This window comes from Dioscorea cayenensis, unplaced genomic scaffold (genome assembly GCF_009730915.1).
Source record: "Dioscorea cayenensis subsp. rotundata cultivar TDr96_F1 unplaced genomic scaffold, TDr96_F1_v2_PseudoChromosome.rev07_lg8_w22 25.fasta BLBR01000614.1, whole genome shotgun sequence".
In the NCBI taxonomy this organism is placed as follows: Eukaryota; Viridiplantae; Streptophyta; class Magnoliopsida; order Dioscoreales; family Dioscoreaceae; genus Dioscorea; species Dioscorea cayenensis.
Genome location: NW_024087005.1, coordinates 1 through 69,345, shown reverse-complemented (window position 1 = coordinate 69,345; position 69,345 = coordinate 1). Strand labels below are relative to the sequence as shown.

The 69,345-nt window shown below is 34.9% G+C and overlaps 11 protein-coding genes across 23 annotated transcripts; 5 read left to right on the top strand and 6 right to left on the bottom strand.

Annotated features, from left to right (window-relative positions):
• Positions 1-5,780: 5,780 nt before the first annotated feature.
• On the bottom strand, positions 5,781-6,525 carry LOC120254760 (dehydration-responsive element-binding protein 3-like). The gene has a single exon (XM_039262805.1). It carries the CDS (start codon positions 6,425-6,427, stop codon positions 5,852-5,854), a length of 576 nt encoding a protein of 191 aa, XP_039118739.1. The 5' UTR covers positions 6,428-6,525; the 3' UTR covers positions 5,781-5,851.
• A 4,591-nt stretch (positions 6,526-11,116) lies between these two features.
• On the top strand, positions 11,117-15,988 carry LOC120254759. Of its 4 annotated transcripts, XR_005534726.1 has the most exons (4): positions 11,117-11,514; positions 12,714-13,039; positions 14,956-15,281; positions 15,636-15,988. XR_005534726.1 is itself a non-coding variant. In XM_039262803.1 (2 exons), exons 1-2 carry the CDS (start codon positions 11,225-11,227, stop codon positions 12,805-12,807), a joined length of 384 nt encoding a protein of 127 aa, XP_039118737.1. In that variant the 5' UTR covers positions 11,117-11,224; the 3' UTR covers positions 12,808-13,149. The 4 variants fall into 4 exon arrangements, 2 of the variants coding, with proteins under 2 accessions (XP_039118737.1, XP_039118738.1); XR_005534727.1 differs by lacking the exon at positions 12,714-13,039; XM_039262803.1 differs by lacking the exons at positions 14,956-15,281; positions 15,636-15,988 and having other exon boundaries at positions 12,714-13,149.
• A 1,589-nt stretch (positions 15,989-17,577) lies between these two features.
• Positions 17,578-18,962, top strand: LOC120254758 (beta-glucuronosyltransferase GlcAT14B-like). The gene has a single exon (XM_039262802.1). It carries the CDS (start codon positions 18,161-18,163, stop codon positions 18,692-18,694), a length of 534 nt encoding a protein of 177 aa, XP_039118736.1. The 5' UTR covers positions 17,578-18,160; the 3' UTR covers positions 18,695-18,962.
• Positions 18,544-24,711, bottom strand: LOC120254757 (serine/threonine/tyrosine-protein kinase HT1-like). 7 transcript variants are annotated; one of them, XM_039262796.1, is made up of 9 exons: positions 24,580-24,711; positions 23,942-24,194; positions 23,731-23,795; positions 23,289-23,440; positions 21,484-22,519; positions 20,728-21,183; positions 19,918-20,190; positions 18,972-19,086; positions 18,544-18,670 (listed from the first exon to the last, which is right to left on the bottom strand). In XM_039262796.1, the coding sequence occupies exons 5-8, from the start codon at positions 22,393-22,395 to the stop codon at positions 19,072-19,074; spliced, it is 1,656 nt and encodes a 551-aa protein (XP_039118730.1). In that variant the 5' UTR covers positions 22,396-22,519; positions 23,289-23,440; positions 23,731-23,795; positions 23,942-24,194; positions 24,580-24,711; the 3' UTR covers positions 18,544-18,670; positions 18,972-19,071. The 7 variants fall into 7 exon arrangements, with proteins under 7 accessions (XP_039118730.1, XP_039118735.1, XP_039118731.1 ...); XM_039262801.1 differs by lacking the exon at positions 23,731-23,795 and having other exon boundaries at positions 21,484-22,131; positions 22,201-22,519; XM_039262797.1 differs by lacking the exon at positions 23,731-23,795 and having other exon boundaries at positions 23,942-24,107.
• Positions 24,712-24,994: 283 nt separating this feature from the next.
• On the bottom strand, positions 24,995-29,146 carry LOC120254753 (dynamin-related protein 5A). Its single transcript, XM_039262789.1, has 8 exons — positions 28,739-29,146; positions 28,358-28,549; positions 28,073-28,279; positions 27,539-27,967; positions 27,224-27,451; positions 26,939-27,134; positions 25,887-26,568; positions 24,995-25,598 (listed from the first exon to the last, which is right to left on the bottom strand). The coding sequence occupies exons 1-8, from the start codon at positions 29,093-29,095 to the stop codon at positions 25,412-25,414; spliced, it is 2,478 nt and encodes an 825-aa protein (XP_039118723.1). The 5' UTR covers positions 29,096-29,146; the 3' UTR covers positions 24,995-25,411.
• Positions 29,147-34,853: 5,707 nt separating this feature from the next.
• LOC120254762 (rapid alkalinization factor-like) lies at positions 34,854-35,572 on the bottom strand. Its single transcript, XM_039262807.1, has one exon. The coding sequence runs from the start codon at positions 35,496-35,498 to the stop codon at positions 35,112-35,114; it is 387 nt and encodes a 128-aa protein (XP_039118741.1). The 5' UTR covers positions 35,499-35,572; the 3' UTR covers positions 34,854-35,111.
• An 820-nt stretch (positions 35,573-36,392) lies between these two features.
• LOC120254763 (early nodulin-like protein 2) lies at positions 36,393-37,176 on the bottom strand. 2 transcript variants are annotated; one of them, XM_039262809.1, is made up of 3 exons: positions 37,142-37,176; positions 36,982-37,057; positions 36,393-36,875 (listed from the first exon to the last, which is right to left on the bottom strand). In XM_039262809.1, the coding sequence occupies exons 1-3, from the start codon at positions 37,166-37,168 to the stop codon at positions 36,487-36,489; spliced, it is 492 nt and encodes a 163-aa protein (XP_039118743.1). In that variant the 5' UTR covers positions 37,169-37,176; the 3' UTR covers positions 36,393-36,486. The 2 variants fall into 2 exon arrangements, with proteins under 2 accessions (XP_039118743.1, XP_039118742.1); XM_039262808.1 differs by having other exon boundaries at positions 36,982-37,176.
• A 2,406-nt stretch (positions 37,177-39,582) lies between these two features.
• Positions 39,583-41,009, top strand: LOC120254756 (protodermal factor 1-like). Its single transcript, XM_039262794.1, has 3 exons — positions 39,583-39,791; positions 39,929-40,304; positions 40,398-41,009. Exons 1-3 carry the CDS (start codon positions 39,635-39,637, stop codon positions 40,723-40,725), a joined length of 861 nt encoding a protein of 286 aa, XP_039118728.1. The 5' UTR covers positions 39,583-39,634; the 3' UTR covers positions 40,726-41,009.
• A 5,121-nt stretch (positions 41,010-46,130) lies between these two features.
• Positions 46,131-49,721, top strand: LOC120254761 (trifunctional UDP-glucose 4,6-dehydratase/UDP-4-keto-6-deoxy-D-glucose 3,5-epimerase/UDP-4-keto-L-rhamnose-reductase RHM1-like). The gene is made up of 3 exons (XM_039262806.1): positions 46,131-46,303; positions 47,198-48,797; positions 48,905-49,721. The coding sequence occupies exons 2-3, from the start codon at positions 47,247-47,249 to the stop codon at positions 49,367-49,369; spliced, it is 2,016 nt and encodes a 671-aa protein (XP_039118740.1). The 5' UTR covers positions 46,131-46,303; positions 47,198-47,246; the 3' UTR covers positions 49,370-49,721.
• Positions 49,722-51,831: 2,110 nt separating this feature from the next.
• LOC120254755 (urease accessory protein F) lies at positions 51,832-55,328 on the top strand. Of its 3 annotated transcripts, none has more exons than XM_039262792.1 (2): positions 51,832-51,925; positions 54,408-55,328. In XM_039262792.1, the coding sequence occupies exon 2, from the start codon at positions 54,430-54,432 to the stop codon at positions 55,159-55,161; it is 732 nt and encodes a 243-aa protein (XP_039118726.1). In that variant the 5' UTR covers positions 51,832-51,925; positions 54,408-54,429; the 3' UTR covers positions 55,162-55,328. The 3 variants fall into 3 exon arrangements, with proteins under 3 accessions (XP_039118726.1, XP_039118725.1, XP_039118727.1); XM_039262791.1 differs by having other exon boundaries at positions 51,832-51,931; XM_039262793.1 differs by lacking the exon at positions 51,832-51,925 and having other exon boundaries at positions 54,406-54,538; positions 54,625-55,328.
• An 825-nt stretch (positions 55,329-56,153) lies between these two features.
• LOC120254754 (aquaporin NIP1-1-like) lies at positions 56,154-58,129 on the bottom strand. The gene is made up of 5 exons (XM_039262790.1): positions 57,786-58,129; positions 57,156-57,377; positions 56,876-57,073; positions 56,742-56,803; positions 56,154-56,602 (listed from the first exon to the last, which is right to left on the bottom strand). Exons 1-5 carry the CDS (start codon positions 57,945-57,947, stop codon positions 56,383-56,385), a joined length of 864 nt encoding a protein of 287 aa, XP_039118724.1. The 5' UTR covers positions 57,948-58,129; the 3' UTR covers positions 56,154-56,382.
• Positions 58,130-69,345: the final 11,216 nt, after the last annotated feature.

The window sequence follows — 69,345 nt, the reverse complement described above, 5'->3', positions numbered from 1 at the left end:
ATTGATATATATATATATATATATATATATAAGATTACAACTGATACAATATTATTAATAAATCCTTGAAAAGCCAAGCTGGAGATGCCTGGGAACATGAATGCATGGTGCTAAGGAAAAGAACCAATTATATGTGGTGTAATATTTAAGCTATCTAGACCCACCAAATGACCTGTTGACATGAAAAGTGTCTCAAAGAACCAGCTTGCAAGAAACAAGAAATGCATGCATGCATGCAAATGAAACCAATACAAAGATACTGTGAAAAGATCCGGATTTGGAGCTATTTAAAGTCTCCTTCTTGGTCTTCTCTTTCCCTGCTGTCCAAATCTCACAGAAAACTAAAACATAGCTGGAAAATTCAACTATATATCTTGGACCGATCACTGCTCATCAAATCAAATAGGAACTCAAGATAGCTGGCTCCTTAACATGAAGTGGACCAAAAGATGAATCTTGAGAATAAGAACAAGGACAAAAGGACCACGGATAGAGAAAGAGAGAGAGAGAGAAAGGAAAGGACTATGGATATAGTCATATAGAAAGAGGTGTCACTTTTTGAGTTATAATTATTGCACGGAACTATAGTTTTGAGCTCCAAAGAATTGCCTGCATGAATAGCTTACATGCAGGCTTTTAGCTACCATGAAAAATATTTGGTACATACCTAAATCACTTGCACGTGTGAACCTTGAGATATGGACTGCTTACCTAAGTTTCCTTCCTAGATATATTTCATACTATTGAACTTTTATTCAATGTCTTTTGAATGTATATCCTATCTTAGTTTTATAAAATTATATATATGTGTGAAAGTGTGTGTGTGTGTGTGTGTGTTTATACTTGCCTTTTTGGTTCATTATGGATATATATGTATCCACTTGTACTGATATTAGAAGTTTAAAACTAATTAAAGCATCTCATGTGACTTCCATATGTGACTTTTATAACAGTAAACCTTATATATATATATATATATATATATATATCCATTTAAAATTATTAAATCCTTGAAATGAAGTGAAGTTATCAATGTTCGGTTATGGTGTCCTTGTATTTTATGCACATCCCTGCAGTGGATGTCTTAAATGAGAGCAATTGGCTACATACAAAGAGGGCCTTCAAGGAACAGGTACAGTACAATACTTACTGCAAGCTGATCTGAGCTTCTCAAACTCCAAGACTCTTGTGCAGAGGCATGGCTCATGACTGAGAGCTCAAAACCCTAGTTAGCAAAACCATTACTAATTAATTTTTAGGTTTTTCATGTTTAATTGCTTCTCTCTTTGTCTTCACTACTGGAGAATGTAGGTAGGTATGTACTGATGAGCAAGATACATGCAGCCACTCTTCACTCTTCCTTGATTGCATGGATGGTCATGCTCCAACTATCTATTATTATATTACTATATATTAATTAACAAAGGTGGTGATTCATTATATCAAGAGTTACATATATATATATATATATTCTATTCTTCAGCTAACTCACTTAGATAATTAATCACAAGAGGTTAATTATAGACAAGGGTACGTGTGATATTATATATATATACCTCGCCTTGCTAGTTGCTTATATTAATCAAATATTATTAGTGATGGATTTAATAACTAGACAGTGTTTTGGAGAATGCACAGCATTAATTTGGCATTTGACGTTTGATGTCATCATCAAGTTTAATTAATCTTTAATTGGAACATATATATATATATATACCAACTTTTAGTTAGTAAATTAAGTGTTTAATCTTTCTCTTAGTGGATTAATTAAGTATAATCATGTGATTAAAAAATAATCACTTTTTCATCACAAGTGGTTTGGTAAGAGTCATGACAAAATCAATATGTCATTATATAACTATTCTTATGGTGAGATCATAGTATCATTTTGATGGATATATATATATCTACTTCTATAACAAACTAAATGTAAATTAAATGAATCATCACCTTATTGAAGAATAATAGTGTTGAAACCATATCTAAGTTACTATTTCAAGTAATAATATATTGATATCTAGAACTAGAACATGATAATAAAAAAAAAAAAATCAAATGTTCAAACTTATAGTAATTTACTTCACCACAATAAATTATACATAAAAAACTTTAGAGTTATCCTAAGCGTAAAACAAACGAAGAATATAATAATAAGGCAAATAAATAACTATAAGAAATAAGATATGAAATATCGTATACACTTTAAAAGTAGCAATGTCTATTAATGTTTGATCTTCTAATATATTATTTTGATGATTTATCAGTATTGGTAAAAAAAAAAATTAAAGAAAAATCATTTTGAGTGACAATAATTAGTGGTTGATTGATCATAAATATTCAATGAAAATAAAAGAAGAGCTAATTGGTGGGTCTAGCTTGATGCAAAGGAACATCTATGAAAAGGGTCCACAAAGAAAACCCTAGTTTCACTTGTCATATTCCATGCATGAACCTAAATGCTGACCATAAGGAAAATTAAGCATGGGTGTGGGTCTCTTGTTTTCTGTTGTCCTTCTCATGCATGCATGAAATGATCAATGGAAAGTATTATTTTGTTTTTTTAATTAATGTCAGTTGTTTCAACTTAATATTTTTTTGTGAATAATTAGTTTTCGTATTCTCAACATCATCATCATCATTAATTTCAAATAATTTGACTGATTTTTTAAAAAATTGTTTGGTAGGAGGTAATCAAATATGATACCTACATAAAGAATTTATATTATTACAAATAAAAAAAAAGTTCACACACGCATAAATATTAATAATTAAATTAAATAATATAACCATATATATGTGATGTTAATTGTATAATTAATATTGTAAAAATATATAATTTTCTCAATTATCTAGATAATGACTAGTTTCATGCATTACAAATCAGAAGAGGTCCACAAGTACTGATGTACCTTGTTTTTTATTGTGAATTTTGAAATTGTGGTACAACCTTGCTTGTGTAATTACAAGCTTGATTGGACTTGGACAACCAATATTTACTCCCATCATAAAGGAATTAAAAGAGACAATTAATGGAAATTAATAAAATGCATTGTTACATCAAAGGTACTGTTTATGATTGCATGATTGGAATGACTTAGAAACTACTTGATATTAATTTTTGTAACCTTATTTCAAAATAATTCCACTTTTACAACAACTACTTGAATTAATCTTTTGGATTAAAAACAAAACAACCAAAATTACATGCATATTTATAACAAGATAAATATAACAAGCAAAAGTAACCCCCAAAAATGAATGTGTCAAGTAAAAGGACATGTGTGTAACTTGTTTTTATTTCAATAGTGAGAGTGTACTTTCTCCTACATCGATGTTTTTTTTTATGAAAAATAAATAAATAAATAGACAAAATGTGTGCATAAAGATAACAAAGTCTAGGTATATAATTGAACCAGAGAACAATGGTAGGAAAAGTTGGCATAATTTAAGGGAAGGGGAAGCCAATATTGAGAGGTCGCCATCCGTATACATCTTTGGTTCCCCACTCTTAACAATGCCTATAAATTGTTTTTATCCACAAAACAAAATTATGGCGAAATTTTACATTTTTTCCCCTATTATATTATTATTTTTCTTTTTAAAAAAATATAATTTAGTATGCAATCTTATTTTATAGACTCGTTTTTTTAACGATAGTACTCTGCATGAACATTGATATAACGTTAGCTTTCGTTTTAACTTATTGTCATTATTCACAATTGTTAATTTATTACCTAAACATTCATAGAAACCTGAATTGTCATTTCACTATAGTGCTTATCAAATTATTGTACAAACTTATGTTTTATCAAGTTTTACGGTACGCCAAAATATGATATTAATGAGCAATTATTTTACTCATATGATTTGAGTAAAGCAATTGTTTATATATGGGAATCGATTAACCAACATTCCTAGATAACTAATCTATGAACGTCTGTCTACTAAGCGTTGCATTTGAATTCAACGATTTCAGATCATCCACTTTAGTAAACAATGATTTGTGAACTGTGCTACCAACAGTGCAAAAGTGAGATTAACAATATTAGAAACAATAAGAAAGAGTTGGATGCACAATATTATTATTCTAACGGTTTGATCATAATCATGGCAATAATATATTAAATCACACAAATTTACCTTTATTTGCAACCGCCCTTGTCTGTGGTAAATGCAATACAATTTTGTTATTAGCAATCGCTGCCTAATGCAGTAGATTGTTTACTTGAATGATGAATAATCAAATTTAGGGTTAAATCTTTAGGTAAATAGTACTATGCAACTGCTGTTAAAATACTATAATAATACTATTCATTTACTATTCATTAAAACCCTGAAAGTAGAATGTTGTTTTTCTTCCCTCTATATATATAGTTGTATTATAGGAGAATTTAGTAGGTTGATTTTGTTCCTAACAATTTTCAGGGTGTACATATGTAACGTCTAGCATAATTAAAGGGCCAATAAGCCATCATAATTGGTGTATTATCATACCTATATGTCACTTGACAATTCTTTTGTACGACCATACTTGTCATGCGTATATAAAAAAATTGTTATTTAATTTTTATGCTATAATATAATTCAAATCGACAATATTGTTCTAACTAACTAAATTCCCCAAAAACTTCACAAAAAATAATTAAAGAGTTGCATTAATTGTGTATTTCATTGAGATCTATAACAATTAATTAATCCATAAATTAGTTATTTAATCAAAACATATTTATCTACTAAAAAAGAAAAAGAAAAGAGTATTCTGAACTCAAGTTTCTCACAAGGAGCAGTAGATTAGCTTTAAAAACAAGTAATATGGTACACATAAATGTGTGGGTATGCTAACATTTTTGTACCATAGGGCACAATGTCAAAATCACAACAATATATTAAACTTATAATTAAGTTATAACCAAAAAGGGCAATATATATTAAATAAGAAATAACAATGATGTTTAATGCATATTTCATGTTGGTTTTATAGCTGCATAGCTACGTACACAACCACCACGTGTTGATGTATTACTATTTGTACTGTAATTACTATGTGCATAAGAGTATATTTTAAGATGTTTAAGACTCCCAAAGCATGTGAATTATATTTATATAGAAATGGGATTATATATATATAATATACTTTTATTTATTTATTTTTGTAGATTCCGCATATTTACACATATTTAGTGTCAAATTTATGCTAGTTATTGTAAAAAGAAAAGGAATACGAAAATAAGATATTTAGTATTTTTTTAATTAAAATAAATAAACCACCAAATCTATTAGAAAAAAAATACTATTATGAATACATATATAGCATAAGAAAGATACAAAGAAAAGTATAGTAAATGCTAAAATATAATTGGAAGTAATCAAGCTCCTTATGATGACAAACTTCTCTATTTTTAGTTGATTTGTGTCCTTTGTTTCCAAGGGGTCTCTTTTTCTTTTTATTTATAATCACAATAATATATATAACTTATTAAAATATCACTAACATGTTGGTTGATAGCAATACAAAATAGCAATCTTAATATTTTATTAAAGAAAAAAAAGGGAGAAAAAACAAAAAAAGGAGATTATTAAGCTTACAAAGACTTGGACAAGTTCAATTCACACATCTCATTCTACATTTTTTCTTCTCCCAAACACTATACATTTGTCCCACCTACCAAACCCATTTCATTCCCATGGGAGAGAAATTAAAACCATAAAAACTCACACATCAAATGTAGATATAAAATAGATAATAATACATAAAGCACAAGCACCCAAAATTTAAATATTAAAAGGATTGCCTTGGCCCTGTGAAAAAAGAGAAGGGCTTAAGAAGAGAGAAAGACTTATCGGAGCTCCATTAATAGTCCCACAAAAGACCCGTTTGCAAGATCGCATCGGGCCAACCCGAATCCGATAAGAACAAACCGGGCTCACCCGCCCACGAGTCATCATAAAACACGAACTCAGCCGAGTCAAGCCACTCATCACCGAGTCGCGGCAGCTCAACGATCTCTCCAAGCTCATCCGGCGCCGGCTCCGTCACCGGCTCCATAGCAGCAGCCTTAGCCGCCGCCGCCTGCACATCGCGGGGAGCCAGCGTCGCCGGGCGGGGAAGCGAAGCGGCTAACTCGGGGAAGTTAAGTATAGCTGAGTCACCCTTAACGCTGAGAGCGGCGACGTCGTGAGCTCGAGCCGCCATCTCCGGCGTGGGGAAGGTGCCGAGCCAAATGCGAGACTTCTTCTTGGGTTCTCGGATCTCGGAAACCCATTTGCCCCAAGTCCGCATCCGAACTCCACGGTAAAGCGGGTGGCGGCTGGAATCGCGGACCCGTTTAGGGCGTTTAGAGGATTCGGGCGGCGGAGATGAAGGGGAGGAGGATGACGTGGTGGTCGATGATTGGACGCTGGTTTCGGAGTCGGATCGGTTGATCATTATGTACCCGAATCCGATGAAGAGACGATGATGAGAGAGTTGGAACTTGGGAATGAGATGGAGTGTGAGAATGGGAATTGTTGGAAAGGGTGGGGGTATTAGTAGCACTAGTAGCGGTAGTAGTAGTAGGCTAGTAGCAGTAGAGAAGAAGAGAAAGACAAGGGTTGGCATTAATGTGACCTTTAAACCGTCTCATTACTGTTTAATTTAACCATTATTTATTTATTATTAAATTATTAAATTAAATAATAATTTTAATTTTATTAATATATATATATATAAATTTATTTGACATAAAAAATTATTATTATTTTTATCTATCAACATCATGTCTTTTTATGTAGAGTGTTTGTATCTTTGTGAAAAAGGCAGATTTGAGTTTCAATTCACACGTACATTGAATTTTAATTCACGTACATTAATGGTACAAGTGAGTTAAATACCTCATCACTTATGTATACACGTCTGCGGCTGACCATAAATTATTTATAATTGGGTGAAAAAATTGTAAAATTGAATGGATTAGATTAATTATATTTTGATGTGCGGATTGGATTGGATTGGATTGGATTGGATTTGAGAGGGGCCAAAGATGAGGGAGTGAAATTGTAGATATTTGGGTGGGGTTAGAAGCTTGGGAGGAAGATGGAAGAAGGGGCCATGTGTGAGCTTGCTTTCATTTATGTTTGAGCTTCTTCTTGTCATCACTGTTAAATGCTATCCATGTCTCCTACTCTATAATGGTTGTACCATGTCATATTTGTCTATATTTTTTTTTAACATGTGTTATTTGCTGAAATAGTAATTTTTACTGGTCAGTCACTCTGAACCAGTGAATTCCAATTTTTTATTTTTTATTTTTTACTTAAATTAGTATGAAATACTAGCTGTTTTATTACATTATTGGTAAAAGTAGTATTATCTTTTTTATTTTTTTTAAATATGAAATACTAACTCTTTTATTATATTATGTATAAAAAATACCATTATCTCTATTATATATTTTTTTAATATGGCATCATTTTTTCACCATAAATTAATAAATGAGTAATTATTTTTTTTGTTAGTTGTAATGCATTAATTGATGGGAAAGTTATTTCTGTTTTTTAATATTTATTTATTTGTGAACCTTAATTAATATGGATTTGATCTGAAAAGAAAAGGTGAATACAATATTTGTGTTGATGTTAATTTAGTTTAATCAGATTGTATGTTACAATTACTTGTAATATTTGCTTTTTGATTGTGTATTAGTTTTAAATTAGGTGAAATAATAATTAAATATTTGTATCAGAACTCACGTTTTGTCTGATTAGATTACGTGAGAATATTCCTTTAATATGTTTTTTAATGTATTGTTTTTTTAATTATATAATGCTACATATCAACTTCTTGTTGCATGAGTTTATAATCATTTAAACGTGAATTTGATGGTTTAAATAGATAATAACATATGTTGATTTTTGTCTTTAACCACCAATTTTTTATTAGTTGTGGACTTTAAAAAGTTTAAATAAAGTACGGAAAGCTCTATGAAAAAATCTCTCTCTGAACATGTGTTTATTTTTATACACAAATTAATATTTGAACTCCAAAATAATGACTTAAGTAAAGTAAATCTCTGTCATTTGAACTAACTTTAGTTGGTTTGTTTAGTGTTTTATTAGTTTTAATATACTCATTTTTTAAAAACAATATTAAATATAAAAAAATTCAAAACAAGATAAACGTTTGTTTACAACACAAAGAAAGATAGATGTTTTCTAACACTCCATTGTGTCTTGCCTACTTTGATTAGCCTAGACTTGCTGTTCAATTAATTGACTAAGAAAGCAAGTTAGGTGGCTTGCACTGGTTTATTGTACCATGTTCATCAGAAGTGTGTACCTTTGTATGTGCATAGATGAGTTGTCAAATAACAAAACCTAAGTTGCAATGCAGAAACATGGAAATCCATACTCAAATAATGTATGGTAGGTAGATGGGCTTGTAATATATATATATATATATATATATGCTAGTAAATGGTGGGTTGTATGATTGATAATTTAAGGCCATGGGCCCATTGCTAGTTTCAAGTTACTAGTATAATTCTTGCAGAGTTTCCAAAGACTTGTACCATTTTTATTTTTATTTTTTATGTTTTAACCTTTTGGCCTAGAAAGTGATAGTACCTACTAAAGTTTATTGCCATGTTTATTATTATTTTTATTAGAGGTGGCCTTTTCCACGAACGTTCATAAAAATTAATTCTACAAATTTATTTTATATAATAATGCTCTTTTATAATAGTTTTAACAGTAATTTCCATAATGCTATAAATAGTATGGGGTCGGATGCACAGTACTATAAACATATATATAATGAAAAAAACGTGATGTATACTAATTTAATTTGAACCGTTCATTCATAATTATAACAATAAGTATACCAAAAATTAAAACTAATATAAACTAAATAAACACCTCAACCATCTATCTCGGGAGCAAGTACAAAGTGATACTGTTTTTACTACTACCATACATATATCTGATTATGCCTATCTCTCTGTCACTACCTTTTCACCAGCTGCGGACGTCCATTGATGAATTCTCTTTTTATTATATATATGAGGGTTTGAAAATGTTTATAGATTCATTATCTACGAACGCTCGCTGATCACCGTTTATTTCAAATTCAATGGATTTGATTTGGGATGCACAAACACAATAAAGTAAGATGAATAATTATTGATAAACAGTATCCTTATAAATAGTAAAAAGTTAGATAAACACTAATATATAAACAATATCTTCATTAATAATTAAAAGTGAGATGAACAATATCACTTATGATGAATTTTGGATCATTTGATCATTGCCACAATAGGACACGGCTGATCTGAGCCGTCCAACCCTATACGCACCAACCCTCATAAATAAATAAATAAAATATATATATATATATATATATATATATAAACAACCCAGCATACTCTCACCCCATTCTTAACCTAGTACAATGCTTTGATTACTGTTACCGATACTATTGCACTCTTTTCTCCATACTAATTCCTCTAAGTCTCTTTCTTCTTACTTTTCTCTCTCCCCTTTTCAATCTAGAAACATTCTATGAATGCTCATGAATTATGTTTATTCTATATATATATATATATATATATATGATAATATGGACAAACCACCCTACGCACACCCAAATTTTTAACCATGTTTTTGAAGGAACTCGAACTCTTAACACTCATTTATTACGGAAGTGGAGGCATGTATTTAGTATTGGTTTTAGATTTATTAATACTTATTTTATTGACATATCACAACTCATATTTGAAATAAATGTAAATTATGATAAATGATGAAGGTGACTTACAATTTCATGTGATAGTGGCCATCAATTCGGTAAGGTGATAAACTAGTGGAAAAAACAAATCTTTTACCGTTTAAACTAACCCTTTAGTAAAACTTATAAGATGATGGTGTTCAATAAAATTACAACTTCTTTGTGAATATATGTGTGCAATTACTTTTTTAGGATTTGAAGATATTATTCAAAAAAATCATTGGAATAAATTTAAGTTAAGTGAAGTAGAAAAAAAAGTTTCATATTAAAAAGTTTCAAGTCTTGCATATCATATTATTATATGTTATAATTAAGTTGGGAGCACCCCTTTGACTCATGCTCTCTCCACCTTTGTTTATAATGCATAGTTGAGAGCTAATAATAAAAGATGTATATACAGGATAACTTGTCACATTGTGTAAAAATAAAAAATAAAAAAATAATCGTGGAAGAATAGAATTATTGAAGATAATTCAGTTGCAACTTTATAAAATAGGTGAATCAATTAATAAAGTTCATTTAGTAATCTTTGATATATATATATATATATATATATAATAGTTTATGTATATAGTGCTCTTTGTCATAATACTAAAAAAAAAAGAAAAATAATATTTATATAGATATTATACAAAATAATATTAATTATATACGAGGAGTATTAAGTATATCTTCATAATTCAAAAAAATAAAATAAAATTGTAAACGGATATACCAGAATAATTGTTAGCTTAATCTTTATTTTATTTATTAATGCTCTATTTATATTTATTTTATGTTTGTAGGCAAATACCACATGACATATTGTGTTTGTTTTATTTTATTTTTTTAATAAAAAGTTTGTTCTTATCGTAAAAAAATCTCATAACTTATTTTTTTAAGTTTAAATTACTGAACTTGTTCAATTATTTTACACAAAAATATCTTTTATCAACTTAATATTACTTTTATTATTTTTATTATTATTTTAATGTTTTATTAGGTCATACATATAATCAATGTGTGAAGTGGACTAATATTATATACAAAGAATGTTTAAAAACCAATTAAAGTACTATTTAGGAATAAAAAAATTGATTGGTCAACAGATTGAATTATACTCCTACAAAATATTTATTCCAATCAGTCACATTCTTTCAAAAATTAAAAATTAAAAATTAAAAAATAAATCAGACATTGAATGAAATACTCAATTTAAACTAATTTGATTTGTAAATTATATAATGATGTTTTTATCAAATAAAATTAACAAAAACAAATAAAAATCAACAAACACAATTTTTTAATTATTTTTATTAAGAAAAAAAACGCGAGGGAAAGTTCTGTTATTTTTTAAAAAAAAAACCGCGAAGCCAAATGAAACCCTAGAAACCCCGATACCATCCTCGTGGATCTCCACGGCGAGGCGATCGATCCTCCCGCATCGCCGTAATCGGTGTTGTTCTGAGGATCAAGCCATCGATGACTATCGGCATTGCCTGCGGGGCTTGCTCCACTACCAGAGAACCTCCCAAATTTGGTGGTGGCTGGTGGAAGAGGGGTTGGGGTTTCGGTGAATGCAGGGGAGAGGAAACAGAAAGGTGGTTTGGATGGGGAGAAGAGGACAAGGAGGACGAGGCCGGAGCGGTGGATTCCGAGGGCTTCGGAAGGGGAGCAGCTCCGGCTTGGCTGGCTGCTGTGGCTGCGGATGCTATTTTGCTATTTGAGGTTGGGTGCGGTGGCGTGCTGATTCTTTTGAGATGCTTGATAAAGTAAGCTTTTTTCTTTTTCCTTTGTTTAATTCAGGGATCGTGGTTCACCAAAGTTTCCATTTTTTTCTTCTTTCTGAATTACTGGATAGAATACCCGTTTCGAGAATTTATTTGTGTTTTAAATCTTATACAATGTGATGCATTATTAGCGATTTTATGTTTGTTTAACTCAATCGAATCCTTTTTATTTCAAAAGGACACATTAATGATGCTGGTGAGTGAAAATTTCAGTACCCATTATCAGTGAACTATTTGATGCTGTCCTGAGCATGTATAGAGTTAGCCATTTCTTCACACACATTTATCAGACGATAGTCTAAGCTTAGTAGCAACGTAATTAGCTCAATACTTTTCGGGTTAAATGCCAATTGGTGAAGTAATTAAGCATTGCTTGTGATCCTTCTTTAGGTTATTAACTGATCATGTTTGATTTGAATGTTGCAATTGCTATTTTTCTGGGATCTTAGAATTCTTTTTGGTGGATAATTTCACTTTTTCTCTTCTTGACTCCTCAAACTCAAAGCAGGTTTGGTGTTTTTAAGCACTTGTAAATCTCACTAAAACATAATATATTTTGGAAAATTAAATGCTGCATTGTTGGGGGAGATCTCCTATAAATGGCAGCTGACATTATACATTTTTTCTGCTTGTAGTTGTTATCAAAAGGCCAAGGTTTACATTTGGATGAACTTTGTTAGTTATCCATTTCACTTACAGCAGATTGGCCAAGGTACGTAGTACATATGGCTTGTGATCTTGACAATGGGAAACTTGTTCCTCTAAAGAAAATACGTTTTGATAACTTGAAGCATGGAAGTGTGCTTTTCATGGTCAGAGTGATCTCATTTTATGAAAACTGGAACATCCGAATATGTTTGAGGGTCTGGCAATATCAAGGATGTCTTGCAGCTTGTGGCTTGTTTTTGAGTACATGGAACATGATCTTGCTTCTAACCGTGTGTGAAGTCCACAGAGTCGCATGCTATAAGGAAAACAATCATAAAATCAGTATTTTTAACATTTATTTTATAAAGTCCCCTGTGTATTCTCTTGAGTTGATGATTTGTGGTTGCAACATGATTAATGGTGTCCTGTAAGTCTTTGTATTATAGGAATGAAGACCTACAAGTGGGATTCTAGTGCATTTTGGCTTTTTCTTAGCAGGCTCATATTCATTATCTTTTGCTTCTAACCTATAGGTTAAATGTTATATGCAACAACTCTTGGACGGACTTGATCATTGTCATGGCCATGGGATTCTCCATAGGAACATCAAAGGCTCCAATCTTGTGAATCTGTGATTGACAATAATGGCATTCTAAAATTGCCAACTTTGGCTTAGCGACTTTCTTGGACCCTGAGCATCGCTAACCATTGACAAGTTGGGTGATAACATTATGATATAGACCTCTGGAGCTTTCACTTGGGCTAATAATTATGGGAATGCCATGGATTTATATGGACTACAGTTTGTTTTCTTTCTGAACTCTATGCAGGAGAACCTATCATGCCTGGGCAATCAGAGGTGATTTCTGTTATTCTTTTATCTGCTAATTTTATGTGGATTATGTGCATGAAATTAATATTCTGTGAACTGTATGTGTGCTAGAGTATATTTTTTGGTCATGTGCTGGATATGACCTATAAAATTGTAGTTATCTACTGGATATGATCTATAAAATTGTAGTTATCTATATCTTCATTTTAGGTTTGTGGCAATGGCACTTTAGAGATGTAAACATGCATAAACATGAGGAGTGTAAGTCTTTTTCTCTGGAAATTTGATTATATTGCAAAATGGGAAAAAAAATGACCATATGGACGTATACTGTACCAACAGTGAGAAGATAATCGGTCCTCAAAACTCATCCTTGACCAAGTTGGATGGTTGAAGAGACTTAAACGTTGTGGAGAACTTTCTCATGTCCTTTGAGACTTTGAATTTTACTATCGTACATATCAAAAATTGAATTAGGGAACCTAAGCTAGTAAATATCTTTAATAATCTAATGAATAATCCCAGAGTTTGTTTTTTATGTCATAAATGCCTAATAAATACAGCAACAGACATGAAGGTTATAAGGTATGGGATGCTTGCTTTAAGGCACAAACATTAAGGAATAAGTGTGCATACCTTAGAAGGTTAAAGTAGTCCATTTGTGACTGGGGCACCATGAATTCATATGTAGGAAATATTTCCTTTTGCTTGTTTTCGAAGAACATTTATCTATAAGAATAACTAATAGTACACATTGGTTAATTTAGTAAATTTGGATTTGAATCTAGCAGTTTGGGTTTCTCTTTTCCTATCAACTTAACCTTTGGGGTTGAATCGATTTAGGATAATATGGTTGGTTCACATGTATAATATCAAAGTTATTTCATACTTTCTGCTAACAGAAGGTCTATATGCGTTAACTTGCATATGCACTGGAGTGGATTTTTCTTTTATATAAATCTTTTTGTAAGTTAATTGTATTGTTCTTAATTTGTCAGATCAGTATGTCATTGTCATCATGTTTGTGCTATATATAGCCAACTCTGCGTCCTTTGTGGATTTTGAACTTGGAGGTCAAATAAGTTTCAAATAATATTTCACATAGTAGCTCTTTTAGTTTTACCTGTTGTCAATGTCAAGCTTCAATGTTAATGCAGGTAATGACATTTTTATAGCCTTTAAATCAAATGATCTTGATTTTCCTATTTATTCTTTCTGGTTTTATGAGAATAGAGGTTGCTGTATTTATTGGGTTGTTGATATGATCTTCATGCAGGCTAATTTTAAATTATTTCCGAGTGTCAATTCCATTTGGATTTTATGAATTGTGATATAGGAATAGACAATGGATTTCTGTAACACATGATACTTCAAATATGTCTTTGTTTTGTTTCTAGCAGTACACATAGGAGCAGTGATCAGTATGCAGATATTGAACTTCTTTCCCTGGGATTGTTTTGTAAGCAAGAAAAAGGTGCAATCAAGTGATATATTTTTGCTTGTGAAAATTTAAACTCAATCAAGGGCTTAGAATAAGAAACATAATCATGTAATCAGAGAGATACCTTGATTCCCGTGTTTCTTATATTGGGGAACTTCATTTTTATCTGGCCATAACACATTCTCGTTGCTCTAAGCCAAGAAAGAAAACCTCATGATTGTCCTACTGACGAGCCTAGCATAAAAAACTTTCCCATCATTTTTGTAACTCCATTGATATGTTTTTTGCAAAATGTATGCAATGCGGACATCTTACAGCTTATCTGATTTCAGTCTCTCTATACAAATTAATTCTTATTTTTTATCTGCAAAGTGTGTGAATTTAACATACTTTGAATAGTTGATGTATTTCATGGCTATTTATGTAGTATCATGGAATATAATTTGCCTGTTTTAAATACTATTGTTTGGAAAAGGCAAGCTACTGACTATAATTCCTGCAGAATCAATGAAAATTTCAATCCACATCAGGAGGAAGTTGGTTCTGGCTTTCTGGGTCACCTACTAGGCCAGCTTCTGTTATAAAAGCAACCGAAGAATCTCATGATCTTATGGTGATAAAACCTCCCATTCAAGTTCTTTGGTTTATCAGAATCAACAGTTGAAGGCCAAGCAAGATTGTCTGGAAGGCTCTCATTCCAACTGATACATTATTAGAATCTGGTTACAAGTCCTCAGATGTCTACTGGAAATATAAGCATCAGGTATCTGGAGCTGAAGGCTCTTGGTGAAAAGAGATAGAAACTGCAGCAGCAGACACCAAACTTCGGTAAGCATATGGAACCATAACGTAGTAAATACAATGAAGTTCTGATATATTTCCTCTTAACAACATTGTTGCCTGAGATTGATTTATTTTCATGAGTTCTGTGTTTTAAATGGCATAATTAGAATTATATTGGGTGTCCTTGATGTGAAAATACATTGTTAGGTAGCTGCTACTTGAGAAACTATTTCAATAAATATTGTTGCTAGCAAAACATTATATAATATGTTAGGTTATGGTTTTCTGCAGTAAAAATGCTTTCACATGCCTTCATTTGTTCATCCATGCAAATTATTTTCTTGCACTTGTTTGCAACCTTGTTTATCAGAGAAAGATATTATTTCATATTGTCAACAGCTTTGTTACAAGTCTAAGGAAAACGAGCATCATTGGTCCAGGCCATTGCTCTTCCATTCAGATGCTCAAGGAACACGACAACCAGATTCATGAAGCCATCAGACTGGTTCGCATTGACGAATCAAAGACCAGGATAAAAGAAGTCCTTAGACGGGTTTGTGTTGGCTATAAGAGATCAAGATATATCCAAATGCGAAACCAGACTGGTAATGAGGTTTTCGTATTCAGTGATTTTCTTAGTGAGAATGTACTTCACTGTCACAGCAACCACAAAGATGTTGAACAATTGCAGTCTCTCTATATGGATCAAGGATTGTGAATTTGTATGCATGTATAGACGAGTCCCCCAAAAAAAAAAAATTTTTAAAAAAAAAAAATTTTTATTTTTTTTTCCTGTGGAGCATTTGTGTAGCAATTCAATTTGAGAAGGTTGGTAAACTGTGAATATACTATTGAAGAGTGGTTTAGGATTCAGGAATGTATAAATTATATGGTTTGAGATTTGAGATTTATTAAACAAGACTAATGACTTTTCAAATAGTTTTATTCAACTGCATGCATCAATGTATTTGCCTAATGTTTAATGAAAAAGATTGAACAAATGGTGAAAATAATCCAAGTTTTCAAGATTTTTTCAAATGTATGCCAAATTAATATCAATTCTTTTGCCAACCCCGCATTTGTTTATTACTGTTGGCATGTGTAAAAATCTAAAATTTAGAAGGATATATATGCATGAAAAAACTCACAAGGGCAAATATGTTACACCAATTTTTAAAGGATATAAATATTAAAAACAAAATTTTAATTTTTTTATCCACACAACCAATGAGGAAAAACGCGACTTCAATTCCCTCTAACTGCACTCCCCCACGTTTAAAAAGGTGAGGACATGTGGTAATTTTCTTACTCGCGTATGTCCCTAAGATTGGTGTTTATCACCTTACTACAAAAAAAAAAACAAAAACAAAACGCATCACAAATATAGCCAAAAAGACAAACCATGGTACACATCCTTCACTATGTTCTATGGGAACACATTTCAATAGACAACTACAAACACATCCCAAATGTCTCTATTGATCATTACTATGTACAAAAATACAAAACCAGACACAAACTCTTGGACAGCAGTTGGATCTATAATAAAAAAATTAACAAAAATTATCAGTTGACATAATACCTTAAGATAAACTTTGATATGCCAAGTCTCAATCTGCCACCATTTTTCTAATGAATCGAATCTCTTGTTCTATCCGAACCAGAAGTTATAGGACAACAGTTAGTGGTTGATCCTACCAATAAAAAACATAGTAAAGATATCAGCATGGCAACTAATGATTAGTGTTGCAGTCCTTAGTGTTACAATACCGATGAATTTTTCGGCTTTAAAAATGGAGGGATAGTCGAAAACTTAAGATATTATCAGGATTACCTGAAAATGGAGAAGAAATGGAAATCCCTTTTGATGACCAGCACACTCTTATGTATTTTCCTAATTCTTACTGATAGAAGAGAACAGAAGAGAATGACTTCATTCTGGTTATTCCTGAACAACAACCATTGTGGTCTACATATAGGCGGAAACAATAAAAATATCCATCATGTACGTATACACATACATATATACAGCTAGAATACATATAAGTATGCATACACATCTAACATATACATCTAACACTTACAACATTCAATATAAGTCATTTCTCTTCTATCTACACTGTCAATACTATCAACCTCCATCCTCACTAACCAGACATTAACCATCTCCATCAACCATGGATTCTCTTCACCTCCCACACCACCAACAAACAACTCAACCGTTCTGCGCCTTGCTTACCTTGTCTCTGGATCAAAGGGTGAGTTAGATGAGCTATAGAGGACCTTGCGTGGTCTGTGTCATCCTCGGAACTGGTACATTGTTCAATTTGATTTGGAGTCACCTGTTGAAGAGAGATTAGAGTTATCTTCTAACATCGCAAATGATCCAATCTTTGCCAAGGTTGGCAATGTACATGTGATATCAAAAGCAAACATGAATACATTCGGAGGTCCAATGATGGTTGCTAATACTCTCCATGCGTGCACAATCCTACTGAAGATGAGCAAGGAATGGGACTGGTTCATAAACCTCAGCGCTTCTGACTACCCACTTGTTGCTCAAGATGGTGAGACTGTATGTTTCTTGTTTTAATCACTGGTGTCGGCATTGCTGATGATATTAAGCAAAGTTTCTGTTTGCAGACATGTTGTACACTTTCTCATCTCTGCCAAGGAATCTGAACTTTGTGGAGCATACACGAAAACTTGAATGGAAAGAGTACATTGATCGTTTGCCTCTCCCCCTCCTTGCACTACTACTAATTGATGGACATAGTATCAGGGCCAAGAGAGGGAAGCCAAAGAACTTCTGACAGTGTTCAAACTCTTCACTGGTATCTCAACAGCACATTAACATGTCCATGCTTTGCTTTGATTTGTGGTAATTCATCTTGCATGTACATTGTTGTTCAGGTTCTGCATGGATGATTTTGCCGAGAGAATTCAGAGTTCTGTATATGGGCTGGAATGACCTCCCGAGGACTCTCCTTATGTACTACACCAACTTTGTTTCCTCGCCGGAAGGCTACTTCCAGACAGTTATATGCAATACACCTGAGTTTATCAGCACAATAGTGAACCATGACCTTCACTATATCACATGGGACAACACCCCAAAGCAGCACACTCGCAAGCTTTCTGCTAATGATGGCTCAAAAAAGATCACTGCCAATGTATCATTTGCCCGCAAGTTTAAATATGATGATGCCTTGCTCGACGGGATTGATGCCGAGCTACTACAATGGAGTAATGAGGACTTTGTTCCTGGAGGATGGTGCTCTGCAAGCCCACCATCCTCTGAGGTTGTGGATTCTTCATTGCTTAAACCCGGGCAGGGGGCAGAGAGGCTGGGGAAGCTCATGGACAAGATGGTTCATTTTGAAGTGTTCACAAAGCATCATTGTAAATTGGACTTTATTAATCATATAATAGACCTGACAGCATATTTACTTAAATGAATAAATTGAAAAAAAGCTCCTTGTGATCACAAAGGCATGTTTCTTCTGGAATTTATGCATGATTTAGATAGTGAAATAAGCATAGTTATTCTAGTCATGCACCAAGACCAATTGGATCTCATATAGCATGCTTTCTTACGATAATCTTCTTCTTTTATTTATTTATTTTAACTGCAATAGCCCATTAATATGAAAGCTAAAGAATTAAGACAAAAGATAAATATAGCGAAGCAAACTAAAATCAATAAAAATAGCACAACCAAAAATAAGATTTTACCTTGTTGTCACCACAGCTAAGCCGGCCAAACACACAACTTCAAGGAATTTGAGATGTTTATAACTGGAGTTTTGATATCTTTTACAATGGCATGTCATCCTTAAGATTGCTTGTTCTGGCATACAACAACAAAAAAAAAGGGTAAAAATTTAAATACTCATTCCAAGCAAAGTTCTTTAACTAAAAATTATCAGAAATTTTCAACTTCGTAACTATTAACAGTCAAATGGTTAAGCTTGGACAAAAGTACCCATCAAATATGGAACAGATGTAAGACTATAAGAAATCAACAACCTTGTTTATTTTGATGTTTCTTAATAATGACACCATTGTAAACAAAGCAAGAATCACCAGGACAGTAAACATATTAAGAATTCAAAGGAGACTGCTTTGGCTCCTTGAGTACATCAAATTCACTAGGTCATGCTTGATGATGAATGTGAGATGAAGCAGTCAATCTCTACAACCCATCTAGTTTTCTTGTCTAAAATGTTTGCCATATATATATATATATATAGATACACTGTTTCATAAAGTGCGTAAGATTGAAAAACTCAAGCAATACAATGATAGGAATCAAACAACTATTAATTGGGGTAATGTAAATGCTCACATAACAATTAATACATGCACTTATGAACTAAATTTAAAGAGTCAAAACCTCAAACATGACATGACAGTGCACAAAAGCCATGAAAGTTGCATGACTTAGAACATAGTTCATAGGCCCTCTGCATTTTTGGATGAATAAATAGCAAAGATGATGAATAGATAACATCAAGGATTTATACATGAGCAAAAAGTACCAAGTTGGTTTTAAAAATTCAGGCCGCATTGGACTATCCATATAAAATAAGGTTTAAAAAAGGCATGATAACTTCAAGTAAAGCTTTGCAAACAACCTTTATAAAATAAAACATAAAAAACTAGAGCAGCCAGATGTTACCCTAAGTTTAGGCATCATCTTGTGTCCTGAACAATCAGCTTGCAAGGGTTTAAGCTTTTGGATCCAGTTAACCAGCTGTTTCTTGCGCTCATGACATGGTAGGTTTGCTATGTGGTCAAGTGTTCCATCTTGAGCAAGAGAGAATTCAAACTGTTCTAACATCTTTACGATCTGCCAGAACTCAGGCCTCTTCTCTGGATGCAATGCCCAACATTGCTCAATCAAAGCTCGGAAGGCTGCTGGGCATTCAGAGGGAATGATTGGCCTCAGGTTCTGAAAAGTGCATAATTTTATAAATTACATACATATCAGAAACCTTCAATGGCTCATATATTGCTCCAACTTATTATAACATGAACAAGACTTCTACCAAATAATCAAACAATGGGCCACCATAACCAGGAAACTTTGATGATTTATATGCCATTTCCAAAAGAACTGAAGTAAAGATTTTCATTTTTACATATAAGAAACAAAACAACACCATATATTTTCATACTTGATAAGACAAGAAGAAAGCAGGGACCACAATAAAAGAAAAGGAATAGATCATCCATAGAAAACATCAAAGTAAGTCTTTCTGTTAGCAAACAGGACATACATTCCATACTTCAATCAAAATTGAGCTAACTGCAGATATAATTTAAATTTTATATTGGAAACATTTAGCTATTTTTAAAAAAGTTATATCAGCAGTGTCCCTAACGAGAAACAAGAGCTAGAAAACATTTAAAAATTTTTGAGTTTCATATACTCACAAAGACATTTGATCACTTGGTAAAAGAGAACAGCAATAACCAGGTAGCATACCTTGTCAACCACAGCAAAAGCTGCTTGGATAGGCATCATTTCTTCATAAGGAATAGTTCCTGTCACCATCTCCCAAAGAACTAGGCCAAAGCTGTACACATCAACTTTATGTCCATAAGGCTTATGTTTAATCATCTCAGGCGCCATCCAACGGTAGGTACCAGGATCTTCTGCCAGTTTATCAAAATATGCCTCCTCACAGGCAATTCCAAAATCAGCAATTTTAGCACACAAGTCTTGATCAAAGACAACATTCTCTGGTTTCAAGTCACGATGAATAACACCTTGGGAGTGAATGTATTCCATTCCCCGGGCAATATCTAGAGCGATTGCAATAAGTTTTGGCCAACAAAGTGGTTTATGCTTCAGTTTGTGAAGGAATGTTCTCAAGGAGCCTCCAGAGAGATATTCTGTGATGATGCAAAAGACAGGTGGTTTTTTACATGCCCCTACCAACTGCACAAGGATAGTAGAACCATTTATCAAGAAACTTTTATAAATCACAATAAAATTTCAATGTGCTGTAAGAAAATGTGGTTATATAACAGCACGGAGACTATATGGCATTGTAATTTATGAGGTAGAGACTTAACACATAGAAGCTAGAATTTCCTATCTTGGAGCTTCATGCCACAACCAATATGATCAATTGCATGCTCACTGAGACATTTAACTGCTGGATTAAGGGGATCAAATAACCATAGAGAAAAAAAAAATTGAAGACTAGAAACCAGCAAAGGTGTATAATTATATTACCTTTATCACATTACGTTGATAAAGATGAGAAAGAAGAGTGACTTCCCTAGTGAATTGCTTTTCAAGTCTAGCAGCCATCACTCCATTTTCATCATCCTCAGGTTGTCTGATAATTTTAACTGCAACAGCTTGATCCTTGTAGATACCATAATATAAACTACTATGAGCTCCAAAGGCAAATCTTTGCCCAAGGTACAGCTTTGAAAGATCAACCATCCACTCATTTGTAGTTACCACAGAAATAGCCTTCCCTCTGTGATGAAAATGTTGGCTTGGACTCATCTCAGGAGTTACGGAACTGAGAAACCGACGATCACATGCTTCTTTTGAGAACAAATTCCCAAAAATACTCTTTTCAGAACCTTTCCTGGTGGGGGGTGGTGTAGAGAATCTCTTTTCATCAGCTCTAGCTTCCTTAAAGGTATCAGAGAGGACAGTAGTGGGAATAGGGGACAAAGACCTTTGATTTGGCTTAGACAGCAATGGAATTTTATGTCTAAACAGACTTGATTTATGAGAATGAAAATCCGTTTGAGCATTCCTCAAAGAGTGCTGTATTTTTGATTTCTGATCTTGATCAGGGAAGAAAGAAAAGTGTGGTAAGTCCAAACTAGTTCTCCTTGGCTTCAACCTGCTATTACCATCATTCTGCAAAGAAAATTGAGGTGGCAGTGAATTCGAAGAATACAATCTTGAGCGAGTAGGCTTTTGTCTTACAAAGTTGTCAATGGTACTGGAGGAAGAGAGTGGTGATGATAATTTAGATGAATCTTTGCCCAAGCTATTTGGCTTCAATTCTTGGTCCGCTTGGATGGTGATCACAGACAGTGGTGATTGACATGAATCAAGACGGTGGCAAACAGTGCGCGAGTACTTTGTCCTCCTCACCCAAGAGCTAGTAACTTCCTCCATTCTTTTTTGCTAAATCAAACAAACTTCTGTAAGAAGTACCAAGACTGAAAGAATCAGACTACGAGGCTGAGCCAGGGGCCTTGCAACCAAGAAGTTTCATCTAGTGAAGCCATTACTTGGAAACCTATACAACCAATCAAAGAAGCAAGGTCAACAACGAAGTATAGACTTTTGTATAGACCTTCACCAAATGAACTCAAAATCAGATTACATAGAAAGTGAATTTCATTCAAAGAAGGAGACGTACCAGAGATAAACCACAGACAAAAACAATGGCATTCAATTTGAAGGTAGAATCATCATTTTAGTTTCGTGCAAGTAGAAATCAAATCATATTTAAAATTTCTAAAGCAGCAAACCAAGTTTCAAGGAAGGCTTTTTTTTTACTAGATTGAACTTCCACAAGTTTATCATGCCAATAACACTAAGACAGAATTAAAGAAAATAAAGATCATTATTACATATGAAAGATTGAGAAGAAACTTCTTTTGTTGTTTTGCATTCCATTAATCCCACAAGCTAATGAACCAGAACTTAGGAAACATAGAATGGAAAGGCCTGATCTAATGTATTGTTGGGAATATAGCATAGATAACAAAAATTACTCCTTGCCAGACCTTAAGTGAAGGAAAAAAAAATCTTGAAAAGATTACAAATTCCAACACAAGAACCTATATTGACAATTCAACAATATCAGCTATAGTTAGTGGGGAAAAAAATATCCCATCCTTCGTTGAACTTCCTCATGTATATCTAGATGACAATTCTATGATGTAAACTATAACTAGTGGAAAAGAAAAACATCCCACTTTTTTTTTTGACTTCATCACATATATCTATATTGTCAATTCAATAAGGTAAGCTATAATTAACGGAAAAGAAAAATATCCCACCTGTTGTTGGGCTTCCAGAAACCAAAAACAAATCAACAGAGAATTTTGACACAAACTGCAACAAAGGAGAGGCCCCACTAGCTTCACAAACAGAAAGACACCACCAATATTTCTCCATTGACAGAGAAATCACACAAAAGTCTTCAAGCGTACTTTGACAAAAAGAAAAACAAACAATTATTGCATAATAAAAAAAAAAATAATCAAACTCTTGCCCCCACATTTGACCAAAAAGGCCTACCTACACTCTAAACAAAAGCAAGAACAATAAAGAAAAGAAAATCCCATATTTTTCTTACACATCCAAAGCCCCAACAAAATCCACGAACAAGAAGCAGAAACCCATAACCAAAAAAAATAAAAATAAAAAATAACAAAAGGGCAAAAAAAAACGAAAAAATGAAGAGATGGAAGAAAACAAAGGCAAGCTCTCACTACTCACCTCATCCTACATATGCTCTGCAGCTCAAAAGAATGGGTACAAACACCAAAAAAAAGGAACAGGCACTGTTTCATTTGCACAAGCGCCACATCAAAATCACTTCTTTTCATTAAATAATAACAGAAAATAACAAAAGATACCCCCCCCAAAAGAAAAGGGAGAAAAAATGAAGAGATGAAAGAAAACAATGGCAAGCTCACACACTACTGACCTCAACCTCCGCTGTCTCTCCAAGCTCAAAGGGAGGGTAGAGAGGGGTGTCATCCACGGCCCTTATCATTGATTGCTTTGCTTTGCTCTGTTTGGTGGGCTTAAATGGGCGGAGTGGAAGACTATGCAAATTCAAAGTCGGCGTAGGGAAATTAGTGTCCCTGTCACTGAGTCACCATCCTCCATTCAAAGTTCCATTCTCAAACAAAGACACACGCCTTGCAATAAGATTTTTTTCAAAAAGACATGTATCCCTGGAAACTAATTGCATATTACTATATTATTTAATCACACACATACTATGATACATTTGCAGAAGATATCCAACCAAACTAGAGCAGGATTGATGATGTAATTATTATATATTTCTAAACCTCACATTGAAGTAACATTATCATTATAAAGAAAATTCAAACCTTTGAACAAGTCAGAAAAATCATTCAATGAGGTTACTTTCAAGAGACCAAAGTTTTGGCATGCAATGGACTTTCTACAAATAGAATGAATAGCTAAAGGATGGGATTAGGCGTATGACAGATATATGGTTCAAATTTACGTAAGATCTCATGCTGCAACTAGTAGTACAAATGGAGTTCAGTCTACCATGATTGAAATGCAGGTCAAATTGAAGGAGCATACCCGGAAAGTCTGAGTGCTTCCAGACAAGCCACGAAGACCGCAAAGTACTAATACTTTCCTTGAAGTACAGTTTGACAGTATTTAACAGATGGAGCCAGAACAAGGGTCATCCTGCGAACAAATCCTTGATGATTCATGTCTGCTGACATCAATAGATTAGGTAAGTATTAGTTACTTTGCATTGTGTGCAACAACATTGTGAACAACAACACTGGCTGTTTCTAACTCAATTTTCATGAAAACAAAATCTGAAAGTAGCTCAGAAATCATACTTGGATTTTGCCACGTTATTCTTGACTAACACAACCAGCAGCTAAACTCATACAAGCCATATAGAAAAGAACATGATTTCGAGACTATCGAACAAGCATTAGTGATGCATCATCCACAGAGACATGTTTCACGGAGTGCTTTCAACTAACACAACTGGTTGCCAAACACATAGAAGCCCCATATATAAACAATATTTCAAGATTAGCAATAACATGTGCTTGACACTTGTCAGAGTTTGGCCAACATTAAGATAATGTGTGCTTCACAAAATACAGATTGAAACATCAAGCATGAGGCATTTGCATGGGAAGATTACACGTGAAGTATTAAATACTTCAGTACATAATGCTTGCGCAAATCAGGAAGGAAAAACAACTGAGGCTCACAAATTTCAAGGAATTATTGAAATGTTAAGAGCAAGTACAAAGGAATCTTGGATGAGGAAGACCTTCCTCACCGGTAGACGAAACCATCAGCATGACAAATTGGCATCTTCACCAGACGTGAAAACTAGCATTTAACTCTCTCTAGTAAAAGGTAAGCTGAAACTAGATCTCCATTATAGTGTGCGAGCTATATTCTTGAACTCACTCAAACATGATTGCAGTATCTTTTGACGCTTGTGGAGGGACTGCTTTTCACTGTGAAGAACATCAATGGCACCGGGTGCCACAAACATGTCCATGAACTTGTCGTCACTCACAGCAAACAGCTCAACACCAAGTGCCACAACCAAGTTACTTCGACTGCATGCAAAAAAGGGTTAGCTTATAAATGTAAAAAATCTATTATAATACACAATGCATATGCAAGCAAAAAAATAGCAACGTATATTTACTATCATGTGGGATAAGTGAAGACAAGGATACACTGACAATTCAGTCACAATGAAATAATAAGAGGAAAGATGAAAACAATAAATGGCAACAAATAATGCAGAGTTATGGGTGTGTGGTTTTACCAGCTCATGGAATCATGACATATATAATCGGTGTGTAATATTGCAGATGCAATAAGCAGCATTACAAGCTTACCAAGGAGTTAGAAATCCAGAATTCAAGGCAGATAACACATTTCTTTCAACAAGCACTTCACGTATTCTTGCAAAGTGTTGAGCAGCTAGGGAGCAAATATCAAAATAAGACGACCCAGGTTTTGAGCCGAAATGACCAGCACCCAGAAGATTAGCGTTTTGGTTCCTGCAGGAATCTGAATTCCTTCCAGTGGTTATAACTCTTGCTTGCCGTTTTCTTGCTCCGATTTCCACACAATTACCATTTTCTTTCTTAGCCCCATGAATAACGTCACTTGGCAGATCAGGGGAAGGTGTCTCTGGAATTGTCAGCTGGCTTTCTCTGAGAGCTTCAGTTTCATTTCCTTTCCCAGGAGGAGTTTGCTGATGATCTTTTGGTGGTATGTTCTCTTGATCCACAAACAACTTCTCATCTCCTAAAGCAGCACCTTCTGACAGATCAAGAAAAAATGAGGCTGTGGGAAGTTGATTGTACTTGTGAATGAATCTTGAACCAGAAACAAATCCCCCTTGGAGATCATTCTCATAGCAAACTTGGGAATACGGGCTAGTAACTGAATCAAGATGGTGTCGCACTAGCTGCTTGCTTTGCTTTGAGAGTTCACTAATGAAATTGTTATATGAGCGCCTTAAAGCAGCATGGAATCCAATGTAGCCATCCATATCTCCATTATTTCTTCCGTCTGAACATGTTCAAAGTAATAGTCCATAACCAACAATGTAAGAAAATTCAACAATTTCATACAGGAAGTATAGCTCAATTAGAATGTTAGAAAATTTAATATACAGAAACTGTAAGTGGTACATTTTATTGGATAAAATGTCAGGTGGTAGTTTGTAAACACATTAAGTGTTAATGCGTAGTTTACTAAATTAAACCCTTTAGAAAGATTGAATTTTTAAACATGGATGTGTTCATTCAGTCTGTCAATAAAAGGTATACATGATGTAAATGACATGTCAAAAACTCTTTGAACATAATTTCAGTGCAGCGCATAAGCCTATTTTCCAAATTGAAAATAATATAAGGGTATAAGCAAAATCACCACTTACAATCTGAGCCATGGTTGCGGTTGCGCTCCATTGCAAGGTCAAAGAGGTTTTTTAAAATGAAGGACAGCCTCTCACAGGCAGTGTCAAGAAGGGGAGCAAGCCATGCCCGAGCAGCAGCCCGTGCTATCTCTGCAGCTGCCTCTGATATTCCCCCACCCCCACCTCTTCCAGCATGCGCAAGCAGTATGTTCGCAACCTGTTGTGAAAAAGAAGATTGAAACAAACGCAAAGTTTACAAGCAGGATTATTTGAATATTTGTTAGGAAATAAGAAGTTTTAATATACCTTCTCTCTTGACAGTTGAGGGCATTCCAGTGAGTATGTTGCACAACGGAATTCATGCATCACCCTCTCAAATGCGGCTCCACCATAGAGTTTGAGAGTATAGTTCGGAGGCTTCATAGCTACAGTCACACCAGGCCAGCTCCCAAAGCCGCTCTCTAACTGCTCCTCAGTAGTTGTTTTCCCCCATTGTTCTGGAGCAGGATCTGCTGCCCCATCAAGTAATGCACCCTTCACCAACGTAAAGTAGCAATACTTAAGAAAATTTTACAAGAACTACCTGTTGAAACAAGAAGATAACATTCATAGAGACCGTACCACATGGCTGCATATTGAGGCTGTGTGTAGCATAGCCAACCTTCGAAGATGAGCAACATCAGATGTGGCCTGCAACTTAGTATCCAAGCGAGCCAACTCCACAGTGATTTCACCACAACGTTGTTCTAGTAAAGCAAGTGTTGCTGGAGCTGCATCTTTGTACTTCTTCTGAAGCTCTGCTTCCAAGTATTCTCTCAGACAACTAAAACCAATAAAGGGCCCATATTTCTCTTCATTGAATCCTCCTTTAATATTATCGCGCAAATGCCGTCTCACATCTGCATCTACCTGAAAAATCTGCCTGCGGAACTCCTCATTAGTTACTGCTCCCCGATCCTTGGGCAGAGCAACAAAAAATGGATGGGTGTTCTCTCCAAGGTAGCCACCGGCACTTAAATAGCTATCAACTTCCCACTTTTCAGTAAACTCCTGCCAGCAATCATCACACGAGAAATTAAGCACAATAAGTAGTACCAGAGAAGCTACCATAGATGTTTTAAAATCTGCAATATTAACTGAGGATTTGGCAAGGACCTTAAGTCGATTATCAAATTTTGAAATGACAATAATTGTTCTTTTGAAAGTAGGATCAATCTCACGAATAGCATCTAACCACAGCGAAGAACACCACTCTACACTGCTCTGTTGGAGAAACAATAGAAGGCGATGAGGGGGGCTTGCTAAGGACTTCACCATGGACAGGATCTCCTCTGGTGTGCCCTCTGGTTCCCCTTTCTTTGCCTGTGGAAAATGTAAACTTCAGCAAAAACACATAAAAACAAATTTAAAGTTTCTCTTTAAAAAAAAAAAAAATCACACCTTGAGGACAAAACCAGGAGTGTCAATAATGGTAAGGTTGGGACAATGAGCATATTCCGCTCTCATGACAATTGGCTTTGCAGAAACTGCACCTCTGACCTTCTTAAGATGTGCCTCAGTACGCGACCTTATAACATCAGCTATAGCAGAAGCCAAAACAATCGGACCCCCATATTCCTCTGACTCTTCTTCCTGCCATCACACCAGTTATCAAATTAAACTAGCAGCTAAAGCTAAACCCTAGAAAAGTTCAAACAGATTTACGCCACTATCTCTATATAAACGAAAATCAATTTCAGATACTGATTAGGCCAATCCAAGCTTTCACTTTATGTTTCCATAAGATCAAGAAAATTTAATCGAAAAGAGAGGGAAATGGACCTGAAATCGGCATCGTGGTTCTAAGGCATCAGGATCATGGATCATCTGAAGAACAAGGGGGCGGCGGGTGCCCATCTCGACCTCCCGGACATTAAATCGGAAGCCAAGGAGGGCCTCGAGGAGGGAGCTCTTCCCATCGGACTGCCCACCTAAGGCGACGATTTCCGGAATGGGCACCTTCTCACCGAACGCCACCGCCGCAGCTTGAAGCCGATTGAACGCCTCGAACCTCGACTTCACGGAATCAGAGGCAATCGAGGAATTCATCAAGGCCTGTTGACTGTGCTTCCTGGAGGCTGGAGATGGATGGGATTTGGCGTTCGAGGCCCTCACCGGCGTCGTAGCGTTGGCAGCCATTGGAGAGAGAGAGAGAGAGAGATCTGAGAAATTTGGAATTCAAAAGGGGGAAGAAGGAGACGGGAGAGTGAGAATGTAGCCGTTGAGTTTATAAAATGAAGGGCCGAAATGGTAATTGGGCTTAGGGCCTAAGCCCAATAAGAATTTGATGGTTGGAGAGTTTGGACACCTAAATTTGTTTTTTTTTAAAAAAAATTAAAATTATATTTTCAATGTTAAAATTATGAAACTAATTCATGTAAAAACAAAAGGAGATTAAAATTTTAAGGAAATTCTATTTAATTAATTTTTTTTAGTACAAGACTCAAAATTATGCCAAATACTCAATAAAACTGTTGCATTATTTAGTGATTTTTTTTTAAAGATGGCGATGTATTTGTTTTTTTTTATATTTTTATTTTTTTAAAATTTTATATAAGGTTTTTGCGTTGAGCTTGATAGGATTGAAAGGTTGAACAAATGTATTTCTGATATTGTTTCTTAGTCTCTCAATCTATTGTTCTCACTGAATTATGATATAAGAAGAAAAATAAAGAAGAAGAACAGAGAGTTTTTTTCATATTCAGTCATACTTCATTCATTAACAATACAGGCATATATGCAAACACCTGTAAGACATGTTCACATAATTGCCAGATAACATACAAACTCATACAGTTTGTTACAGTAAAAGTAAACTAAAGCATCAAATACAAACACAAAAATGCTGAGCTCCTTTATTTCACTTCATGCTCACAATTCCGATGTTTATCCTGCATCACCAGACAAATCTCAAACACTGCTCCCACTTTGCCTAGAATCTCATATCAGCCAATACTTCAAACATACTCCCCTTGATCTGAGAATTCACCAACTCCTAGTCCCTCTCTGAACAATTCAAACTTGAATCTTGGTAAGGCTTTGGTGAAGACATCAACCAACTGCTCATTTGAACTGCAGTGCTTCACATCTACTGAGTCATTTTTAATAAGGTCCCTTATAAAGTGAAAACACATATCAATGTGTTTTGTACGCCCATGAAGTATAGGGTTTCTGGCAATAAAGAGAGCTGAACGGTTATCAAGAAAATCACACTTGACTCAAGTTGCATTTCACATAGGTCTTCTAATAATCGCTGGAGCCAAACTAGTTCACAAGCAGCGCCAGTCAAGGAGATGTACTCTGCTTCAGTGGACGATAAGGTAGTGACTGGCTGCTTCTTTGACGGCACCAGAACCTAAGGAAAACACCCACCCTATGGTGCTTTTCCAGTCATCTTGAGAGTCTCCCCAATCGCTGTCTGAGTAGCTGAGTAGCTTGAAATTTTCATTCTTGTAATAATGAATTCCATATATGATCGTTCCACTAATGTAATGAAGTACTTTTTTAACAGCTCCTAAATGATGCATGCTTGGAAAGTGCATAAATCGGGAGACTATAGATACGGCATGCATGATGTCAGGTCGAGTATGAGTAAGATAAAGCAAACCTCCAACCATCTTTCGGTACCTCTGAGAATCTGTTTTCCTGGAGTTATCATCCATGTGAAGCTTTTCATTTGAGTCAATCGGAGTGTCAATCAATTTGCAATTCATCATCCCGTTTTATGTAAAAGATTCTCTGCATACCTCTGTTGTGATACGAATACATGTCCCTTCCTCTATATCACCTCCAAACCAAGAAAGTGCCTCATCGGTCCTAAATCAGACATCTTGAATGTAATCATCATTGTCTCCTTGAATTTAAATAACATGTCTTCCAAGGATCCCATGTATAATATATCATCAATGTATAAACAGAGGAGAAGAACATCAGTACTACAATGTTTCTTAGGATATACTGTGGCTCATTACTGCTACGAATAAAACCCATTTGAAGAAATTGAGTATCAATACGGCTGTACCATGCTCTAGGAGCTTGATGTAGTCCGTATAGAGCCTTGTGAAGTCAGTACACATGGTTTTCTTTTCCGATGACAGTGAAACCCTTTGGTTGAGATACAAAAACCTCTTCATTGAGCTCACCATTCAGGAACGTGGATTTCACATCCAACTGGTAAATCTTCCACTCCTTTTGAGCTCCAATGGACAAGAACAGCCTCATGATCTCCATTCGAGTGACTGGTGAGAAGATTTCCTCGAAATCAATTCCTTCTCGTTGTGAATAGCCCTTTGCAATGATGTGAGTCTTTCGCCTTAACAGAGATTTATCAGGTTTGAACTTTGACTTGAAAACCCACTTCAAACCGATTTCCTTCTCCTCTTCTTATAAAGTAGTCAACGTCCATGTGTTATTTTCATTGACCGCGCTTATCTCATCTTTCATAGCTGCGATCCACTTGTTGTTCTTTGCTACATCTTCATAGGAGACAAGGTCATCAGCTGTGAGTGCAAGGGAACAAGAATTATAAATGTCAGTGAGTTTTCAATACCTCGCCGGAGCGGTACCGTCTTCTCCGATCATATGAACATCTTCATTATTTTCATCTGGACGAAGAGTTATTTTTCTCTGGAATCCATCAGACCGTTCATGGCTTTGATCAAACGGTGGAGATAAATCAGCAATTTCATCAACTTGAGTCCCGCCTTCTTCACGTGCTGGCTCATAAGTTAATACATTTGACTCAGCTGAGATCGACTAATCCCATGGCTTTGTTCTAAAAAAAAATGAATATCCCTGCTGATGTGTACACGTTTAGAATCAGGATCAAGAATTCTATAGGCCTTTGATTGATTGCAATACCCAATGAAAACTCCAGCTCGTGACTTGGAGTCAAACTTTGTTCTCTGTTGAGGATCAACTAGCATATAAACCAAACACTCAAAAACTCTAAGATGGTCCACTCTAGATCTGGTTCCAAACAATGCTTCGAATGGAGTTTGGAGTTTCAGTTCTGTAGTTGCCGAGCGATTGATGATATAGACTGCAGTGGAGACAACCTTTGCCAATACTTGGAAGGCATCTTCATCTCTTTTAACATAGTCCGGGCCATCTTAGTAACAATTCTGTTTTTCCTCTCCGCAACACCGTTCTGCTGTGGCGTCCGTGGAGCAGTTAATTGATGAAGAATTTCGGTGTCTTTGCAATAAGCTTTAAATTCGTAGGATGTGAACTCACCACCACGATCAGTGCGCAAAATCTTCATTGAAAGTGAGAACTGTTTCTCAACCAAGAGCTTGAATTACTTGAACTAAAGAAAGGTATCTGACTTTCTCTGAATGAAATATACCCAGCTGTATCTTGTATAATCACCAATTAATAAGAAGAAATATGAATTACCTCCTATAGAGGGTGTGTTGATTGGTCCAACTAGATCAGTGTGAATGAGCTCTAATGGTGATGAGGCACGCTTTGACATACACTTTTGAAACTCGGTTTGAGTTTGCTTCCCTTGAGAACAAGCTTTGCAATGACTGACATTGGTGATATTTGGCAATCCAACCACCGGCTCTTGCTCAGCTAATAGCTTCAGATTCTTCAAATTAATGTGACCATATCTCTTATGCCAGGGATCTGAGTATCTTTCTCACTCCTAGCAACATTTGCAACACCAACATCATTGGCTCTAAGAAGAAATAATCTGTTAATTGTCATGCAAACCTGTGCCATCTTTTTTTTTAGTTTTGGTTTCTTTGATATTGCATACACCTCTTGTGAATTCTATGTCGAATCCATAGTCCATCATTTGTCCAACACTTAGCAAGTTGTGAGCTAAGTTTGGAACAAATTAAACCTTGTTTAAGGTAGTGACCTTTCCTTTGCTGGAACAGAGTGCAACCTTGCCAATTCCTTCCACCTTTAGAGTTTTCCCATCTCCTACTCTGATAGTATGTCTTGGAGTGGCTTCAATGTGCTGGAATAAGCTCTTTTCTCCGGACATGTGATTAGAACAACCATTGTCTATAAGCCAAACTCCTCCTGACTCTGTTGGAAGTATTGACTAATATGAGATTCCAGGCAAAGTGGGAGCAGTGTTTGAGATTTGTCTGGTGATGTAGGATAAGCATTGGAATTGTGAGCATGAAGTGAAATAAAGGAGCTCAACATTTTATGTTTTTATTTGATGCTTTAGTTTACTTTTACTGTAACAAACTGTATGAGTTTGTATGTTATCTGGCAATTATGTGAACATGTCTTACATGTGTTTGCATATATGCCTGTATTGTTAATGAATGAACTATGATTGAATTCTGAGAAAAACTCTATGTTCTTCTTCTTTATTTTTCTTCTTATATCATAATTCAATGAGAACAATAGATTGAGAGAGGCTGAGAAACAATATCAGAAATACATTTGTTCAACCTTTCGATCCTATCAGTGGTATCAGAGACGTTGAAAAATGTCAAGCTCCTTATCTACGAAGGATGCTAACGTTCCCTTCTTCAAAGGAGATAACTACAATCTTTGGAGTTTGATGATGAAGACAACGTTCTATTTAAAAGACCTGTAGAAACTTGTGGAGAAAGGCTTCAGTGAGGAGGGTAATGCAACTAGAATTAATGAGAGCTTAAAGAAGGATACTAAAGTATTGTATCTCATCCAACAAGCTCTTGATCCTATAATCCTTGTGAGAATTTCAGAAGCCAAGACTGCAAAAGAAGACTGTGATATTATTAAAACCGAATTCCAGAGAGATGCAGAAAATTTAACTATCCAATTGCACTCTCTTCAGCGGGAGTTTGATTATGTGAAGATGAAACAAGGTGAATAAGTCCAAGATTTTGTTAACAGAGTGTTGGACATTGTATATCAAATTAGGATGGTGAAAGAGGAACTTCCACAAAAGGCTGTTGTAGCCAAAATCCTTAGGATTCTCACTCCAAGGTTCTCACAAGTAGTTCATTCTATCATTGAAGCAAAAGATCTCTCTACTCTTACTGTCGAACAACTGAGTAGTTTATTAAAGAATCATGAGTCATTACTTAACATTGAAGGACATCAACTTGAAGGAGACAAAGCTTTACATGCTGGTAGAGGGAGTACATAGTTTGCTGAGTATCCACACCATGGAGGGAGAGGATGTGGCCGTCAATTTCCCAGAGGAAGAGGACGAGGACACGGCAAAAGCTTTGAGCCTGCACGCATGGAGTCCAATAGTTCAGTGGATTCTAGCAAGCAACACAGAAATGTTCAATGTTTTGTATGCAAAACATATGGGCATGTCAAAGCTCAATGTTGGTATAGAAATAAAAAGCTTATTCCGACAAGCCCAACGAGAAGAAATATGATTATATAAATTAAATAAAAAAAATGTTGGATTTTATTATTGTTTTACAAGTACAATGTAGATATAACAAAGGTAAAAACCTTAAATGATAATAATACTTTCAGACATTATATGTTTATATTTAATAAAATATGACATAAATTTAAATTTTGACTATTCATCCCATTTTTTACTGTGTAACACAGTAATAACTGTTTATTCATAATCAAGAAACCATTGGATCTCAATCCAACGGTCCAAATCAATATCTATAGATTAATAATTTATTGACATTCAGAGAGGGATTTGATCCTATATATATATATATATATATAGTTTTCAAAAAAAAAAAAATCTCTATTTTTACGTCAATAACACAGTGGTAATCCTACATATGAGATTCCTTATCTTATTTTTGTTAATAAATAATAATTCATAAACTTTATTATGTACAAATATACTCACACACACATTCATACATATGGGTGCAAATTAAATTAAACTTTGTTCTACTCATCAAAACAACACAAAGCAACAAACACCAACAGTAATTAATTACATTAACAAGTAACAAACATCTTGAACAAACAATTACAAAACAACACAATAAAGCAAACAACATATCAGTAAATGAATGTTGTATGAATGACATATATAGGGCCAAATACAAATACACATATAACTCCCATTTATTTAGCTAAAAAAAATTCCAAACAATAGTCTTCTTCATCATGCATCACCATCATCACCATCATCATCGTCATCAGCTCATGCTTCCATTAATTATTCATCCCAAACTCTTCTTCTGATCCCTCTGTCAAGCTCTCATCATCACTTAAGATACCTTGCACACTTAGTGATAACACTGCATCCACGTCTATAAGGGTTAGCACGGCGCCCTTTCCGGCAATTATAGTAAGAAGATCCCCGGCGATTGCATGGCACTCTGTTCTTCATAAGAGCACCATAACTGATGTAGCTTGCTCGGCCTCGCCGAGCATACATTAGGCTTCTTCGGTTAGTCTCAGAGTCCATGTTCATCTCATCCTCTTCACTGACACAATCTCCGATGATCCCATTGCATGTTTTTGATTCATTAAGGCCACCATCAGCTTCGGCCAGAGAAGTGAAGGTTATCGGTGTTATTTTTCCGGCCGAGGACTTGGTGGTAAAGGCGACAGTGATTAGGAGGAGTATAACCATAATTCGGAGAGCCATGGTGAGTTAAAGAAGACCTCTTCTTCCCTTTCTCCTTATGGAGAAGGAGAGGAGGAGAGATGAGTAAAGAGAGGGAGGGAAAGAGGAGGGAGGGAGGGAGGGGGAGTTGTTGAAGGTGGTTGTGGTTAATTAGGGTTATGGAGGGAAGGGATGGTTAGGGTTGGAGGTTAGATTTTATGGTTGGTTGTGGACATGAGATGCGGTTGACACGCTTTGTCTAACATTTGTTTGGTTTGTGCTTTGTTTTCTAAGTTTAGGTGGTCAACTTTGCATGCATACATGCATGACGTATTTGCATGGGAATGGGATTTAACGTGTGGGAAATAATTAATAGCTCTCGTTCTTTGTTGGATGTACTAAATATGTATATATATATGCTCGGGTGGTTAATTTTACCCATGTAATTTATTGAAGTTGATTTGACTTAAGACAAAGTAGTTATTTATATGAATATTAAGTTAATTAATAATCCCTCATAATAGTTTCATCTGAGCCTAATTAATATAAGTTTAAAAAAATCTTGTATTTACTATATAAAAAATAATTAGAATTAATATGGTTATGTATATACACACACAATATAATACAAATTATATTAATCATCTAATTACAAGATGATAATTTGACCAATTTAATTTGTAGAGGTCAACCAAGAAGTCAATCCATCTAGACTGATTTGAAGTCATCTAATTAACAAAGATTAGTTTGGATCATACATTTACTCTAAGAGAATTATCATGAGTTATATATGTATAACATCTTTATACAAGAAACCAACAAATTAAAGGCAAGTCATTTTTTTTCGGAGATCTAGAGGAAGTGGAAATAAAAGAAAATAAAAGGAAAGAAACAAACAACCTGATCGACTTTTATTTTCTCTCAATTTCACATCCATTTATTTAACTCCAAACAAATACATGAAAACAAAAAACCAAAAATAATAAATACAAAACAAACCCCAAATACAAACTTTGAGAACTCCGATCACTCAAGAATTCAGTGAACCAAGAAGCCAACCAACACCCATCAATCCAAAGAAGAAACTACAGCAGACACTCAAAGAAGACGAAGATGAAGACGAAGACGGAGAGTTCAATGCTGAAGGAGAGACCTCAGGAGGAGAATCATATCCAGGTGAAAGCTCCGGTGGCATCACCGTGTTCTTGTTTCTTATTGCTAGAACAACTACATTCAATTTCTGCCCATCACTGCAATGCCCCGGCACACCGCTAACAAAAAAGAACGGTCCCGACCGATCGAACTTGAACTCAGTGTCACCGTCGAAAAATTTCTCTATTGGATTGTTCATGTTGCATGAATAATAGTCCTTTTTGTCCACCACCAACACTGAATCATTCCCTTTCTTGTATTTGAACACTAAGAGTACGTACATAATTTAAAGTGATGCATAATTATTAAAAAGAGCTAATTAGGATTATCAATACAAGGTGGTCAGTCATAACCATAAACCCTAAAAGCTTACCAAGTGTGTCATTGACTTGAAACCGGTTTCTCTCTGCCCAATGATTGTAAGTTTCATTAGGGTTCAAAACCCATCCCTGTCTTCCTCCAACGTTGAACTTGTATGCATGAGAGCTTGAAGAGATGAATAACAACAAGAAAATCATGGTGGAAAAACTTACAAGTTTGAAGTCCCAGTTGAAGGCCATCTCTTTAATCTTTAGAGACAGAGGGAGAGATGTGAGGGGTGGCAGAGAGGAAATGGTGTAAATATATAGAGGGAAATTAGGGTTGGCCTTTCAGTGGGGGAGCGCATGCATGCATGCATGAGTCGGTTTATGGACACACCTGACCTGGCAGATAGTGATCGATGGGTATGGTGTAAATGTATAGCAGGGGAATTAGGGTTAGGGTTTGAGGAGGAGGGGGGAGCTGCATGCATACGTCGTTAATGGACACGTGGCAGATGGTGATGGTTCCTACGTAGACAAACGAGAACGTTTGGCGTTTTGGCTTGTCTTTAATTCTCCCGGAACACCCTAAATTTAGCTGGTTTTTTAGGGTGTTTAATGTATACAATTTTTTTTTTTCGGGTAGAAAATTGATGGTAAGTATATGTAAAATAATTTTTGAGAGTTTCATAAGAAAACAGAGATGAAAGTAATTAAAAGATAATATAAAATAAAGGAATTCAAATTTTATTAATTACTATATAGTTCTTTTCCTTTAATTCTATTAAACATTAAAATTTTACTTCCCAAGTTTAATTAATTAATTCTAAATTTTGTTTTATATTTCTTGGTTTGTTGCTTCTTTGTTGATTGAGAGTCTGAGACGAATGGCATGAGACAATAATTGTTGTAATTTTACTCACTGAAATGTTGTTTTTCATATTTTAATCGATTTTGTTTACCCACCTTTGCTTAAAAAAAAAAAAGACATTTCAATAAAAATAATGAAAAATAATTAATCAAGTATCCAAATAATCAATTTTAGAGGTTAAAAATAATTCTTTTTTTTAGTATTTTATCTAATTCTCATGGTGTAAAAAAAATTTAAATATCTTGAAGGTTTTTCAACAATTTTTTTTAATAATTATAAAAATTGGTGGCAGATTCGTAATGTAAAAAATACTGAGGCAAACTGGAAACTAATTAATATGAAGCCAAAACATCTTTGACTATTAATTTCCATATGGTAGAGTTTATCCGTAATATTTATAATTTATAAGATATTGTACATATGACATTATCAACGAAATCCCTTTGTAGTCATTTTGGCTGGCAAGGAATGGGCACTTTATGATGCATACCCAACTAACACACAAGAGGATACTAAATGCATCACATAATATATATCTTTATATATATATATGGTGTGGAAATATATATATATATATATTTTAAAAAAATGATTTATATTCCTGCTTTCAATTCATGAGCAATAGAAACACATCCCAAACCTTTTCGTATTTATTTGAATTTCATTAAGAAATGTGAAATTTTATTAGAAATTAATGACATATATATAATATCAATGAATAATAAATTTCTATTAAAAAATATTTTTAAAAAATGGAAGTGAATGACAAATATGTTTCTCTAAAGTTGGCATGCAACTTAATTGCATCCAACTACTCTTATGTCCCACTAAATTTAAGGCCTTGTACCATGCCTCATGAGCTAGCTCTGTAGCAATATTTTATGGATATATGACTAATACGTAATATATATATATATATATATATATATATATATATATATGACATAGTTAATTTTTCTTTTTTCAATAATTTATATATGTATGTCTGATTAAAACCTTAAAAGCGTACTGGTATCAACTAGGCAAAGTTAAAATAAATTGATTTATATAAGCTTTTAAGGTTTGTTTAAATCCAAAAGCACCGCTTCAAAACTTATTTTGCTAATTAAATTATATGTTTTTTTCTAATAAAAGTCTTATGCATAAAAAAAGATGTACATATAATTAACACTTAATAAATTTTTAAAACTAAGGTTTGTTTAGAGCTAAATTAATAAAGTGAACCGGGATAAATCAATCCATCTACCACATTAAAAAAAATACAAATAAGCAAATGATAATAGCTCCTAGAAAAAAAAAAAATCTTATAATTAAGAGATAAAATAATAAGGATAATTGTTTTTTAATATGAAAGACTTGGTTTATGAGATTAACTTCACTGCAAAAGACTTAGTTCTAAAATCCTCGGTTGTGAGTGAGAATTTATAGCCCAATCTCTATGTCCCCTGATAGTATATCAGCTTGTTATATTTGGGGGAAAAAACTAAAGCCCTTATGTCTTGTTGAATTTTAACCATGGACACATACTTTAGATAACAAATGAAGCTTAATTAATTATATCCACACATTCTATAAGATACACTACATCTACGTGAACATTCACTCATGCATCCTTTTAATATCCATATATATATATATATATACATATAAAACAAAAGACACAAGAAACATTAAACCCTTATCAATGCACCCTGCAACACAACAACTAACAACACACTGTCAATATTTACTCAAGATGTGAAATGCCATGAATCACACAACACCATCTCTTCCCCTTCGCTTCATTCTCTATATAGATATACACAATTAAACTCCATCCCCTCACTCCTCATCACATATCAAAACTCTCAACAATGGAGAGAAAAACAAGCACATCTTTCCTTCTCTGCATTCTTTTCTCCTTGCTTCTCTTTGATCACTGCATTTGTAGAACTACTCTTCAGGATTTCTCAAGCCAGAAGACATACTACACTTCTCCTGATCCTCACCACTCTTCTCCTCCTCATCCACGTACATATATATATATATATATATATATATATATAGTTCTATCTCTTTTATTTTTCATCCATATTTTCTAGTCAACAACTAACGAAGTATCTATATATATATATGACTAACTGATATTAATGCATATATGTACTCAGATACACACAGGAGGAAGCCTTCATGTGGGAGTACACCACCTCACAACTACGGTTCACCGCCACACCGGAGTAGTGGTGGCGGTCATGGTGGTGGTGGCGGCTACTACAACTCACCTCCAAGCTCAAGTTACACACCCACTACTCCACCATCTCCAATTCTTGGTCCAGTTACACCAACACCCACAACTCCAATCATCTCCACACCTCCTTCTCCAGTATACATTGATCCTGGCACACCCACAACTCCAATCATATCCACACCTCCTTCTCCAATATACATTGATCCTGGCACACCCACAACTCCTATCATCTCCACACCTCCTTCTCCTAGACCATTTGATCCTAGCTCTCCTCCATACTACCCTGCACCTTGCAGGTATATACATATATACACACTTTCTTTTTAAACATTTGGGTTGAATTAATTGGAATGAACTAACATTTTATGTATATATATTTGTTTTGTTAGTTACTGGATTACACACCCAGCGGCAATATGGAGTTTATTAGGATACTGGGGGACGGTAGGTGGATTTTTCGGAAGTAGCTTAGCTTATGGGAAGGATCTCACGTTGCATCAGGCATTGTCAAATCCTAGAACTGATGGAATTGGAGAACTCTATAGAGAAGGAGCAGCTTCTCTTTTGAACTCTATGGCTACTACTAACTTTCCTTTCTCTAGTGAGCAAGTGAAGGATGCTTTTACTGCTGCTTTGGTTTCTCAGAAGGCTGCTGCAACTCAGGCTGAAATCTTCAAGCTTGCTAATGAGGGCAAGCTTAAGAAGAAGAAGCATTAGATGTTTTAATTATTAAATGAATATTCCATGCATGCATGCATTTATATATGTTGTGATCTTTAGATATTAATTTTGTCATGTTTTTGGGTTTGTTGTATGTGTGTGTGTTGTGATGTTTTTAATTTAGTGATGTTGTTGTTGTTGTTGTTGTTGGTGTGATCAGAGGGCTTGTATAAGTTTGATGTATTGTAATATTGATTGGTGATGTTGGTCTTGTGAATTAGATTGAGTGTAAATGCATGGGTGTTATTATGTTTTAATGAACTTTGAGATTACTTTTTAAATATTATGATGTTTTTTCTTTTTAAATAGTTATTGGATGAGATTTTTACCATTTACACATTTATTGAGGTTGGTCCTGCTGCTTTAATTTAGAGATTTAAGTGTCTCACCAACTTGCTGCAGTTTTCACATGGAAAAAAGTTTTTTTTTTTTTTTTTTGGAAGCACATGGCGAATTTAATGTTTTTATTAATTTCTTCCCATTTTCAATTTTTTTAATAGTTAAGAATAAAATAAAACAATCTATTCATGCCATCAAGTTAGGGAGCAAGGAACAAATTTATTTATTTATTTTATTAAATTTAAGTTTTTGTTTATATTTCTTATGATATTAATAATTAAAATAATTTAATTATACTTATTTATTTGTGCAATAAATATACATAAGATCTTTGAAATTCAAGACATACAGATAGTTTCCATCGCAGAAGTTGCTTAATTAAATTATTTTTTACATACAATATTGCCGCAAAATTAACCTCTTTCAACATTTTAAAAACTCTGATGCAAAGTTAGGAAGATTGCCTATATATATATATATATATATATATATATACATAGACACATGTATCTGTGATATTCCATGTGAGATTTTTTAATGGATTTAACAATAACAAGTTGTTAACTATCCTTCCCTCACATTGCATAATCAAGGGTAAGCTAAATATAAATATATTATTAAATAAAATTTATACTAAGCATGTTTTTAGATTTACTTTTCATCATCTATAGCCTTCTACTTAAAAAGTTTTTACGTTTGTTAAATGAGGGTTTTATTGGTCTTCATATTCATATTATCTTATTTTGTTCATTCTTTATAGCTTGTTTTTTTTTAAATTTAATATAGCTTCTTCAGTTTTTTTTAATTAAAAAAAAACTTTTTTTAACTCATCAATAGTTCAGTAGATCCTGTTTAGCAGAAAGATGCGTCCAGACCTATGAATTAGTTGACATTTCTCACATTGCCCGGGGAGGGGAGAGTGGCTGAGTGGTAGGTCAGTAATATTTTTTTTTTAATTAATGATAATATGATTTATGCAAATACATTTTAAGCACATGTATCAGTAAAATTAAAAATATTGCACATGATTTGATGAATTTTATTTTATTTTATTTTATATACAAGGATAGTTTTTAAATAATATATAATAAATAAAATTATGGGAAAATACTTATGTTTAAAACTTTAATTATCAATATATGTGTGGGCCCCAGCCTTGTTTCCATTCATTTGTAAAGACCTTTCAAGCCGGGATTCTTGACCTCGTTCCATGCAAACCTTGAAAACCGAGAGAAGCTTGTTCACATTATTTGGTAGCCATCTAGTTCTCACTTTCTCTCTCTCTAGAAACCTTCAAAAAAAAAAAAGGCTGAGATGGAGCTCATTGAGCTTTCTTCTACTCTCTCTCTATCTCACCATCAAAGGTTGAAGCTTTTGGTCTCTTCATGATCACACTAGTTTGCTTAGTGTTTTTTTCGCCAAAAAGCAAGATCCTTCCAGAGCCACAAAGCATCTACTCATGCCAACCCAATCATGCGTGGCTCTTCACATGTCCTGAGTCCATGGTTCAGGGAGCTCAAAGGGAGACTCCTTTTTGTGTTTTTATTTTTTTGGCAATCGGTTGGGGGATGTGGCTGATGAGAAGTTGGAGTTTAACAAGATGTTCAATGATGGTATGACTAGTGATTCGGTGCTTGTTGATGATGTTGTCATTGTGACTTTCAGGGACGTGTTTTATGGGTTGAAGTCATTCGTTAAAGTTGGTGGAGGGACTGGAACTATGGCAAGAGCTATAGCTCATGTTTTTCCTTGTGATTTAAGTACACTATTCTTGATTTGCCTCATGAGATTAATACTGTGAAGGAAGCCATTAGTCTTGTTGAGTATGTTGGTGGTGTTAGGTTTGTCTCTGTTCCTCTTGCTAACACCACTCTCTTGTTGGATAACTTCTAATACCCCAACATATAGCATGTCAAAGCCATTCTCACAGACCCCAAGAAGTTGCTTTAGTGTCGACTGGAGTCTTAGAAGTTGAAGGATTCTCTTTTAGGTAAGTAATCCCCGAGAACTCATGTTTTCATTATTGGAAGAATTTCTTTTTCTTGCCAAAATTATTATCTATTATTTTATTATGATATTCCTGCTTATTGTTATTAATCATAAAATTATTTATTGTCGAATAGGTATTTTCATGTATTTCTGATTTGTGGCCTTAATTAGCTATAAACTTAGTATTTATGTTTTGGTATGTTATTTTTAGAATGACTACTACTTATCTTGAAATGTTAACGCATCATATATATTAGAATATTTGGTTGTAACCAGTTCCTTATTTATCTATTTGTTCGTATACGATGGGGTTACGATCATATTATGGTATGAGGATAAGATCAAAGCTCTTGAGTTAATATATAGTCGATGCTTTTATGTTTTAAAGAGTGTATGCTAATTATTGATAATATTGAGACGATGTACAGTTCTGTTGGGCATATATGTGTTTAGAGAAAAATGTTAATGGGGGTGAATGTTAGATGTGAATACATCAAGAGAAATGTTGTACTATAACTCTCGAGGCAAGGTTGAGTCTTGAATGACGAGGTTTTTAACTTACTTGTCTAGTTTGGAGATCATAGCTTTTTCCTTGATGGTATCCTTAATAAAAATTGTGAGGTTAGCACTTGGGAAATAAATTAAATGATTTGGTGGTTTAGAGTCAATATTTCAAGGTTTATTGGGCTGGATTATTACAGATTTGAGACTTCGACATTCTATGTTCATGCATGAAATTGCTAGAATGAATTTTTTTAAGTTATGATAATGAGTTGAATGGGAATTGGGGCCCTAAATTCGGAGGTCATAGAAGCACAATTTCAGATGATTAAAAATTGAAAAAGTTGTAATGATTTCTTTGATCTATCTACCTGCCAAATTTCATATTTATTGGATATATATTCTATAAGATATGATCAATTATAGTTGACATGTCTTGGAGGTATTATTGTGTAGGCATGCAGATTTAGAGGCCAATTTCCGGATTTAATATGTAAAATTAGGCAAAGTGTTCAGAATAGAAAATATTCCTTATTACCATGACCTTCAATTTGCAAAATTTCATGTTTATTGGATTTATAGATTATGAGTTATGACTCATTAAAAAGACTTGCACATGATGACATCTATATGCAGAATCTTCAGATTTAACATGATCTTTCTCATTCTCGGAGACTAAAATTGGGTCAAGTATTAAACAAGGAAAAGGTTCAGAATTTTCCTAAGTTACTTACTACAAAATATCTTTGCATTTAATGTTAAATTCTGGGAGTTATGCATTTTGGAATGAGACATATTAGAAGTATTGTTATGCAGAGCTTGTGAGATATAAATGTGCATAGTGATTAGTTTTTAGTAATGATTTGGGAAATTATTTATTTAATTTTTGTAAGTAATTTCTGTATTTTTCAGTTATTTTTTTCCTAAATTGGGATTATGAAATTGTATATTTACATTTTGTTTGAATATTTGGAAAAATTCATGAATATTACGCATTTCAACCTTGAGTTTTTTTGTTTGAATGCTTTGGTCTCCAAATGAAGCGATATGCAACCACATCGGTGGGGGTTAAATCCCGACCTTGTCGACAAGTAATTTTTGGGAAAGTGAGACTGCGGTTTCGCACCGTGTCCGTTCGGTGAAATAATCAGCGACCACTCGGTATTCAATCTCGGGTCACTGAGGGTAAATAAATGATATCTCGTTATTTTTGGCTCGGATCATCACCGAGGATAAACAAATGACCTTTGGCACTTACGAGTGAATTTGGAGACTTACTCTTGAATTTGTTATTTTTTTGGGTTTGCCCTTTTGATTTTGAATTTCTGCAAAAACACAAATATTTGTCCTGCCTTGAAATTTTTACGTATTTTTTTGATATCGTATTTACGGGTTTTGAATTCGAATAATCATATTTGTAAATATTCTTTATTAGAATATTTCACTTTTGTATTTTGTTTTTGTTTTAAATTATGTTTTTGAAGACCTATGCTCATTTACGGCGAATAATTATTCGCGATTCGAAACTCCAGTATTCTTTTTGATTTTAGTTATCTTGAATAGCGTTACTACTTGAGAACTATACCTCTGTTGAACCATTTATTTTTGTATTTGTTTAAACTATGTTTAAACTTTGAATTATTCTTAATATCGAAAATCGAGATTCGTAAAAGTACATTGTTTTAAAAACAATTTACGGATTACTTACTTTGGGCTAGTGAGCTCATGGATTTTTCTTTAAATCCTTTTTCGGATCAAAAAGTGATAGATCGGGCGTGGATCTTGAGAGATTGTCTGTAGTTGTTGTCTTATCCTATTGTAAATGTTAAGTTCTTGTTATTGTGTATCCCTGTATTTTGTATTTTGGACTTCTATATCCAAGTATTGTGTACTTTGTAGAGTTTGTAATCTTGTAACTCAGTTGGGTTATTATAGTTTTGCCAGTCCTGGATCAGATTTTGAGGCCTTGCAGGCCTATGGGGCTCACGCCTTGTGGGTTTGCGGCCGTTTGTCTGCGCACCGGGTCTGGTGAGCCGGGTTCGGGGCGTGACAATATGTTATTTTTAGGGAACTGATTTGATTATTTTGATGAGTTAATTTAATTTGTTAACAACAAGATGTGTCCTCTACCATTATGCGGATGAATTTGTAGAACACCTATTCTTATTCTATTTTCATTGAGCAAATTTGGAGCTATTTTAGTCAATTGTTCAAGTTTACCTACTTTTTAGGCTCATTGAACGAGATATGGGGCTTTTGGAGGAATTCCCAACTCTTTAACTTAAAGAGACCAAAAACCACTTAACTCGTGCTATTATATGAAATATTTAGTTCGAGTGAAATATAAGCTTTTTCTACATTATTTGATTATCCTAAAAATTTACCATGTACTCATCTTATGGTTCAATACAACTCTTTAAGGGGGAAAAAAAACAGTGGGTTCTCCAAATTTAAAGGGTTCTATAATTAATATGAATATGAAGGTATTTATGTAAAAATAACAATTAGTGAAGTTATAAGGGGTTATTTGTGAAAAAGCAGTCCACACGTGTTCTTCTCCAATGTGGCTTCTTCACGGCCATCTCGCTCTTCGATTCCAACCACCTCCCCGCCTCTCTCTCTCCCTCACTCGCCCCTTGCTTGCGTTCAGATCTTTGATTTCGTTCCCTAGTTCTTCCACAAATCCCTCAACTTATGCTCTCTTCTCCCTCTTTCGCCTGAAGGCAAATCGCAGTGATCCATTCTCGTAAGTCTATCTCTTCGTTTTCTTTGAATCGATTTTTTTTTTCCCATCTCGTGTTGTTGCTTTTCGAGATGGCTTGGATATGGATTCCTTAAATCTATCAATGCAATCCCTTGAGCTATTAAGTCTTGTTGATTTCTTTTTCCAAAATCGGATTTTGATTGTTTGTAATGTGTGTTGCATTTGAGCCTTAGATTACTGATCTGCATTGCTTTTTGGATCTTTGTTTTGTGATGATTTGGATGTTAATTTGTGATTGGTATTGAAAAGTTCAATTTTTTGTATGATCCCGTTCATCAGATCTTGTGAGTTGTTGGTTCTATATTTTTATTATATTTTGTTAAAATTTGGAATCTATTGGCTTGTTGATCTTGACGAACAAAGCAGGAGATTGGAAAAGAAAACTGATGCTAATTCTGATTGTCCAATTGCCATAAAAAAGATAATATTTTTAAGTTTCAATTGCTCCCAATTTGTCTTCCTTTTCCATCACCGTTATTATTTCCTTCATTCTTCATTGGGATTTTCCTAAGTTTGTATGATCTTGTCTTGGTCATAGGCTGTGATATTTATCTTGATTTCATTTGTTATTCCTTGTTTTTTATTCAATTGTGTATTTTATAAATGTGATTTACATAACAATTTATTTTAAAATTGGAAGAAGCTTTATAAATCTATTGAGTTGCGGAAAACTTTTAGCCTGTTGGTTTAGTCAGGGTTCCATCTAATTATTTTGATTTTGAGGTCTTGTCCTAAATATTAATATCCTTTCCTTGCTCCATTTATGTGTTACAGATAACGCATTTAATTGATTTATTCGTTTTTTGTGTTCTGTGTTCTCTCATTGGTCAAATGTTTTAACATAATATGCTGTGTTTGTTTCTGTCTTTCTCTTAGTTGTAATATATAGAGAAGTGAAGAAGAGAAAGAAGAAAAACAATAACCAATGGCTCCATACAAACCAAAGAACATCCTCATTACTGGAGCAGCTGGATTCATTGCGTCTCATGTGGCAAACCGCCTGGTTCGCAGCCATCCTGAGTACAACATCATAGTACTTGATAAGCTTGACTACTGCTCCAACCTGAAGAATCTCCTTCCTTCCCATGGCTCCCCAAACTTCAAGTTTGTCAAGGGTGATATTGGTAGTGCAGACCTTGTTAACTTCCTCCTCATCACTGAATCTATCAACACTATAATGCATTTTGCTGCTCAGACTCATGTCGACAACTCCTTTGGAAACTCCTTTGAGTTCACCAAGAACAATATCTATGGTACTCATGTTCTCCTTGAGGCATGCAAGGTCACAGGCCAGATCACAAGGTTCATCCATGTTAGCACTGATGAGGTTTATGGAGAGACTGACGAGGATGCTGTTGTTGGCAACCATGAGGCTTCACAGCTGCTACCTACTAATCCATACTCTGCCACAAAAGCTGGTGCTGAGATGCTTGTGATGGCTTATGGGAGATCTTATGGCCTACCGGTCATTACCACTCGAGGGAACAATGTTTATGGACCGAACCAGTTCCCAGAGAAGCTCATTCCTAAGTTCATCCTCTTGGCAATGAGAGGCCAGACTCTTCCAATTCATGGTGATGGATCCAATGTCAGGAGTTACCTCTATTGTGAGGACGTTGCTGAGGCTTTTGAGGTCATCCTTCACAAAGGAGAAGTTGGTCATGTTTATAATATTGGGACAAAGAAGGAGAGGAGTGTGCTTGATGTTGCGAGAGATGTCTGCAAACTCTTCTCTCTGGACCCTGAGGCTGCTATTAAATTTGTGGAAAACAGGCCTTTCAATGACCAGAGGTACTTTTTGGATGATCGGAAGCTGGAGAACTTGGGCTGGACACCGAGGACCCAATGGGAGGACGGACTCAAGAAAACAATGGAATGGTATACAAGGAATCCTGACTGGTGGGGTGATGTTAGTGGGGCACTTCTGCCTCATCCAAGGATGCTGATGATGGCTGGGATAGAAGGACACCTCCATGGCTCTGAAGAGATCAAGGCTATGGTCTTTAAAGCATCAAAAGCTGTTGTTTCAAATGACACTTCTGGCTCTTCTCCTAATAATTCCTTGAAGTTCCTGATATATGGGAAGACTGGATGGATCGGCGGCCTTCTTGGGAAGATATGTGAGAAGCAAGGGATAGCATATGAATATGGAAAGGGTCGCCTTGAGGAGTGTTCTCAGCTCGTGTTGGATATTCAGAATGTGAAACCTACTCATGTCTTCAATGCTGCCGGGGTGACTGGCAGGCCAAATGTTGACTGGTGTGAATCACACAAACCAGAGACAATCCGCACTAATGTTGTTGGTACATTGACTTTGGCAGATGTCTGCAAGCAGCATGGTTTGTTAATGATCAATTATGCCACTGGCTGCATATTTGAGTATGATGCTGATCATCCTGAAGGGTCAGGTATTGGTTTCAAGGAGGAAGACAAGCCCAATTTTACCGGTTCATTCTATTCAAAGACGAAAGCTATGGTAATTTCTTTTATTCTCTCCTTTGAATTTCTTTATGCTTGCTTCTGAGACAACTATTGATGGTGCATCACTAATTTTAATTTTTCATGAAAAAAATAATAATGCAGGTTGAAGAGCTACTGAAAGAATATGAAAATGTCTGCACTCTTCGAGTTCGTATGCCGATATCCTCAGATCTTGGCAACCCACGCAACTTCATCACTAAGATCTCGCGGTACAACAAAGTTGTGAATATTCCAAACAGTATGACGGTCTTGGATGAACTTCTCCCCATTTCTGTGGAGATGGCGAAAAGAAACTGCAGGGGGATATGGAATTTCACCAACCCTGGTGTCATTAGCCACAATGAGATTCTTGAGATGTACAAGGCCTATATCAACCCCGGCTTTGAGTGGACCAACTTTACTCTGGAAGAGCAAGCCAAAGTCATTGTTGCACCTCGGAGCAATAATGAGATGGATGCTTCAAAACTGAAGGCTGAGTTTCCCGAGTTACTATCGATCAAGGACTCACTGATTAAGTATGTTTTTGAACCTAACAAAAACAGCACCACCGGAGGGGAAGCTAAATAAAATCAAGCTAATCACAATTCAAATCAGAACTAACCATTGCATTTCATTCTTTGTATCGGAGTCTTTCCACGACTACATGCCATGACAACAACTTGCTTAGGTTGGGAAATTCTTTATTCAATTTTGCATTAGTCTGTTTTTTGTTCCCTACAAATTTTTATTTAGTTGGCCAGTATATTTAGTGGCCCTTTCTAGCACATTTATAGTTATCTTGAGTTCCTATACATGAAGGGCTGCATCATTTGAAAATTCAACATTTAATTCTTGTATTCATCTGTTATATGTTATTATTCTTATTTTTCTATTCTATACCATGTAACCTTTGTGACTGGCCGGACAATAATATGCTTTGTTTATGGCTTTTTTGAAAAATTATGCTCTACCCTGTTGTCGAGGTGTGTGGCTTCTAAAAAAATATGCACTACAGCAAAAACAGCCAGAAATTTCAATTCATGCACACATCATCATTGCATTATATCTTTTCTTCAAAGTATATTTCATGCTTCATGCTTGTTTTTGCTTTAGTATACTTTGTTGTGGCAAGGTTAGCATAAACCTGAGTCAGACCCTAAACTCTGTGATGAATGGTGTCCAAAGTAGGTTGCTGTTCATCCTCATTGTGTTCTTGATAGAATCGAATATGTTCTTCTGCACAGTCGATGAGAGTACAATGTTCAAGGAATTACGGTTCCATGAGCAAATTTAGTTACATTTCTGAAACTCACTACCGAGATTTAGCAACACCCTCTCAAGGAAGTAGGAACCATGTGTGAATGTACCTCGTGCTCATGCCTGCAAGCTGAAAACAAGTAATTCGATAAATTAACAAATGTTAGACTAGCAAGATGATTAATCACCTGTACCAGAATTGAGCTCCGGCAATCCAACATAAGTAAACACATTGCCTTTTTTTCCATTTCATCTCAAAAATGGTTGCGGCCATCATGGATATAGAAGATAGATGAAGAGGGTTGATTCCTATGAAGTTCAAGTGTATAATTCCTTCCAGTGAAGCTAATACTGTTCAGTGTTCAACTTCCATTGATTGTGTTTTTACTGAGTATCTGATAACTGAAAATCGCAATCGAATTCATGTCAGCAGGATATCTATAGAACCTGTGTATGAACAGAAAGATGATATAAATGATCATGAAGAGGTAAGTTTGCTGGTTCTATGTGAATTAATTTGTCAATGTGGTTATCCATGTTGAGTTCTTGTTGAATAGTGAAAGTCTGCAGAGCTTTGTAGTTTGGCTTCAGCTTCTCTTTCTCCATTGTTGTTGCATGGTGCTTTGATGATGTATTCTGGATTGCTGTCTTTTCTCATACATGACTCTTGCTGATCATACAAGACTCTTGTGTCATAAACTGAAACACACATCCAAGGTTTGTTTTTTTTGTTTGTTTTTTTAAACAATCTTATAATCATGTTGTTTAAGCGCTGAATGTGTGCTTAGGAAAACTAACACTAAAATTGCCTGCATGTTCAGTAAAAGAGGGTAAGGGCTCATATAACCCTGTGAATATCATATTTTTGTGTATAGCCATAGGAAACATTTTTATTTGCTAATATACACCTGTTATTACCAGTCAATTTAAAATGTTCATTAAAAAAAAATATATATTTATATATGATATTTATTTTCTCTTTTAGTTCTACCAAGATAGGCATACATGCAATGTTATTAGAATCGAACCGGACCGGCAGTTCGACCGGTTGAACTGATGACCCAGTGCTGGAATCAGTCCGATTCTCTAATTGGACCAGACTTGCAGTTGAACCGGTAAAAACCGAGATGAATTGTCGGTTTTTTAATTAAACCAGTGAACCGGACGATTTTATATGAACTAGACAGTTTGTATTAAAATATAACATAACCATTATGTCCTCAATAAATTTGTGTTGAATTTTCTTAATCTAAGGTCATTTCTATAATCAGACTTCAACAATCAATGTATCAATATCAATTTTATTGAAAATTAAAATTTATATATTTTACTTTTACTTGTATACCTTTATTGTATTGATTTTTTTTAATTATAATATATTTTTTCAAATTAATTGAATTAAATTAAATTAAATTATTTAAAATATTTAAATTGATCCGACATTGACTCAATTGACTCAGTGGTTGAACCCATAACCTGGTGATTTAATATCTTGATAGAGATATTTACCTAATTGACCCGGTAGTTTATCTGATAAATACATATAAGCCAATATGACTTTCACAAAGGTATATTAGTAATAACCAATTATTGATTTTTGTGTGGGGTATACAAGCCAAAAACCTATTACAAAATTTGTTTAATTTTTGGAAATAAATAAGAGAAGCAAAAACCAAGAAGTAGAGATAATGGTTTAAATAATTACAAAATTTTTCAAGGGCCAATATGAAAGAAGAAAACAAAACCAGAAATATCCATAAAGGAAGGGGGCGTTTTGTGAAAAATCCAGGGAGTTTTGTGAAACACAAGCTATAGAATTCCGAAGAATAGCTTCGCAGGCAGAGGAGTGGATGCATGCTTAATCTCTTCAAGTTCATGGTTTTTGAGGCACTGGTTTGCTCTCTATCTCTTGATTCTATCTCTTGATGCTCTTTGTTCTTAATTTTGTGTGATTTTTTTATGCTTAAACGTCAGTTGTTGTTGTGCTTGCATGATTGGGGTTGTGTGGATTTGAGTGAGGATGCTTCAATATTGTGTTCTTGAGGTGTGAAGTGGATGGAAGTGGGAGAATTGATGCAAAGATTGAAACTTTGTGTTAAACACCAGATGCCAAAGTCTCTGAAATGATTATAGGAGAATGGTTGTTAAGATTGGTTTTAGGATGTTAGAAAATGGTAGGAATAGAAATTGTAGTAAGCTTTATTTTGGTCAGTTCATTGTGGAGAAGTGAAATCAATAAGGTGTAGGGGTCAATGGGGATTGGTATAGTGCTTTTGGAATTTTATGGGTCAGGACATGCTATGGAGAGAGCTGAAATTGGGGATATTGTGATTGATTGATGAAAGATTAATTGTCTTAAATTGTTAATGATTCATGGAAAAGAAATTGGGGGGGGATATTATCTACTGTCAGATTTATAATTGAGTTTGTTTCCCTATGGACAAGCGATTCAAAGAGTTGGACTGAACGTTTGTGAAAATGTTTAGTGGCCTTGGGATTGAACATGTTTTCCATTACATCTCTGTTAATGAATGATAATGTGAGATGTTAGAGATGGGATGATAGTCAAAAGTTTAAACATCAATGTATGCCCTTTTCACCTTGTAGACCAATGATTGGATCTTTTGCTGTTGAATCCTGAAGCAATGTGAGATTGTTTTGCGAAGGAAGTTTAAGATAATCGATAGCTTTGGGAAGCCGTTTTTCTTGGCTGGCTATGGGTTTTGGCTTATGTAGTTAAAAAATGATGAATGGAATTGTGGCACGCCACTCACCGCCAATGCGGATGGATGACCTTTGACCTCTGCCTCATCCCATGACTTCCTTCCCTATTTTCCCCATGATCTTTATAATTACCACTACTTAGCTTTCTGTTCGCCTTTAATCATCAAATTAAATGTGAATAGCCCATCCTCTTCTCTTTCAAACATGGGGTGCTTCCGGTTCTGTGCATGCTTCATAATCGAACAAGAGAATCGATAAGAGGCTAGTGGGATTGTCGTGATAGGGTAGGGATGGCTATATTACTGGAGCAAACTCCAGGCTAATATGAAGCAAATGGATACAGGTTATGCCTCTTCCATAAAAGTTAGACTAAGCAATAAAGTACCTCATATTTTACCTTAAGCTTCTGGTTGCGTCACAATACCTTCTATGGCTTGACCTGCAGTAGTGCCTTGACAATGGGGCCGGGAAGGGATATAACTCAGCAGTATCAGTCTCTAGATAAGAAAAAAGAAGTGAACCTACCAAGGGGGCTAGAGGAAGGATGTTTATTGGGTTTATTGATGTTTCTTCTTACTTATTTATGTTTCAGGTGATAGGAATTTGAAGGATTATTTTCCATAGAACAGTTTCACAAACGCAACACACAGAATCTAGGTTTTCACTGCTGTTGTTTGGTTAACATTATAATGAAGATAATTTCACATCACTAAAGGAATAAACGTAAATTTATCCTGTTAATTGAGGACCTCTAATCAATCAAGTCCTTCAACTAAAAGAATACACTTTAGTGACTAGGGCTTTGAAACTTGTTTGTTTAGTTTGATTGATAAAAAAATCTGTGAACTTTGGAAGAATGTAGTCTTGTATCAGAAGTATGCTACAATAGTTTATTTTATATTCCTTGGCTTTGTTTTATGATTTCCAGTGTTGCCTGAGATGGGTTGCATTCCTTGTCCACACCTTTGTTTGCCATGTCTTCTCTACCTCTTGCAATGTACTTTTATTGAGATTCTAAGCCATACGAAGGTTAAATACATAGTCTGAGTATTATTACTTGTGTGTCAATTGAAATTTTTAAGTTGGCTTGGATAATTATTTTCATTGGTTGATTAACAAGTCCAGATTTATTCACAAGCAACAGTGTGGGCATGGAATGTACAGTTTGTTGGTTTAGCAATTCTCTGCAGAGAATAGTACAAATTGAGAAAAACAGAATGCCGGTAATTGTGAATGACACACCAAGGGGATAATTTTCAATTATAGATCATTTACCATTCTTATTTGACAGTAAACTCTTCTTAGTCATACACATGAAGGGGAATTTGTGCTGATCAAGTGATGAGCATGGACTGATGAGCAATGGGCTTGAAAACTAGAACAGTTTTGTATCAATTATATTTGTTTGAATAAAATTCATCTTCCATGCCTGATTTGGCCTTCTTACAACTTTTATGGTTGAAATTAGAATAAAACAATTTCAAAATTCGACTAACATCAGTACAAAACAGGTGTACTGATTATTAAAAAGTGAAGGATTGCTAACTCGTTGTAAATAAATATATTCTTTTATTTTTACCATAATGGTGCTTTTGTCAGCAGCTTATTTTATTTAGCTAATGCTCAGCTTTTCATTCCTTTTCAGTTTGATTAATTTCTTCGATCATATGGAGTGCAATATGGAAATAAGTCCAAGCAATGCACATACTGCTTCTGTGGACAACACGTTGCAATGGAGCCAGTGGCAGCTGCTGGATTCTATACTTCCAACAGGAGGTTTTGCTCATTCGTATGGACTTGAGGCTTCTTTTCAATCCCGTTTCATACTGAACCCTGAGGACCTGAAGTTCTATGTTATCCAGGTCTTGGAGAACACCGGGAGTCTTCTTCTTCCATTTGTATATGCTGCCTGCAAATCTCCTGACACTGAAACCTGGTTGAAACTTGACAGATTGCTTGAAGCTACACTAACAAATGAAGTCAGTAGAAAGGCGTCGGTTTCCCAAGGATCAGCACTGATGAGAGTAGCTGCATCTGTGTATGATGAGATTCCATTACTTAAGATAATACGAGAAACGTACTTAGGTTCGGGAGGTGTTTTCTTCCACCATGCACCGGTTTTTGGTCTCATCTGGGGTCTTCTTGGCTTTGATAGCAGCACATGCCAGCGTGCTTACATTTTCCTAACAATGAGAGACATTATTTCTGCCGCAACAAGGCTGAATTTAATCGGACCACTTGGTGCATCAGTAATGCAGCATCAGATTGCACATGATGCAGAAGAAATGGTCAAGAGATGGATGGACCGGGCGGTGGACGAGGCGTGCCAGACTAGCCCTTTGGTTGACACATTGCAAGGTTGCCATGGCTACTTGTTTTCGAGACTTTTCTGCTCTTGAAACCTCATGACTGTGTTTGTGTAGAGTTGTGGAGGATGTAGGGAAAAGAAAAGAAAGCAAGAAGGGAAACTGTTTTGTTATGTTTGATAGAACAAAGAAAATGTATTTATAACAGTTTCGACATTCTTTCTTTCGGTAATTTAGTAAGCAAAATGAATTGGATGATTCTTTCTCTTTAGTATATCAACTAACTTCCTCATCTATTTTCCTGGGCTGGACAGAGCCTTACGTGATTGCGCAAATTTTTGTCATTTGCTGAGATATGCAGATTGCAGCTTAGTTTACAGTCATTGCAATGTGGTCAACAATATTAGGTGTTTACTGAATTAATTGCCAGTGGGTTGATGCAACTTGCCCCTATAGATTCCAACTCATTCATTCGCCGTAAATGCAGCAAAATCATCGTCAAACAGCGCTGTTCTTCATAGAGGTGGACCTTCCGTGATCATAGCCGAGTTTGTTTTGCAGTTATTTGTCATAGCTACTGTATATCTCAACTAACCAAAGAATAAACACTTACATCGTTAAATTCTAATAAGAGATATAAATTCTTTATAATTGTTATGATTAACATAAATTATACACCACTGGTATCTTTTTCAACCAAAATCACAAGTTGTTCTGAACTCTTAACTTGAGCTTGCAAAGTCAACTTTGAGTTTGCCTCATTTGTTCTTTAATCAGAGTTGAACTCACATTTTAAACAGGTTGAATTATATCTGAAAAGGCATATTTGAGTTGGGTATTATATTCCAGTCAAATTCACATTTGAATCAGGTTGAATTCAACTGATTGTTTGTGTAATCTCTCTATATCACATGCTCCACAGTGATAATTCTTTTTCACAAATGAAATCAAATAGATTAATAAGAATGCAGAATTGTATGTTTGACTTATCATTTTAAGAATCTTTTAAAACTATGATTGCTTACATAAACAATGTAGCACACTCACAAGAAACACAATATAAATACAAAAAGAGTCTCATTCCAAACAACCCAAATTCAACAACAGATACATTGATTGAAAGAGAAATCCCTTCAACAAACACAAAGTAACAAGTCATTATAATTCTTTTTTGAAATATAATTTCATCACGGAAAGTCGAAACATATATTATTATTATTTTCTGTATTTATCTATATCTTATACTCTATTTAATGACAAGGACACAACAGCAGATGATGATGATGATGATGATGATGATTTGCATTGTGCTCTTTAATTAGAACCATTTCTTCCCATGCTTCTTAGAAAGGATCCACTCTTGGTAATTTCGCGAAGCGGCTTGTTAGTGAATCGAATGAGGTTGTAAGCCCAAGCTCCGGCGATCGCCCCTGCAGTTGGTCCTACAATGTACACCCACATCGCTTCATATCGGTTCGACACAATTGCAGGGCCGAGACTTCTTGCAGGATTCATCGATGCCCCGGATATTGGCCTATAACCAAGTGCAACATATATACGTTAACATACTTGTGGCTGCCGATACTTTAAGCTGTACTTATACAATCGAAACATATCCATAAAAAAAAAAAAGCATTTATTGAAATCAAATTGATGAGTAAATGGTATGTTACCCGGCAACAAGAACATTCAATAGAACAGTAGCTCCGACAGCCAAGCCGGCCAATTCTCCGATCTGTAAACAAATTAGTTCAATCAAAAGTGTAGAATTGAAGCAGAGTTTGCTGTATTTTCGACGATTACTTACAGCACGATTATCTGTTGCAACGCCGGAGATGACAAACATAAGATAGAAGGTGATTATGAATTCGAGAACAAGAGATTGCAAATCAGATCCGGCAGGAATTGTTCCTGGGAAATGCTCGTGCTTCCCTCCGAACAACAAACGAAGAGTCCCGCTTGCAAGTGTTGATCCTACTAACTGAGACGATACATAGACGGGTACCTATAATCAATCAAGAATGTTAACAAACATTATAACTTGAAGCTATGATATGTTTGCAACTTTGTATCAATTGTTTGCAGACCTGTTTCCATGGAAATCGGCCACAGGTAGCAAAAGCAATGGTGACAGCCGGGTTAAAATGTGCGCCGGAGATGTGGCCAACGGCGTAAACCATGACCATAACGGCAAGCCCCCAAACGACACAAATGCCGGGGAATGTGATAGTACCCTTGCTAAGGTTCACCGTCACCGATCCACAGCCGGCGAATATCAGAAAATAAGTACCGAAAACCTCGGCAATTATCTACCACAAGTCAATAGACAAAAACAGCAAAAATTGAGCTTTAAGACAAGTAGCAGAATAACATAAGAAGCAAGCATTGAAGTTTACCATTCAATGCACCGATTAAATGGATGGAAGAGTAATGGTTGTGTTATGGTTGTCTGCCAACCATCACTGAATTAGTCTTATGGTTTGGTTAAGTAGTTGTGGAGAAATTGTTTCTTAATGATCATACCTTTCAGTTTTTCTGTTGCTTGTTGGAATTAAACCAAAACCAAAACCAAAACATTCAACTTTTGCAAGAGACAAAATGCAACAAAATGTTCTCAAAATATAACATGAAAACAATCAAAGTTCAAGCATGAATCAAGTGATGTATGAACATGAACATTGAAAACCAAAGAAATAAACAAATTAACATGTGGTCACCTTCTGAAGAAAAGGAACTGAGAATGAGAAAGAAGAAGCTCTGTCCTCAGAAGTAGCAAAAACATGGTTTACAGTGACTCCTACTTCACCACCATCCCCTTCCTCCATGGCCCTTTCTTGCATGCCATTACTACTCACTGAGTTCTCTCCCTTCCCACCCATCTCTCTATCTCTTTCTCTGTGTCTGTAGAGCTAGAACTACAACAAGAACAAGAACAAGAACAAGTACAAGATGGAAGAGAAATCACAGGGTTTGGGGCTGTATTTATAGAAGGAAACCCAGGGAAGCAGGAGGAGAAGAAGGAGACAATGAACACCACTTTTCAACTCTCTGTTTTTGTACTTGAGACCAGGACTTTGTTTCCAACTTTTTTATATATAATAATAATAATAATAGTAATATAACACATATATATATAATAATAGTAATATTACATCATTTTTATCTTCATTCTTGTTATGTTTTGCATTTAAGGAAATAGTTGGTTGGCGTGAAGATGATATAAATTTAGGATTTTTTTTTTAAAATTTTTTTTATTTAAGTAATAATGGAAAATTGGAAAGCAGTGAGTGTTGCATTCATTGCTCCCTCTTCCTCCACTTCTTCATCTTCAACAACCCACCCAAAAGAAATATTATATATGTTGAAGGGCTTTTGTGCATATTTAGTAGTATTTATGTTGAAGGTGGTGAGTTAATGAGAGTAGAGGGGAAGTGAGCATTATGTCATCCTTGTGTCACTTTATATTGATAAGCATTTGCTTATTTTACCATTTTTTTTAAAAAAAATTGTTTGGTACTTATTTCCATTATAATTAATTTTTTTTAAAAAAATGTATGAAAAGTTAAACTAATTCTCGATGTATGTTTCAAAAGCATGAGTTTCTTTTAATTAATTTAGTATAATAATTAATAAATGTAATTTCAAAATAACAAAAAACTTTACTCTGTTATATTTCCATTTTTATTTATTTATTTATTGATGTATGTCAATGAGAAAGAGTGGGAACAGGGAGCGCTTGCTTCATCAAGAATTATGGACTCTAGTCAGCAAATGCACAATAACGGTCCAATTGAGCTTGCTATCATTATCCACATAATTTATATATATTTATGATGAATATTTTTATACCCATTTAATAAATGTCAAAATTCTTCATGAGCTTATGGTCGGATTTTAACAATGCCAAGAACAGACCTGAAAAACTATTATTTTATTTTAAAAAAATATATTTTAACAGCTAATAATCTTAATGAATATTATAATAAGTAACTTTGTAAATTTTACTTTGAAGATAAATTATAAATGTTTATATATATATATATATTTACGTATTGTTAAAGAAATTAATGAAGAATTCATGCCTCTTAATCGGAATTCAGATCTCTTCAGGCAAAACATGTGACATTATACAATTGATTAATTAACATGCACATGCATGTTCTAATTAGATTATTAAAAATAATTCACTTTGAAATTTGACCAAAGACTAGTCTAATAAGCACAAATCAACATGAATTTGATCTCACGAGAACTTCATTGTTAATTAAACTTATCTTTATTCACTAATATCACATTACATCATAGGATTAATTAAATTCTAAATATGATAACGAGAGACGAAAAATCTATGTGATTCAACTTATCATTTATATATAAACTATTTTTCTTCAATATATTAAATACATAGGCAAGTATAGTCAAATATTTTTTTAATGAAATCAAAGTTAGTCAAAAACTAGATAATAATAAAATACAATAATTACGATGACTTGTAAAATTTTTAAAGATAAATCTTTTGTCATACAACTCTCAAAGAAGAGAAAAATGCTTTTTACACAAAACTTCAATAAAAAAATCCTGTGTATTGTGAATTGAGTTAAAAAATTTAAACTTGAGACCCCTCAATCATAATAGATATTTTGAACCTACGAGCTATAGATGGTCAAACTTAAACCTCTAATGTGATGACATATTTATTTATTTATTTTTAATAAGAGAGGTCACGTGTTCCCAGTATTTCATCTACATATGACTAAAGGAAAGATAAATGGATAAGATCCAATAAAAAAAAATACTTTTATTAATTGAGCTTAAAGAAAGATAAGGAAAGACCTGTGATTCATTCCTCCTTCCATGATAATGCAAAAGATAAAACTCTAACAAACTTGAAGCATCACGGAATGCTTGTGTAATGGATAGGGATGAAAAAGAAGAACTAAATTTGTGAATGTTATTCATTTTTTTTTAAAAAAAATTAGTTTTCTTTAGAGTTATTGTTTAAGGTTTTTTTTTTTTATTTTTTTTTATAAATATTTTTGGGGAGTAGTTTTCATTTCTTATTACAGAGGTACTCCAGAAGGCGGAACAAGATTCTAATTTAGACAATTTTTTAGAATATTTTAAAAAATATTATTTTAAAATCTCTAGTTTTAGTTGAAATTTTAGTAAAATACGAAAAAATTCTTGAAGACAAGCTTTGTCTTTGATGAAGAAAATTGTAATTTCTTTAAGACAAGAAAACAATATTGAATCTTCGATGAGGCACTCTCGAAGTAGTCTTTGCTTTGTTTTTTTAAGCTTGATGTTATATATTTTTTATTATTTTTTATTTCATGTTTCATAGCTCATATCTTACATTATTCATATTTTTTTAACTTGGTGTTGTAATATTGTTTTTTATTTATTGTTTCATAGCTCATATCGTATGATCCTTTTCTTACCAGCTTTATTTTGTTTTCTAACTTAATACTATATCTTAATACTTTTTTTTATTGAACATATCATATGATTCTTTTCATACTTACACATTTTCTTTCTTTCTTTTAAATAGAATCTTTTATCTCATTTGATAAGTCATCATCATAGCTAAACCCATAAATCTCATCACACTTTTTGAGAAAAAGCACCAACACTAATTATTTCCAAACTTTTGTAATAATAATTTCCATTTACTCAAATTCCTAAATAAATCTCAAAAACCAAATTCCAATAATCTAGAAGTACATGATCAACTAGGTCATAAAAAGCAAAAGATCACACAGAAGTTCTCTAATACTAATTGCATGTCACCATTGAAATATTCTTGATATATATATCTTTCACACAAACTGTCTCAAAGACTCACCAAACCACTAAGCATGCTGAACTTCTCTTTCACTTGCACTAGCAATTAAGAAACACTTAAATTTTCACCCCATTAATTATATAATGGCAAACTATTGCTATCTATACAAGTTGGTGCAATACTTTTAATTGGTTGCATGTCCACCATAACATGCTCTTTTTGACTATTTATCATGGCACTTGAAATGGCCATGCTTTCATTCAAATTAGAGTTAAAAGGAACAGTAAAAGTGGAAGGATGAGAAGAGAGAATTCCAATATAGCTAGCTCCGCATGCATTTGATTTTGTTATTAATAGATTTATTATTAAGTACTTTTTTTTATCTTTAGCAATTTAGTCAAAAAGATTAAAATGATGTTGTTCGACATGTTGCATTTTCATTTCTCAAACATGATGCTTATTGATCACTTAACGAGTGGGAATAGTTATATGGCTACAAGCATTTAGAAAGGGTAATTAACTTCTTTTTTTTTTATTGACAAATGCAGTAAGGAGCGTGCACACGAACCGAAAATTGAATGTGAGAGTTGATTCAGGATTTTTTAAATGCGGGCTATATAAATCCTTTACTTTGTTTTTTAAATTCACATTAAAATAGATTGCAAGAATTTGCATTTTTTATTTAAAAAAAATTAAATAAATCATAAATAAAGAATTGTGATTTAGATAAAATTCAGTATATGGAGAAACTTAATCACTTCTTTCTTTGGATTTTCAAATTATCTATAAATAATCATGTTTTAACATAATAGAGAATCTCTATAATGTAATTTGTAAACATATATATATATATATATATATATATATCATGGCTGTTGTATTCAATTTAATTTTTTTTTATGACTAAATGTTCGATTTAACTTATTTTCTCATTATAATAAAAAAAAAATTTACAATGAGGAAATATGTTTTTTCCAAATATCAGTAAATTAAATAAATATCATATTGAATAAACATTATAATTTTTAGACATGAATTTAAGTTAATTAAAAACCAAAATAGAACTACTTCCATTCATTATAAGCAAATAAAAGACTTCTCATTTGTATATATTTTTTTAATTAAAATGCTTCTCATATATTTTTCTTTTATTAAAATGGATAAATCATACTTTTGTTAAAAAACTAGTAGGTCCAAAATGATTGAGCTAAAAAAAAAAAAAATACACACTAAGAATAAAACAAGACAATAGAGAAAATAAGATAGGCATAGAAATCTATCCAAGATAAATAAAGGTTTTATAAAAGAAGGAAAGATAAACATATATAACAAGCGATCATATATATATATATATATATATATAGTAGTGCATAGGACATAATAGACGAAGGAGATTACAACAAAGGCTTCTCATATGATCCATTAAATGGTTTTAATGTTACAAAAGGTACTGCAACACAAACCATAATTTTTTTTATTTGACTGGAGTCTTATTTTTAATTATTTTGGTGTATTTATTTCCAAGATCATGACACTAGTTCAAAATCCCTGCATGAAACCAAGTCACTGATGTTAGATAATGATGATTATTCATTCTAAGTCATTACTTGTATAAATTTCATAATGTTTAATAAACCAAAAACATGTAACTTTCATCAATGAAACTACAGAAAGTAATTAAAAAACTACAACAGTTCTAGTTTTTATTTTTTTTTAAAAGAACCCAAAGGGCTATTAAATTAATAAGGCAAAAAGATACACAAGAAAAAAACCAGAGAAACAAAGGAGCCGAAAACAACGAAGCTAACTAAACATAAATCCAGCAACTGTGAAGGTCTTCATGATCCAATGCGGAAGCTCGCGACCAAACAAGAACAGGTTCAATGATGCATAGTTAAAACCATGGGTAGCAAGAGAGACTGCAGGATGCATCCAGGAAATTGGTATACAATGAATAATTTGGATAGCCATGGATGCCCTGATAAAGATCCGATATTCTCAATCAAAAGAATTAAATCGCCGGGGTGGTTACTTGGGCCCTTCCATTGATGATTGCGAGGGAATATCAGAGGGTATTGACACGGATATGCTTGATAGCGAGTGAAAATCTGCGCAGTAGCTGAAGGACAATCTTGAGGGCCAACAAGGACATCTCTGGTTGCACCGTCCAACGGAAGGGAGCAGCAACCTGCAAGCAATATAACATAATCAGTGTTGGTAATATAGAAGCCCGTCGAGCTTACCCCGGTGCGATGATTGAAGTTGACGTGCGAAAAAAGAAGAAGGCCATCAGTACAAGAGAAATTGCTCAAGATGAACTTTTGACCAAGAAGGTTACACCGACTCATGCTGAATTCCTGCACATGAGCTAAAGCTTTACAGACAACAAGTGGGAAATTGGGGTTGGTATGCCTGAAAATAACATCACAAACGAAGTTTCCGGATGAACCAGTGTAACAATGACAATGGTGGAGATTAATTTTGTGGAAAGATTTCCATTAGTAAGCCAATCACCAGATGCAAAACCATTAGGAAACTGAATATGAGTATTAACCTGCACACTACAATAAGACCAAATCAACTGAGATTTAGAGCATTCAAAGAAAGAGATGTTCCAGTAGTCTCGGGGCAAGGCCACAAAGGATACAATTAGCATTGGGTCCCAGATTCAAATGAAAAAGATAATTATAAGTAGAGAGCTGGCCGTGGAGCAGGGGTCCAAAGAAAGTGTTTCACTTTAGGGGCAGTATAAAGTTTCCAAAGCAATGCCCAGCCGTTCCAAGAATCAGATAAATGATTGAGGTGATTTAGGTGATTATACACAGACGTTGAGATATTAATATGCTTGGTGGTGGGACTCCAGCCCCAATGATTACAAGAGCTATTGTCAATATTACAGAGGGCAAGATCCTGCAAGTTAGCCATGGGACCAAACAAAAAATTGAGCTGAGAAGTATCCCACGCTGTATTACGAATCAAATCAGAAATAGGAAACTGATCAACATCCACATCCATGTTGATGTATGTAGGTTTGAGAGCAAGAGGGATGTCAAAACACCACGGGTCCCAATTGAAGGAGGTGCAATTAATATTCACTGAGTTGATGCGACAAAATGGTTTAATACGATCGGCAGCTTCTAACTAAGCTACGAAAAGAACCGAGAACAATTGGCGAGGGAGTGGGATTCTTCCAAAAGTTAAAATTACCGTATTTCCATTTCAGAATATTGACCCAAAAAGCATCATCATTGTTCAAATACTTGAAAACATGCTTGGCCATAAGAGAATATTTAGCAAGAGCAAGATTCACGATACCAAGACCCCCTCGCTCTTACCTTCGTTAATAACATTCCAACTCACATTATGGATGCCCTTTCCATTGCTATCCCTGCTCCAGAAAAATTTTCTGACCACCTTGGTGATCTCGGACAGAATTCCATCTTGAATTTGGTAGACAGATAGAGTATAAGTGGGAATTGAAAGGAGAGTAGAGTTAATCGGGAGCAGGGCTTTTAGCGGTTTGGAGAGGTGGAAGTACTCCAACGCTTACAAGTGAGGCTAATCTTATCAACCAAGTGCATAAAGGCCGAAGAAGCGATTCTTTTGGGAGAGATCAGAACACCAAGATATTTGAAAGGGAAAGAGGCTGCTTTGAGATTCAAGATTAAGCAAATTCTGTTTGAAACATGTTTATTACACCAAGAAGGTAAGAAAATCTGGGATTTGGATAGATTGGGGTGTTGACCAGTGAGCTTTGAGTATAAATCCAAACAAAGATTAACACTACGGGCAGCTCTTCTAGAGGCTTTAGTAAAGAGGATAAGGTCGTCGGCATACATGAGATGATTGAAGTTATTTGGAAGATTAGGATTAAAACCAGGGATCATGTTGATGGAAAGGCCGATGTTAAGCATGTGAGTAAGGGTCTGAGAAACTAAAATAAACAAATAGGGTGAAATCGGGTCTCCTTGGCGTACTCCTCTGGAAGAGGAGAACCAAGGAGAGGGATTGCCATTAATCATCAGAGAGAAAAAGCAAGATTGAAGGCACTTGGCAACCCAAGAAATCCAACGGTCTGGGAAATTCATACGAGAGAGGATAGCAAGAATTGCACTCCAGTCTATGGTATCATACGCCTTCTCGATATCGAGTTTGATTAACATCCTAGGGGGGTTCTTGGTATCAGTTTGTAAAGTATGCACCAGCTCTTGCACAGTAATAATATTATCGAAGGAGCAGCGATCAAAAACAAAACCAGCTTGCTCTCGACCAATTAACTTAGGGAGAACAAGCTGAAGTCGATTAGCAAGGATTTTAGAAATGATTTTAAAATTAACGTTGCATAAGGAAATCGAGGCGAAAAAATCGGAAACCAACTTGGACTTATCTTTTTGGAATAAGAGTGATATAGGTTTTGCCCCCAAGAAGGAGGCATATAGGAATTATCGAAAAAGAACCTGATGGCAGAGAAAACTTGGTTCCCGATGATAGGCTAAAACTTCAAGTAAAATTCCGAGTTGAACCCATCAGGACCAGGAGACTTACCTGCGGGGAGGGCAGCGATGGTACGATACACTTCATCTTTAGAAACCTCCCGACACAGCATGTCCGACTCTGAAGCAGATAGACATGGCAGGGCGGTGGGAAGGGCGCCAAGAATATCAACAGAAGTATTATTCGGAGTGGTCCAGAGATTCTTATAGTAATGAAGAAAGGCTTGTTCAATGTGTGGGAGCTCGTTACACGTGTTTCCAGAGGAATCCACGACCTGCGAGATACAATTAGTATATGCATCGAATATGGGTAAGGGGCATGGAAGAACCGGGCATTCTTATCCCCATCGTTAATCCACCGTGGAACCGGGCACGCGAGCCCACTTGACACTACTAATCGATGTCTGCAAGGCGTGAGAGGTTAGCGTAGCGATCCATGAGGAGGGATTGAGATATGGTATTGAAGTCGAGTTTTCCAGTTATTGATATCATTGTCCAAGATTAATGAGAGCAGATTCAACCTTGTTAAATCCGAACGACGTCAACCACAAAGATTATAACGAGTTCGAGACAAGAGATGCGTGAAGGCTTGCATAGGATTCCCATGCGGCGACAAACCCCGTGCATCCCTGAATCGGCATTATGGCAACCTATAAGATCAAACCAACTATTATCAAAACGGAAAATTTTTTTAGGAGGCGAGGTAGACGGAGAGGAGAGAAGAAAAAGAGGAGCGTGATCAGAGAAAGCGTGGTTGAGATGCTTTAATGTGTTTGATCTGAAAAAATCGGCCCAAGCAAGATTAATAAGGCATCTGGTCGAGATCGAGCCCATGATAGCTAGCCTCGAGATCGATTGTTACACCAAGTGAAAAGCTGGACCTAGTAGATAGTTAAGATCAATCAAATTGTTATACTCTACAAAGTCGAGAGAAAAACGGGTTTTCCGCTCATAGTAGTTTGCGAGTGGCCTCCCTTATGCTCGACGTGTGGAGCACTCGAATTGAAGTCTCCCACAATAAGCCAAGGGATTTGAAGAAGGTGATCCTCGAGAGCTCATTCCAAAGGTAACACCGATTACAAATGCGACACGAAGTTATATACAACGGAGATAAGGAAGGCATTGAGGAGTTATCGAGAATAATAATATGTAAGGCACGTCTCGACACGACGATAGGAGAAACCCCGCCAATGGATTTATGCCACATGACAATGATGCCGCCGGAAAAGCCGTTGGCAAGCACGGCGGCCCAATCCCAAGTCTTGGGGATCTTCCTACAAAAGCGATCTAACCGGTCGAGTCGGCTCGCTTCAACAAGACAAACCACACTGGGTTTATGGGATCGAATGATCCGAAAAACCCGGGAAGAGGGTGTTTCATGAGGAGATGCCCATGCGCTCCAAAGAAATGAGTTTTGAGTCGTATTCATGAGAAAACCAAAGGATGTAAGAGCAATAAAAACTTCCCGAAAAATAGGTCCGACGCAGGAGCAGAGCGTAAAGAGAGTTAGGAAGAGGGACCCCGACTCAATCTCCTCTTTCGGGAGAGATTTCCGACGTATTTGAGCTTTTTCGGATGAGGGCCTCCTCCGAGCCTCAGCTTGATACTGAACTAAGGTCATTGCATCATCTCGGTTCAAGAACGGGATCCCTCTCATCGACATCTCTTCATCATCATCATCATCTTCGCTGCAGTGTATTCTCCATCTTGAGAGCCCACATCCTCCATACCATCACCCCTCAAGAGCAGTGGAGATCTTGTCCACTGCTAGTATGCTAATAGGGATCCTGAAGGGAAGAAGAGGGTTTCATGATGTAACGAGGAACGGATGACAGGGGTGGGGATTTGGAACGGCTCACGTGAATTGATCTCGAAAAGTGGGGGAGGGTGAAGAGCCGAAGCTTTTGAGTGGAGGGCTAATGGAACCAGTTAAAAATTTAATGGAAACTCAATGAACCAGTTGCATTGTAGTAACTGATAGATAGAATTAATATACTTAGTTTATATTCTCTATTCTTAACATGGTATCGAGAGTTATTATTTTATCGATATGTATACATACAGAGGCAGAGATAGAGGACTCACCGAATAGTAAAATTGAGGCAGTTAGTCGCTGGAGTAGGGGACATAGGGACATTGAGAGTGGCATTGCATTGTTAGCAACATTCTGCAGTCCTTGGGCTGTCAAATGGCAATGTCATGAGCACATTCTGCTAGACAAAGGCAGATGGTTTTGTTTGATCACCGGCTTTCATTGATGAGTTGCTGACAATTGCCATACTTTGACAGCAAATCTCAGATGGAGGCTGACCGAAGAAGGAGGGTAAGTAGGGAGCCAGAGGTGCAATGCACTGAAAGACATGCTTGAAGACTTGTTGATGTTATTGGCCTCATGTTGAAGATGAGAACTAGAGTAAACTAGAATGTGTAACCCATGCTGCAATACTAGTACTCTTGTTTCCCACCATTGCTATTTGCTAACTCAAGTCTCTATTGTAAGTTCCCATTATGTTTGATTGTGCTGTTTATATAGAAGTTTCATCAAGGGTGAAAATGAATAAATGTTGAAACCAGGGATACAACTATGAATTTTATGGTTACATGGTAAATATTAAATCAACGTATGAGTTTTTCCTTCATGAACTCTGTTTGGATGGAGCAGTTAAAAAGGGTCCAAGATCTGTATTGATGAAAGAAAATAACCAAGTCAGAGCATTGTTTTCATCTTTTCTGAAATGGCAAACCATATGCAAGAAATTATGATGAATTGCTTTCCCTTCAATTGACAGGACAGTTTTGAGGAAAAAGAAAGTTATTACTCTACATGATCATGTTGCATAAGAATTGGATACACCTGTCACATTCACACACAAGCAGAGTTGTTCTGAACCAGCAAGTAATTCCGATGATTTATTATTGTGCTAAGGTCACAAAATTCAATCATAGTTTATCTCTGAATAGCATTTCTGATAATACATTCATTCTTTCATCTATGACATAAAACCAGCCACATTGTCTCTATAAAGGAAATGTGAGAGAAGAAAACTATCATTCATTAGGGCAACAACCCCAATAAATAGATACAAGAGTATGTAAGAGTATGTATGAACAGGGAGATATAAGGTATATTACTCTTAACAGTCTCATTTCAGCTTTCCATTTTTTCTTCCTAACCGATACTCTTGAGTTTGTTTATTTTTCCTCGCCGGAGAAATGGAAGAGATTCATGCATTTATTTCTCAATGTTTGATAAAGCTATCTGCAGAAATCCATTCCCGCATCAGATTAGAGTTTCAGTTAGTCAAGCAATTAATTCAATCCATGCGAAAAGGATTCGCGATTCACAAGCTCAGGTAAGATGATTAAAACCAAGAATGATCATAATTTCTCTCAGAAATGAAAAGAAACTAAACATGTTACGGTAATTCTTAGGGCTTAAAACAATTCAAATGACGTTGATTTAGCTTTGCATTCACAGTGTGTTGTAAGTAGAAAAGAGTCATGACGCGACTAATTCAATGTTATTAAGTGCGTAAGCTTTCACTTACACAAACTCAGCTGAAACATTTTCCTTGTTTACATCCTTTGGAAGAGACCAAACAACTCTGTCATGGAGTCCATGCTAATATCTCTTTTCCGATGGAATGTGGGTTTGAGGTTTTTCAAGAAAAATCAGTTGCCCGCCTTTTGTTGATTGAAGCGCTTGGCCACTTACAGTCAGTCTGTTATCGATACTAATCATAAAACAATTGATTCCATAACATCACAATCATAAAGTATCGTACATGAGATATATTAGTTACAGCATTAAGCCTGGTAAATTTCAGAACAGGAACTGCAAGAATAAAATGTTCGTGTTAACTTTTGAAGATCAGAGATGACATGAGATTTTTAATCACATCTTCAAATAAGAAACTTATCATACTTTTGATCATCAACCTCCACTAGTATGTCAGAAACATTGACACCAGTAGTTCAACAATAACAGCAATACGTAAT

Bases quoted from the DNA above. Each gene is read 5' to 3' on its own strand.
- LOC120254760 (XM_039262805.1), bottom strand. From the start codon at position 6,427: ATGATCAACCGATCCGACTCCGAAACCAGCGTCCAATCATCGACCACC.
- LOC120254759 (XM_039262803.1), top strand. From the start codon at position 11,225: ATGACTATCGGCATTGCCTGCGGGGCTTGCTCCACTACCAGAGAACCT. The intron at 11,515-12,713 runs GTAAGCTTTTTT...TCTAACCTATAG, and splicing joins CTTTTGAGATGCTTGATAAA to GTTAAATGTTATATGCAACA.
- LOC120254758 (XM_039262802.1), top strand. From the start codon at position 18,161: ATGATTTTGCCGAGAGAATTCAGAGTTCTGTATATGGGCTGGAATGAC.
- LOC120254757 (XM_039262796.1), bottom strand. From the start codon at position 22,395: ATGGAGGAAGTTACTAGCTCTTGGGTGAGGAGGACAAAGTACTCGCGC. The intron at 21,184-21,483 runs GTAATATAATTA...ATCCTTGTGCAG, and splicing joins ATCAACGTAATGTGATAAAG to TTGGTAGGGGCATGTAAAAA. The intron at 20,191-20,727 runs GTATGCTACCTG...TGCACTTTTCAG, and splicing joins CTTTTGCTGTGGTTGACAAG to AACCTGAGGCCAATCATTCC.
- LOC120254753 (XM_039262789.1), bottom strand. From the start codon at position 29,095: ATGGCTGCCAACGCTACGACGCCGGTGAGGGCCTCGAACGCCAAATCC. The intron at 27,452-27,538 runs GTACGGTCTCTA...ACGTTGGTGAAG, and splicing joins CCTCAATATGCAGCCATGTG to GGTGCATTACTTGATGGGGC. The intron at 25,599-25,886 runs GTAAGCTTGTAA...TTTTGCATGCAG, and splicing joins TCTGGATTTCTAACTCCTTG to TCGAAGTAACTTGGTTGTGG.
- LOC120254762 (XM_039262807.1), bottom strand. From the start codon at position 35,498: ATGGCTCTCCGAATTATGGTTATACTCCTCCTAATCACTGTCGCCTTT.
- LOC120254763 (XM_039262808.1), bottom strand. From the start codon at position 37,168: ATGGCCTTCAACTGGGACTTCAAACTTGTAAGTTTTTCCACCATGATT. The intron at 36,876-36,981 runs GTAAGCTTTTAG...ACGTACTCTTAG, and splicing joins TCAAGTCAATGACACACTTG to TGTTCAAATACAAGAAAGGG.
- LOC120254756 (XM_039262794.1), top strand. From the start codon at position 39,635: ATGGAGAGAAAAACAAGCACATCTTTCCTTCTCTGCATTCTTTTCTCC. The intron at 39,792-39,928 runs GTACATATATAT...ATATGTACTCAG, and splicing joins CTCTTCTCCTCCTCATCCAC to ATACACACAGGAGGAAGCCT. The intron at 40,305-40,397 runs GTATATACATAT...TTGTTTTGTTAG, and splicing joins TACTACCCTGCACCTTGCAG to TTACTGGATTACACACCCAG.
- LOC120254761 (XM_039262806.1), top strand. From the start codon at position 47,247: ATGGCTCCATACAAACCAAAGAACATCCTCATTACTGGAGCAGCTGGA. The intron at 48,798-48,904 runs GTAATTTCTTTT...ATAATAATGCAG, and splicing joins ATTCAAAGACGAAAGCTATG to GTTGAAGAGCTACTGAAAGA.
- LOC120254755 (XM_039262792.1), top strand. From the start codon at position 54,430: ATGGAGTGCAATATGGAAATAAGTCCAAGCAATGCACATACTGCTTCT.
- LOC120254754 (XM_039262790.1), bottom strand. From the start codon at position 57,947: ATGGGTGGGAAGGGAGAGAACTCAGTGAGTAGTAATGGCATGCAAGAA. The intron at 57,378-57,785 runs GTGACCACATGT...GACTTGTGGTAG, and splicing joins CAGTTCCTTTTCTTCAGAAG to ATAATTGCCGAGGTTTTCGG. The intron at 56,603-56,741 runs GTAACATACCAT...ACTTGGTTATAG, and splicing joins TTGAATGTTCTTGTTGCCGG to GCCAATATCCGGGGCATCGA.